Genomic DNA, 72,089 nt, shown 5'->3' with positions numbered 1-72,089 from the left:
GCCCAGTGCCTTTACTCGACCCATGGTTGAATAACTTTCACTGTCTAGGTGTAAAGAATGACTATTTAGGCTAAGTACTGGATAACTGCCAGCACCTGTAGAACTGTACTTAGATGCTGCTTCCCGTGGCTGGAACTAGAGGGGGGGGGGTCATAGTCTCAGGAATAGGGGTTGGCCATTCAGGACTGAGATGGGAAGACATTCTTCATTCGGGGGGGTTGTGAATCTTTGGAATTCTCTACCTCAGGGGGCCATGGATACTTAGCCTTCAAGACTGAGATGCGTAGATCTTTGGACTCTAAGGGAATCGAGGGATATTGGGAAGGTGCAGTTGAGGTAGAAAATTAGCCGTGATCTTATTGAATGGCGGAGCTGGCTCAAGGGGCCGAATGGCCCCTTCTTGCTCCTTTATGTTCTCATGTACCCGACAAGAGTCCGAGACAGTTGCGAATGATCGCACAAATCTACCCATTAACTATTCATCCCTGCGCATATAATTTATAGGTTTAGCGCAATTATAATTTTCCTTTTCTTTGTCCCAGGGGTTACATCAGAGTCAGGCAATTATCAGCGTCTCCCATGCTTGAAGGTGGGAAGGGGTTTGTCTGAACACAGCCCCGGATAGCCCAGCTGTAGCAGTGCAGTTAGGTGGGAGCCGAAGCTCTTGTTTCATTGCTTCCTGCTGCTTTTGAAAGCAGTTCTGTGAACAAGGCAGCATCTGAACTGCAGCTTTCAGAGGCTGAGTTCACCTCGATAAGGGATCCCCAATGATTAATTATGCCAGGGCCTTGGTAACTGTGGCCAATATGGAATGTGCAAGGTCATCATGATTCTTTTCTTGTGAGGAAGTGCTGATAGAATTAATTGATAGTCAAACTGACTTTATTCCACTTTAAACTAACTGAGCTAAATCATTGCTCCTTCAGTGCATAATTAGTCTGACTGACAAAATGATGATAAATTGGACATCACTGAAGGTGCAGTCCAGAGGCTGAGCATCAGATTATTCATAATTTATTTTTTTTAATATATATTGAAGCCCATTAATTCTCCCATAACTAAGCTGCTCCTTTTTTTAAAAAACAAGATTAGGAGAGAGGTACCAAAAATAAATTACTGACTGAAATCGTCATCCCTGACTGTTGTGGTGGGTACACAGATTAATTTAAGCATTTGCTTCTCTGTGTGAACTCGAAGTGCTCATGGTAGGTCGGAAGCTACATCATTTTTTTTTTCATTCATTCATGGGATGTGGGCGACGCTGGCCAGACCAACATTTATTGCCCATCCCTAATTGTCCTTGAGAAGGTGGTGTTGAGCTGCCTTCTTGAACCGCTGCAGTCCATGTTGGGTAGGTACACCCACAGTGCTGTCAGGAAGGGAGTTCCAGGATTTTGACACTGCAACAGTGAAGGGACGGTGATATAGTTTCAAGTCAGGATGGTGTGTGACTTGGAGGGGAACTTGCAGGTGGTGGTGTTCCCATGTATTTGCTGACCTTGTCCTTCTAGTTGGTAGAGGTCGCGGGTTTGGAAGGTGCTGTCTAAGGAGCCTTGGTGCATTGCTGCAGTGCATCTTGTAGATGGTACACACTGCTGCCACTGTGCGTCGGTGGTGGAGGGAGTGAATGTTTGTAGATGGGGTGCCAATCAAGTGGGCTGCTTTGTGCTGGATGGTGTCGAGCTTCTTGAGTGTTGTTGGAGCTGCACCCATCCAGGCAAGTGGAGAGTATTCCATCACACTCCTGACTTGTGCCTTGTAGATGGTGGGCAGGCTTTGGGGAGTCAAGAGGTGAGTTACTCGCCTCAGGATTCCTAGCCTCTGACCTGCTCTTGTAGCCATGGTATTTATATGGCTACTCCAGTTCAGTTTCTGGTCAATCGTAGCCCCTAGGATGTTGATAGTGGGGGATTCAGCGATGGTAATGCCATTGAATGTCAAGGGGAGATGGTTAGATTCTCTCTTGTTGGAGATGGTCATTGCCTGGCACTTGTGTGGCGTGAATGTTACTTGCCACTTATCAGCCCAAGCCTGGATATTGTCCAGGTCTTGCTGCATTTCTACACGGACTGCTTCAGTATCTGAGGAGTCACAAATGGTGCTGAACATTGTGCAATCATCAGCGAAGATCCCCACTTCTGACCTTATGATTGAAGGAAGGTCATTGATGAAGCAGCTGAAGATGGTTGGGCCGAGGACACTACCCTGAGGAACACCTGCAGTGATGTCCTGGAGCTCAAATGATTGACCTCCAACAACCACAACCATCTTCCTTTGCGCTAGGTATGACTCCAGCCAGCGGAGGGTTTTCCCCCTGATTCCCACTGACCTCAGTTTTGCTAGGGCTCCTTGATGCCATACTCGGTCAAATGCTGCCTTGATGTCAAGGGCAGTCACTCTCACCTCACCTCTTGAGTTCAGCTCTTTTGTCCATGTTTGAACCAAGGCTGTAATGAGGTCAGGAGCTGAGTGGCCCTGGCGGAACCTAAACTGAGCGTCACTGAGCAGGTTATTGCTAAGCAAGTGCTGCTTGATAGCACTGTTGATGACACCTTCCATCACTTTACTGATGATTGAGAGTAGACTGATAGGGCGGTAATTGGCCGGGTTGGACTTGTCCTGCTTTTTGTGTCCTATTCTGTATTATTCTGCTGTTAAAGTGAAGCTGTGAGAACTTAAGGCCGCAAATGACTAATGCTGTTAAGTAAACACTGGGTGAGGACAGAGTCTAATTGCTCATGAGGCTGCATGTCACGACCCTGGTTTGGTTTAGTGGGTTTGGTAAGGTCACTCAGAGGTTACAGATATTCTGGCTCCTGTTTAGCTTTACTCTTGTTTTTAATACAGAGATTTGGGCTGGAATTTTACGCCACCCCAGCGAGCCGGATGGTGGTGGGGGGTGGCGTAAAATTGAGCGGGAGGCTCCGGGAGGCCTTCCCGACCCGCTCCTGCCTCCATCCCACTTTAGGGTGGGTGCGAAAAATGGGCCATCCGCCCCAGGCCCATCAAGGCCCTTAAGTGGCCACTTAACAGCCTTCGCCCGCCTCCATGGGGATTTTACCCGTGGAAAACGGGTATCCTGGAGACGTGAAAGGCCGCCCGGTGAAACTTGGTGGTCTCTCAGCACACTGGGCCGCCCCCGCTTCCCCAACCACCCCGAGGATCCAAGGTACCCACCTTCCCCGCCCACCACACTGCCCCCCCTCCCCCCCAAATGACCACCCTTGCCTGGCCGAGGCCCGACCGATAACTCCCGGTGAGTCAAACCAAACTTACCTGCACTCCTGGCTCCATGTCCTCGGCTGGGCTGCAGTCCCAGCAGTGGCCACCACTCCCAGTGGTGCTGCTGGGACTAAGAGCTGCCAGCCCGATGATTGGTTGGCAGCTCAGTGAGGCGGGACTTCTCCCTCAAGCGGGTGGAAGTCCCGCCTCGGAACAATTAAAGCCCGGGACCTGTAAAATGCGGGACGGATCCCCGGGCTAGGCAGAAGCGGGTTCGCCACCGACTTTTACGTCGGTGGCCAGCTCCCGTCCGCCCGACGTAAAATCCAGCCCTTGAACATGGCATTTGAAGCATGACAAAGAGGGGCATCATGAAAGAGGTGTGATGGACAGGAAATGCACACTGAATGGGGAGTAGAAGTAGATGAGCTATTGATAGCAAAATCATGAAAATGTTATGAACGGGATTATACTTCACCCTGGATCTGCTTCCTTTTCACTGTATGTTGCTCCAGCTGTTTGTTGGTCACAGAGTAAGTTATTCCACATCAAAATGGCACCACTGCTGTCACTGAGCAATTGGGGTTTGATGATTTACGGACGGGCCCAGTACAGACGCATGTTTCGAATTGTAGAGTTAATTGCCCAGCTTTTATGAATCAGCTGAGCTATTCCGAAATGGAGGAAGGAAGGCATGAATTTCTTCCTTGAAGTGGGACGTCTTTTACATTATATTGTCGAACTACATAGAATTTACAGCACAGAAACAGGCCATTTGGCCCAACTGGTGTGTATGCTCCACACGAACCTCCTCCCATTCTACTTCATCCATCCCGATCAGCAGATCCTTCTATTCCTTTCTCCCTTATGTGTTTATATAGCTTTCCCTTAACTGCATCTATGCTAGTTGTCATGCAGGCCCCCACCTACCAAGAATGCAGCATATTAATTTTGTCATTTGAAGCACCGGACCCATGGAAGACACGTAAACCTCAAGAGAAAAAAGACTCCGGACTCGAAACAAGTTGAAGCATGCACTGGGCCCCAACGAATTGCAAGTCTGACTGGCAACCAAAGACTTCACAGCAAACTCAAAGGACAGTAAAATAGAAACCTATCTATTGCCTCAAACTTTTCCCCTTTATTCTTTTCTGTCTCTATCTGCATGTGTGTTTATTGCGTATGAATGCTTGTGTGGTCGCATCGCATATTCGTAGTCGGTAACCTGATTAGAGTTTAAGATGAATAAACTTCCACCTTTCTTGTTTAAAATCTAAGAAAACCTGTCTGAATTGATTTCTTTGCTTTACCATTGGAAAGCGGTGAACAAGGATTCGCTGAGGGGAACCTAAAAACAGGGTGTTTTAAAATTAAACCCTGTTATAGTTAAACCAGGCAAAGACTGAGAGGGAACACCTAGACTCTTTCTCACCTGGTCGTAACAGAGTCACCTCAACTACTCCTTGTGGTAGCAAGTTCAAGAATTTTTATTGACATGCATAGCTTAATTTTCTTCCTGTGTTGGAGACTTCACAACACGATTTCACCACCACCCCCCACCCCCCCCCAACCCCTTCCAAAACAAAAGACATGCAAAATGCACACAGCAAAAGCCACCTGTTGTGCTAATGTGAATTGGCAGTAGCTGAGATTAAGGCTACATTGTGCAGGTCATCTTCAGGCATTGTGTCAGTCCATGTTCTCGAACTGTTGTGGGACCACCTTAAGAGGCTGGAAGTGAAGGTTACTGGAGGAAGTGATGTCACGCCACACATGACCAGGGAGTTGTGAGTATAGCCTGACGGAGTGAGACGTGTGTTGTTGCGCTCCTGTAGTAGCTGCGTATATATCTGTTCTAGTTTAAGTTTTCAGTTGGCCTGCAGGTCCCCACAGGTGGCATGGGACAGTTTAGCTGCTTGGAGGCGGCCTCCTGGCAGCAGACTAGGGGGTCAGTGCTCCAGGCAGGCTTATAGGCCCTCCGCACCTTCCTGGGTGCAGCAGCAGCTGCAGGCCACCCTGTGGAGGGGTTCCTCACCTGCCACAGTGGTGGCCTGGCTACACAGGCCATGTTTTGCTTCAGCTTTCAAAAAGTTGAAGAGAGGGCGCCTCCATTTTGGGGCACCCTCTCCCTCACCTACCTGCCTCCTATCGGCCTTGCAGCTTCAAGAACCCGCCCACCATCCTTCATTGGACGGCAAGCCCGCCCTCGAGCCACTAAATCACAGGTGAGTGACTGTTTCCCACACACTTCGGGCTGCGGACTCCCATTTGAGCCTGACTGCGGGGTTCAGCGAATCACAGGAAAATCCTGCCCTCTGTGTCTCAATGTTCGTTCTAAATTGCTTCCGTTTCTCTTTCAGCCTGCACTGGCTACGCACTGATGCCCCATTACCAAAGGGCAAACATTCAGCCTTGTGTCAGGTGGCATTTGGGAGGTGGCTGAAAAGAGGACAGGGTAGCTGGTTGCCTCTGGCTGTGTCATTTTGTGGAAACATCTGTCTTCTTGTGTACTTACTGTGACAGCATGGTGAAGATCAGGCGCTCACTCTGTGGGGAATTCCACACACACAGACACTGTACTGTTATATCTGTCTACCAACTATATTTTAACCACAAATATGCATATTTCTTTACATTTAAAAACAAAAGCATAATACTTTGCTACAGCAACACTAAAAGAACCAGGTAGTTTCCAACACTCTGCTATCTTACGGGAATAATAATTGAGAAATATTTTTTCTTATGCAGATAAAAGTCACTCTCTCTAGGAGTGACATAATGATTTATAATCAGCTTTAGGCATTTGCATAATAGTTTTGCAATTGTATGCCAGATGTTTTAGCATTGGAAAGAATATTCAGGGTATCGTGTTGTTGAGACCTTTTTTTTTGGCTTAACCCACAGGTTTTCAAACCGGGGCCTAAAGATCAGGCTTCTGTCTATCTGAATCAGGTCACTGCGTCTTTAGAATTCTGTATTCTATATATTTTCTTTATTTATTCACTTCTTAGCGCCTTGCTGAATGCCAATGGAGTGATCTGTATCGGTGTAGAGTTACCTCTGCTTTTGCACTGAGTGGCCCTTATTTATTAAATCTAGGTTCCCAGATGATTTTATATGAAATTGTCCTCCCATTTTAAAGCCCTGATTTTGCATGCTTCCACGAGAAGCAAACATGAACCATTTGGCCCCTTGAGCCTGTTCCGTCATTGAGTTAGATTATGATTGGTCTGTAGCTCAACCCCATTTCCCCGCCTTTGTTTCATCTCCTTTGATAGTCTTATCCCACATGCCCCATTCACAGTGGGCCTCAGTTTATTTTCAGATTATCTTGAATTTAGTCATTTGCTTGAGAAAATATTTGTCCCCCTGTGCAGCCACTTACCTTTAAGTGGGAACATTCTTTCAATTTGGGCTGCTAGTCAGGTTTTCTTCTGTACTCCCACCTTTGCACCTTTGGCTAGCTGCTAACTATTCAAATTGCATGCAGTCAAGTCAGTGTGCCGTGGGCTACCATGGCTTGGCAACCAGCCATTCCTACCACCAACTTTCTCGGATAGATGTATAAATGATTGAGGTGCTGGCTGTAGGTGAGCCTTGGTGATGAACTGATGGGATGTGGTAAACAGATACGATGCCCTGAGATCCATATGTGACAATACCTTGAGCCAAGTCCCAGGGGATAGGTGTTTTGGCATCGGATTGGAAGAATGCTTACAGCAGCTCAACATTGTACCCATGGCTGCCATGGTGAGGGTTTTTAATAGCCTTACAGGAGCCATTATGTGGCCAACATCAGATTCGCCCCAGGAAGCACTTTTTTACACTGCGGGTGGTGATGACCCGGAACTCGCAGCCCACAAGGGTGGTGGAAGCGGAGGCGATCAATGACTTCAAGAGGAAGTTGGATGGCCTGCGGAGAGAAGTAGACTTGCAGGGCTACGGGAATCGAGCCAGGGATTGGGACTGACTGCATAGCTGTGTGGAGAGCCGGCATGGGCTCGATGGGCCGAATGGCCTCCTTTTTGTGCCATAAATGACTGTAAATGGAGCCAATAGAATTTTTCAAAAGATTTTGGCTTTGTGGCAGTCCTGCCTCTAAACTTCTCTCACAGTGAAGATGAGAAGACACCCCAGATTCCCGACTACAGCACGAAACAAGCAGGAAGCTGGACCAGATGCAAATGGATAGAGTGAGCAGATATAGGAGGCAGAGGGAGAAGAAAATGCTCCAAGCATCTGACATGCCTACGAAGAGACTGAACTGGCACCCACAAACTCTGAGTCAAGGCTTCAAAGCAATGCTGGATTGTTGTTGCACTTGTCACAATTTCTATCAACTGCACCAATAGAGATTTCAGCTTTTCACTCTTGTAGTTCACCTTTCAAAAGAGAGAGTGCAAATTAAGTGTGAAACTTGGAATTTGTTTTTGCACGACTAGCTCAGTCTTTGAGCGTCATTCAAAATGTGTTCACTCCCGTTGCTGAACCCATCCTCTTTATACCATGGGCCTGTTCACCAACAAGCAGTTAAAATGCATCCCTCTCACCCTTTTAAAGTCACTTTGCTGCATGTAACCTGCGTGTTCAGGTTTGTGCTTTGTAAAACACGATTCGTCAATTTTCTTAACTCTATCCAACAATGTTACGAAGAGGTGCAAGTGGTAAAACCACTTGTAGACTGGTGAATCTTTCAGGAGATAGGAGGGCCACAGTCTTTGTGCGGGTTCTAGAGATTGTCAAAAATCTGCAATTAGGAATCAAGAAAGCCCATAATCCTGGAATATTACTGGAAACTCAACAGTTTTTGCTGTACTAAGCCACATGGTTTTTCTTTGTTTTTTCTTAGTTAGGCTAAGTAATGTCTGACGTTAGCAACTACTGATCTGAATTGGTTCAATGCCAGTCTATTCGTGGCTTGGTTTTACTGAAAGCAAGTTATGCAATCCATAGATTTGTAACTGGGAATCTGAAAACTCCATGGGGATCAGCAAGGCACATTCCAGGGGAGCTACAACGCCATCAGATTTCTGTCCATCGATGCACTCTATTCGGATTATTCTGAATATTTTCTGAGCATGTTGCTTTTGTTGCCGTATAACAAATAAAACATATTTTCTGCACAGTTTTCCTATCGGTAGCTGACCCATGTTTGACAGGCATCAGTGTTGACGAGGGATCCCTCACCTGATACAACTTCTGCATTTACAGTGAGCTATTTGACTCCAGTGCACAGTTCTAGTCTCCATATCAAAAAAGGATACAAAGGTATTTGGGAAGGTGCAAGCAAGAATGAGACCAAAACTGTGAGGTTATACCTGTCACGAACCATCAAACAGGCTGGTGCTCGTTTCTTAAAAAAAAAAGAGAAGGCTGAGGGGTAACCTAATAGAGGTCTTTAAATTACAAAAGGATTTGATTGGGCAGACCACTTCTGGGGGAGACCAGAACTAGGGGCCATCAATATAAGATAGAAACAAATAATATCAATCGGGAATTCAGGAGAAACTTCTTTACCCAGAAAGTGATGAGAATGTGGAACTTGTTACCACAGGGAGTGGTTGAGGCGAATAACATAGATGCATTCAGGGGAAGCTGGATAAACCCATGAGGGAGAAAGGAATAGAAGGATATGTTGATAGGGTGAGATGAAGAGGGGAGGGAGGAGGCTCGTGTGGACCATAAACACTGGCATGGAGCAGTTGGGCCTGAATGGCCTGTTTCTCTGCTGTAAACATTATGTAACTTCCCCCAGTCTGTCATTTTAAGATGAAATCTCCTTTTTCTTGACTTCCTACAAATGCTCCTTTTTAACATTTTAAAACGAAAATGCAACGATTTGCGTGCAAGACCTTGCTGCGAAGAAAATGGATGCAATAGCAACCTTTTAACCAAAACAGCTCTGTGGTGGGGAAGGTGAGTCTGCGATGTGCAATTGTTCATGTTTCAGTTCCTCTCCTCTCCTGAGAAAGAGAGGCATGCGCATTTATATAGTGCCTTTCACCATCTCGGGATGCCCCAAAGCGCTTTACGGCTAATGAAGTACTTGTGAAATGTAGTCATCGGTGTGATGTAGGAAACGCAGCAGCCAATTTGCGCACAGCAAGCTCCCACAAACAGCAATGAGATAAATGACCATCTGTTTTACTGATGTTGGTTGACGGATAAATATATATGAAGGCACTGACTTGGGCTGGGGTACAATTCCATGGGGATTGACAGTCCTTGTGCTTCTCCGACATGGCTATTCTTCATGTGTGGGATGCTGAGACCAATTGCAGTGCCCCGACTGTCAATCTAGGTGAGATCAGTGAAATCAGCACCCACCAGGGATTGGATTGGAATCTTCCCATTCCCTAGGGCTCGAGTTGGAGGAATCACATGGTTTGTATCCACCTATGTTGGCCAAATGCTTGGGGAAGAGAACCGATCTCTTGACTAAATGTTCCTTTTCCTTAACAGTTAATACATGTTGTCTAAATTAAAAAGGTAACGCCATTTACCTGGTGGTCCCCTGAGTCAATTAGCGTTGATTTGAAATAGACTGCAGATGGACTGGTGCCCCTCATAATATGCAGCCCTTTAACCAGATCTCAATTGAATCCATTTGTGAGAAGTCTGGGTTTTGCATTTTTATCTGTATTCTTGTTGAAACTCCGATCGAGAGGTGATTGTGGCCTCATTGTGAAAGGCTTCAATTGAGTAAATAAGGAGGAACTGTTTCCAATGGCAGGAGGATTGATATCCAGAGGTCACAGGTAATTGGCAAAAGAACCAGAGGTGACACGAGGAGATTTTCTTTTTTTTACACAACGTGTTATCATGATCTGGAATGCCCTGCCTGAAAGGATAGTGGAAGCAGATTCAATAGTAACTTTCAAAAGGAAATTGGATAAATATTTGAAAAGGAAAAAAAAAAAGCAGCACTGTAGGGAAAGAGCAGGCAAGTGGGCTTAATTGGATAGCTCTTTCAAACAGCCCACAGGCACAAGGGGTCAAATGACCTGCTTCTGTGCTCTTTGATTCTATATCCAATCAGCAGTCCAGCAACACCATCAGATTACCAATAACATAGCTGCATTCTCATCTGTCCCAAACACTGCCCCTTTAAATAATTATATTCCTAATTGTAAAGTGCCTTTCACATCAAAATGTTTCAAAGTGCTTCACGCAATGAAATTCTTTTTGAAGCACAGTGACTTATGTAGACAAAGCGTTCTTGGCTTTTGAAAAGCTGTACAAAAGCTACACCGAAGGCTCATTAACATTGTTTTCATCAGTTAGCTTGCATCTTTATTTTTAAATCAGAAGTGAAAGTTTCAACAGTCTCTTCCAGGTGTTGTTTGTTGAATGGAATGGCTGGATGGAATTTGGTTCCAAGAATAGCCCGAGATCCTAGACAATATTCAAAGGTAACATGGATTTATATTGGACGTGTGGTTCTGACCCACAATATGTCATTTGGCTTATTTCTTTTTAAAGGCTGGAAGCAACTTTGCCACTGTTATTTTTTAGTGTCAGAATATTTCCCATTTGTTTCATGATCGTGCCACACAAAAGTGGCATTAACCAAATTGAGAGGCATGTGGGAAAATAATTTAACTCGAGGTACAGGAAAACATGTAACCTATATCCATTTAGCTGCATGTCCCCAGCTGTGGCTATGTGGGAGTTTTGCGTAATCCACTTAGCATCCCTTTAATTTTGAGCTCCAGTGATCACTCAAATTTCCTGTCACTAAGCCATCTACATTAGGTCACCTTTTAAGCTTCCTGCCAGCTCTTTGCTTTGGATTACCTGTAAGTGCCTGCTGACATCTTAGTATGAGGCCATTTTACTGGGATTTGGATTACAGCCCTCGACAGGAGAGAAAGTTAAACTCATTTCCGTCATTCTGAAAAGATGCACAAAAGGATCAGAAATCAGCCGAGTAGAATATTAGGATTTTTCAGCCAGCTCTTAAAATGATTGCGATGCTGTGTCATAATTGATTTGTCTGACGGGTACGGTGTGTCGGGCTAATAAAAGATAAAGCAGATCCTGTCTTGAATGCATTCTTCTTTATGCAATTAGCAAGTGGTATCACTTCCGTGCTCTTGCTCCGTCTCTGATCAATTGACCTGGCAGTTAGTCTGAAAACAAACTCTATACTTTAACAACAAAAGTCAGGAAGGAAAGTGGAGAGGTAAAAGAGATCCACGGGTTCATTCGCCAGTGTATTTGGCAAGAATGCTTCAAATTGATGTGAAGGATACCAAGTCCTCCAGTACCTTTTCCTTAGCGTTCCGAATGTATTCAAGCTGTACCCAGATCCGAGGCTAGTCTTTTATATTTCTTCCTCATCTTGTTACAGGAGAAATAGAACCAAAGAACTTGCATTTGTATAGCGCCTGTCCTGATCTCCGGATGTCCCAAAGTGCTTTGCAGCCACTGTTGTAATGTGGGAACCACAGCAGGCGATTTGTGCACAGCAAGCTCCCACAAACAGGAATGAGATCATGACCAGATAATCTGTTTTAGTGATGTTGGTTGAGGGGTAAATATTAGTTAGGACACAGGGAGCAACTCCGCTGCTCTTCTTTGAAATAGTGCCACGGGATTTTTTTACATTCACCTGAGAGGGCAGGTGAGGCCACGGTTTAATGTCTTAACCTCTGACAGGGCAGCACTCCCTCAATACTGCACTGGAATGTCAGCCTAGATTTTGTGCGCAAGTCCCTGGAGTGGGTGCAAGGATGATACCCAGTGAGCCAAGGCTGACACCAGGGGAAGAGGATAATGGGAATAATCACTTGTTAACTCAATTACTGCTCATGGACCACCACCGCCCCAGCTAATATTGCTGGTAGCTCTTGGGGTGGCTAGCAAGTTGTAACTGTTTCCTTTTCATGTGGGCCAACTTTATGTTGTGAGCCCAGGTATGTGTGCGTGATAGACAACCTGCTTGGCATAATTATTGAGATGCTCACCAAATAAGTCTTTGTATTCAATAATGACTTGTCCATCTTGCTATCTGCAGCTAATACTACTACCCTCTTGGCTATAACACCCTCTTCTTCTTGCATTTCATCAGCATGTATTTGCAAAAGTAGCTTCCCAATGGGTTCAATACTGGGAGCACAAAGGCTTCACCATCAGCGCTGTGCACTGAGCATTGCATTTCCCGAAAACTGACTTCAAGTTGTTTCTCGATAACCTTGCAGTGATGTGACAGTTCTTAATCATGCCATGTCAACCTGATTGTACCCTCATGACATGGTACCTGTGTGCTAACTCCTACTGCTGACTGATTAAAGCCTACACATAAAGCTGAACCACTGCATTTTCCTCCAAGCTGAAGCCTCATTAACGTTGTTTAAAATGGTGCTGAACCCTTTGATTCAAGTGTTGCCTTGTGATCATTCCCAAGTATCCGATATTCACTGACTAAATCATTTCAATAGCCTGGCGTATGTAGCTGATCCAAGATGTGGTTGGCTGGAGAGAAGTATGCCAGTTGGTTAATTGTGGAATGACTGCTAACTTCCAGCTTCTTGTGGTTCACTTAACTGTAGTGTTAATGGGAGAGGAGATACAGGTGGATGCCCTCCTGACTCAAGCCCTCAATGTTACTGCATGCTGTCTTTAGACCAAAGGTGTATCAAGAGAGCAAGCAATCAACACCAACGTGATAAATTGTTGATGTGAAACCGCATCGAAGCCACTGTAGACTCCAACTGCCTGAATTACCTATTTGAGTTTTGCCTAAAATTCATTCATTTGCTTTTATAACGCAGGGGATGTACAGTTCACAATGGATAAAAGCAGCAGTGCTTTCACATCTGTTACTGTATGATTTGTACTTACATCTCCGTGCCAGATCCTGAGCATAAACACTCCATAGCAGGTAGGTCATGACAGCAGAGCAGTAGATAATTGAGAGCATGTGTCGGTGATGGAGGCGATGGTATTCATATGTCTCGGATCCCAAACTGGCACAGCAGCCATAGAAATGAGATGCGCCTCTGTGTATTGGATGTCTCCAAAAAAAAACATTTACTTCAGTGCCGTCCTGGGATTTGGGGTGGTCTGAACAAAAATCCAAAAGAACCTTGGTTTTACTTCAGTCCACCACTTCTCTGAGTATCAGTGTTAGTTTTGGATAACCTGAGCACTGCTCCCTTTAGAGCTCCTGTACATAGCTGCTATGTGATACATATGTACATATTGCTAGCATTTTGTTGTTGCTCAAATTTGTGGTTATAGCATCCACATTTTAGCGATGGAGTTTGCATATTTCCAATAATTAATTGGTGCTTTCTTCTATATTGGGTTATATTTTCCTACATTACAACAGTGACTACACTTCAACAGTATTTCATTGGCTGTAAAACGTTTTGGGACGTCCTGAGGAAAGGTGCTATAAAACGGCAAATCTTTCTTTTTTAAGGCCAAATCATACTAAATATGATTTCTCTGAACATCGTGTATTTGTCTGGGGTGTAAGGTTTGCCGCAAAGGTTTCTCACATGGTAGGTTCCCAATCTTAACTTTCGGGAAGGTGCAAAATGGTTCTTTCCACAGGCAAAAATCTGAGGGAAAATGGATCCCGATTACAGGACTCGGCCAGTATTGGCCTTGTAGCTGGTGCACTTGTTTTTACCCTACTCTCTTCAAGACTTCACTGCTGTCTGGGGGTATTCTTCCTAAGGTGCCTTACCCATGATGTGAGTGTCGATGGTAAATGTTGGGTGGACAGTTCAACTGTGGAAGAAGGGGAATGTATCTCTGATGATGGCAATCATTTTCCACACACATGCACTTCCAGCATAGTTCTCTGAGTAGTGACCAGAAGCAGGAATCATGGGTTGACTCTCTCTCTCCCCGCAACCCTCCCATCAACTCCTCCCTGTCCTTTGCCTAACTCTAGGGATCTGAGACCAGACGGTTTCCCTATTGTTGCCCCAACTGAGATCAGTTACCTTGGCTCGGTCCGAAAGATTGAACCTGGGCCATTACTGGTTTGTGTCGCTCCACTACTCGCTGAGCTACTGGGGCAACCGGACCACAAATCTTGTATCTGACTTGAGAGCTGAGATACAAGACAGACATTGAGCAGATGCATGGAATACAATACATTGAGAGGTTTAACAAAACACTGCCTGTTCTTAAGTGCTACAGCAGCCTCCTTGGTTAATGGGGAGAGCAAACAACTTATTCAACTGAAGTGTACTCCAAGAGTATGCCCATGCCACATCTACTGCAGTTATTGTAAGCAGGCTATGGATTATTTAGCTAAAACAGACAATGGACATCTGAGTTTTCAGATTATAAGGTACTTTATAGAAGGATTTCATAGAATGATAGAAACTTACAACACAGCAGGAGAGCATTCGGCCCATTGTGTCTGTGCTAGCTCTTTGGAAAAACAGTCCTGCTTAGTCCTACATCCCTGCTTTTTGGCGTAACCCTGTAAGTTCCTTATTCTCAAGGACCTGTCCAGTTCCCTTTTTGAAAATTATTTATGGAATCAGCTTTCACCATCTTTTCAGGTCGAGCGTTCCAGATCCCGACAACTTTCTGAGTGAAATTCTCCTCCTCTCCCCTCTAGATCTTTTGCCAATGATTTTGAATCTCTGACCTCCGGTTATTGACCCACTCCCCAGAGAGAATAGCTTTTCTCTATCTACTTTCTCAAAACCTCCCATCCTCTTGAAAACCTCTATTAAGTCACCTCTTAACCTTCTCTGTTCCAAGCAGAACAATCCTAACTTTTCCAACCTCTCCTGAAGTCCCTCAGCCTTGGTAACAGGGATAAGGTAGACAAAGAAAATCCATTCCCATTAGCCGATGGTAAAAGGACTAGGGGACACAGATTTAAGGTTTTGGGCATGAGAAACAGGGGATGTGAGGAGTCAGTGGTAATGACCTGGAACTCGCTGTCTACAAGGGTGATGGAGGCAGAGATGATTAATGATTTCAAAAGGAAATTGGATGGGCACTTGAAAAAAATAAACTTGCAGGGCTACGGGGATTGGACAGTGGAATGGGACTGACTGGATTATTCTACAGAGAGCCAGGTGAACTGTGTGGGCAGAATGGTCACCGTAATGATTCAGTAACATCCTGGGAAACCTCCTCTGTACCCTTTCTTAAGGCCTTTACATCTTTCCTGAAGTGTGGTGCCCATAATTGTCCACAATACTCCAGCTGAGGCCTAAACAGTGATTTATGAAGTTCTCGCATGATCCCTTTGTTTTTATATTCTATTCCTCTATTTATAAATCCCAGTCACCCATATGCCTTTTAACCACCTTATCAACCTGCCCTGCCACCTTTTAAGGATTTCTGTATTTGGACATCAAGGTTATTTGTCTAGTTACGTGGTGTATTTCTCAAGCATAAATCTTTCAAGAAATGCAACCCAGGTGTTTTCTTTACTAATGTGACTGCTCTATGTCACAAAACCAAGAGATTTTGATTCTGTCATCCAACAGCTCCATAAGCAAACAGAAGCATGGCTGGAGGCATGACGATACCAGTTCGGACTACATAATAAATCATATAACCACTCCCTGAAGACAATCTGATTTATTTCCAAAATATTTTTGGAAGGCTAGCTTCCTCTTTTATTCTATCACAAGAGTGAATGATTTGACTCTTGCCTCAGTGCTACATGATTTGTTATTTGTTCTGTCAATCACAAAGTCCAGGTTAGTGCTTGATTGGCTCATGAGCAAGGAAAGAGGTTTGTGAGGGATCAGGACCAGGTCTGAGACTGCCTTTGTCTCCCAGCTCAAAGGGTTTAAACATCATGGCCAGAAGTTTACGTTGGATGGGGCAGGCCAAGAAAGTCGGGGGAGAGCCTACCTCCACCAGGCCTGGGAGCAACGCCAGGATTTTACATGGCCCAGGCCCTTAATTAGACCTGTGCAGGACTTCTACCTCCCTGAGACAGGAAGTCCCGCCTCCACAAGCTGCCGGCCAATCAGCGGGCTGGCAGCTCTCAGACCCAGCAGCGCCACTGAGAGCGGTGGCCACTGCTGGGACTGCACCCAGCCACAACATGATCGTGGACGCCGGCCTCAGAAGAAAGATAAATTTTTGGGGCCTCGCCAGGGACAATTGGCCGGGCCCCGGCGAGGCAAGGAGGGGTTGGTTGGGAGGAGGGAGGACTTTATTTCAGTGGAGGCGGTTGGGGCTTTGGGCACCCTGTGCCCCATGAAGGGCCCCCCCGTTCAGGAGGGCCCCCTGCAGCCCACAAGGAGGCCGCCAGGTTTTATATGGCAGCATTCAGGGGGCCTGAGCTGCCCGCCGGCCGCTGATAAAATACGAGCGGTGGCGGGAGGAGGCCCTTAAGTGGCAGTTAATTGGCCACATAAGGGCCTCGATTGGCCTGGGGCAGGCTGTTTCTCGCTGTCGCCGCCCCTCATAAAATTGCAGCAGGGGCAGGAAGGTATGAGGAATGGCACCACCACCCCCCAGCCTCCCACTCAATTTTACGGCCCCAACCTCCACCACCAGCCCGCTCCTGTGGGGGGGGGGGCATAAAATTCCGGCCCAGTTCTTGGGTTCAACACAATGGTTAGTTAGCACCAAATGTACATTTTAGGATCCAACTTGTTCAACTCAGCAACATTCTTTCCAAATAGAAACTTGTCGAAATATTTCTGCTTTGTACAAAACACAATGGTGGGGGGGTGGGACCTTTAAATCTCAGCTGCCCATTTCCTGCCTGAAAAATGGGCGACCAGCAAGGAAAAATCTGGTGGGGACCCTGGACACCAACTTGCCAGTCTGGTTCAAATTTCAGGCATGCCTTTGGAAAAGATGGTCAGCACTTCTGCCCAAAACCGCTTGGTTCCACAAAAATCTCCCAGCCTGCTGTTGGCATCATTCTCCACCCCTTCCCCTGACCACCCCTCCCCGAAGCAGGACCTACCTGCCAGCTGGTTCCATTCAGAAGCTGGCCGCTATTCCACCGTCTGAACCCAGCGAGCCACAACAGAGCGACGTTTGGCCTGCCGGTAACATTCAAATGAGGCCTGAACCTGAAAAATGGCGCAGGCCTCCTCCGTCTGTGGCCCTGGGCAGGCAGACCGCCAATTCATTGTGCGTGAAACATTTTGAGTTGTTTCTGAGAGCTGTGCCAAGAGTTGTATCGAGGCAAGTCTTTTTTTTAATATAATTTGCTCATGTTGCTTATTTGGGTCAAGATTCTGAGCTGCTCCAAAACGCAGTTCCAGCAACTTGTACTGCTTTTATTTGAAAAGCCTGTCTGATAAAGTTGTTGAGTAAGTAGATCCAGCTGCCACAAAATATGAAGGGCAAGAAAGCCATTGAGTTCTTCAGTTGAAAAGGGCTCAGTGAGGGCGCATTCGTGGCACAGATCTGCTCCAGCAAACCTGCCAAGAGTACCACATTAGGAGTGACAAATCACTTTCATTTGCTTTAAAAATAATACTCATATTGATGAATGGCCTAGAAAATAAACACGGCTCCATATGCTTAAATGGGTTTCTAACCTGTGTCACTCGCGCTGATCGTAAATCTCACTTTGAACGCATCACCAATGTCGAGGGTTCTGCTGTGAAGCCAATGCAATCTTGGAGTCTCCCTTTACAATTCTGAATTCTTTCCTCCTATTATCTGTGAGTGTCTTTGCTTCTTTTACACTAACGGAGCGGGTGACCCTTTGTTCTAAGGTCCTGCTGGGGTTGTGTGTGTGTGTGTTTTTTTTAATGTATTTTTCTTTCTCCCCTTTTCTGTTGGTTGGCGTCTCCAAAATTCCTGCCAATAATAGATACCAATCTCCAGCCTCACTGTTCGTGTCCCTCCACGGCCTATTGTGAATAAACACACGTGCTGAGGCATTCCACTAATTTCCTGCCAAGTTTTTCCAAAATTAAATGACATCCCAGAGCCTATATAGGACTAGAAGTTGGTTCACAAGATCCTTGCGGACGATTTCGGCCATTTGGCCTATTTCTGGCGAGCAAAACCTTAAAGAGCCATCCCTCCATTGCTGGGATTTTGCCTCCATTACACTATCTGGAAGTGCTTTCCATCCACAAAGAACTTCTTGACATCAGTCCTGAATTTGCCTTTTACTAGTTTGAATCTGTGCCCGCTTGTCCGATTCACTCAAGTAGTTTTCTGGACTTGCTTTCCATACTGGTTAACTGTCTTGTATTCCTCTTTTAAGATTAGGGCTGTCCCCTTTGCCAAAATGGAAGTCCCTTTTGGTCTGAAATGTATTTCCGTTCCTATTAAATTTTTAGTTGTGTAATCCCACTCTCCCACATTCCATCCTTCCCTCTCTTCTTCACTCCCGTTCATCTCTCCGTAATAAGTTGCAGCCTACAAAAAGTCACCTCTCTCCAAAGGTTGGGTAAACAAAACCAAAGGAATTACTAAGTTTGGGAATGCGGATTGGAACTGGATGCATTATGTGTCAGGAAATGGTAAATGCTTCAAAATCAGCATGACAATCAAACACAGGAGCTGACAAACCAACAGTGAACTGTATTTTGGGTTTAATTAAGCAATAAATGTCAAACCCAAGAGTAGGAGGCAATTAACAGCCCTTGCATGCTGATTAAATGCCAAGGTGTTTAATTAGCACGTGTGGGAACTCTTTCATTCCTAGAGGGTATTGGGGTCGTTGATGTAAAATGCAATTGCGTTACTTTTTTTTCAAACTGAACTTCGATATGCATTAAAATGTGCAACAAAGTACTTTATTTTTAAATTGGATTCAGATCAGCTGCCGATGCCCATGTCATCAGCACTAAGATTTGGTGATGTTGTGCTTTGGCCATTGTATGTCCACTTTAATAGAATTCTTTAACAGTTTTATTACTCCTGTCCAGCGATGTTAAAAGCTTTCAGGATTCATTTATATTGTAGCTATTGGTCTTTGATAGCTGGGTTCCAGCCAGGCGAGGTCTTGTTTAGACTGCCTGGTTGCAATTCGAATTCTCCCAGTTGAAGAGAGAAACCTGCGCGTGTGTGTTTATCCACATCCAGTCATTTAATTAAATGTATTGTGACTACATACAGGAGTGTCTTCACTTTCAAGGCTTTTGTATAAGCCCTGGGTAGGCTCAGAAGGTGCCTCACAACAACAACTTGCATTTTATATAGCACCTTTAACATAGCATCTTAAAGGAGAAAGGCGAGGCAAAGAGGTTTGGGGAGGGAATTCTAGAGGTTAGAGTCTGGACAGCTGAAGGCACGGCTGCCATTGGTGGAGTGATGGAAATGGGGGATGTTCAAGAGAGCAGAATTGGAGGAGCACAGAGAATGTGGAGGGTTGTGGGGCTGGAGGAGATTACAGAGATAGGGAGGGGTGTGGCCATGGAGGGATTTGAAACAAGGATGAGGATTTTAAAACCGAGGCCTTGCCTTAGAAAGTCTGAGGAGATTCCTGAATATTTCTCAAACTCCATTTGACAATGTTTGTGGAATTATACTCAATGCTGTGTGAGACTTTCTCCACTGGGGGGCTCATGCTGCTCCACTCTTGAGGTAGGTGGGAATCTAGCTCTATAATTATACTGCAACCAATGCCTTGCTGCTGCATTGTGGTGACGTTGCAGTGTAAATGCAACCTTAATTGCCTGTCGATACAATAAATATTTCATCCATGAGCCCACTCGTACAAACAATGGTCATTGTTTTGCTGTGTTTTATTTATCATGTGCCAGCACCTGGTGCTGCTGAAAGTGGAGCTGTTGGAATAAGGGAGAGCTGGACGAAGGGAGAGACAGCCAGCAACTCAACGTGGCCCAGTTTTGAATTTAAATGAAGGCAAGTGGGGAATTTGATTCAGGCCTCAGGCTGTCATGGACTGGCACAGACTGGTAGCGCTGTCAGCTTTGTGCCCATTTTGGATGCATATAGAATCCTCCCCCCCCCCTCCCGAGTTTCGAGCAGGAAACAATGCAAAGCCCTGATTTCAACTGGATGAGGTGAAACAAGGCTTTTGTTTTCTTTTTGCTGAGGTCTTTGGATGTCTCAAACATCCAACGCTTCCATTTTGAATGCAACCAATTGGACCATTGTGCCAGGACCCATGTTCTGATGATTAGAACCAGGAGTTAAAGAGGACAGACAGGGTCTTGGTTTAATGTCTCATCCAAAACATGGCACCTCCAGCAATGCAGCACTCCCTCGGTACTGCACTGGAGTGCCAGCCTAAACTTTTGTGCTTAGGTTTGTGGAGGGGGATCTTGAACCTGCAGCCTTCTGACTCCGAGGCAAGAGTGCTACCCAGTGAGCCACAGCTGAGAGTAAAATTGTCAGTAAAGTTAGCTGATGGGAGCTTCTCCGACAAAATCGGACTGACGAATCTCAACAATCAGCGTAAGGGTAGAGATCCCTTCTATGCGGGTTGTGTGCTGACATATAAAATGGCTCCAGTAGCTGAGGATCTCTTCTCAAAATAATGGGTGCTCATGTAATCATTTGGCAACGCATTGGTGCAAAATTGACGGTCTTACTTGGAGAAGACAGAAAGATGTCTGTAATGGAAATGTCTCGTTAGTTGCAGGAGCACCATAGAAGTTGAGAAAAAATAAATCGAGCTTTACTACATTTCTGACCAGTGTATACTAAGGATGTGATGCTGACTCCCAGTGAAAAAGCTGGAAGTGTTTCCTTTCGCCATCATTCCAATTTAAAACAAAACAAGGCTGCACCTCCTTGTCTCAAGTTAAACCAGACTCATCGTCCTGAGATAAGCATCTGACCACATATCCTCTCTGCAATGAAGACTGTCTACACATAACTCTGTGACATTGCCTGTCACTACCCCCTGCCTCAACCCATGTGCTGTTAAAAGCCTCATCCGTGCCTTTGTTACCTCCTGACTCGGCTATTTCCAAGTTCTTTTGCCTGGCCTCCCACCTCCCACCCTCCACCCTCCATAAACCTGAGCTCATCCAAAACTCTGCCTTACTGGCACCAAATCCCGTTCACCCATCACGACTGTACATATTAGCTCTTTGTCCAGCAATACCTCACATTTCAAATTCTCGTCCTGTTCAAATCCCTCCCCGGCCTTGCCGCTCCCCATCTCTGGAACCTCCTACAACCCTCCGAGAGCTTTTCCCTCCTCCAATTCTGGCCTTTTGCATATCCCCAAATTCCTTTCGACGTGTTGATTTAGTATTTTCCCTTGAAAAAGTTATTTAGAATATATAAGCTGCGAAAATACAGCTCTTTAAAAAAAAAATCTTTATTTTCCTCAGGATCTTTTGGGGACATATTGCGTTATTGTCTTATATGAAGGTTTATTCAGGGTAGTACTTCTGTATAATCTGTGACACTTGTACTCGGAAAAAGAGCTGTTTTATTTATAAATTTATATATAAAATATAGTGAGGTAAAACTGCACTGTAGGTTGAACACGTAGTACAAGGTAACCAGTCTGCCTTCTGCTTTCAATCACCCTCTTAAGAATAATTTATTGGACTGTATTGTATGGAGCATTGCAAGGAAGTAACACCTTTCAGGATTCAAAAGTTGATTGTTGCCACCATGTGTTGTGAAGTCACTTGCCCCTAAAACCACCCTGCTCGACCCCCCGCAACCCACCCCACCACCGAGGCACTACTGCCTTGTAGCCCGTTCTCATCTCTGCATCATCCTACATTAAAGTGTCAAGTTGTTGGAATTCCTGACACGAGCAAAGCCGCTTAAGGTTAAAGGGTCCCTTTGGGACAGACTTGAGATTATGTGGTCAGCTGGGAAAACTGAGCGGTGAGATTGCCCAGGTGAGAAAGGAATTAAATACCACCCAAGAACAAAGACTTCAGCGGTGAGGTGCACTGGGGTAAGAAAGAATCAAAAGTTTGAGGGTTTTATTAACCATTCCCTTCAGCATAAATGTTGGGCTCATTCTGATGTGAGCACAAGTTCAGGGACTGTTTCTTGCTTTTGAATTCTAAGCATGTGCAGAAGCTGTAAACGGAGCCTTCCATGTAAATGATAGGAGTTTTTAAATATCAATTCCTTAAAAAAAATGCATTGGAGGGTAGGATTTGAACCTATTTATTGTCCTCTGTGTATGTCTGTAGTGACTATGTGCTATTTATCATTTGAAAAAAACATACCTAAGAACTGGAAGCTGCCTCTGAGCCATGTGTTGTAAATCTGCCGAGTGGATTGGTGTCTGTAGTATAATGTACAGCAGCTGTTGCTGGGTAGATTATGTAGATAGACCTTAAGCATCATCACAGGATGAGATGTCACAAGTCTATACCTTGTGCTGCTCAGTGTTCATGTAGTTACCCCAGTGAGAAGACGCCTGTAAATAAACTCCTGTTAATTTGACCAGAGTCTGCTTTCATCATTGGATACTAACAGCACATTGACAAGATGTGTCAATGTGCTTTTGCATCGTGTGACTGGTAGAAGGTTATTTGTGCAGCAAAATCCCACAGTGTTCACTATCTTAAAGCAGCATAACATCCAAATAAAGGCTGGATTTCTGTTGTGCGACGTCACAACCCTTCTACTTTCTAACCTTTCTCTTTTTTATATTTTCTTTATAAAAATATAAAACTGTACCTTTGTAAAGCATCTAGGACTCAAGTGTAAAGAGGGGGAAAAGGACACTGAAAGTGAACAAGGGAAATTAAGAGGAGCAACTATGCAGTCCGTGTGATTGAATATGTTTTCAGAGGCATTGGGAGAAGTGGTGAGGTGGAATGGTTTAAGGAGAGTGTTCTGGAGGGCAGGACTGAGAGATTAGCCATTGTTAGACCAGCAGTTGGGCATTATGGTTGCCAACCTGCCAACGCTCTGTCGAGGCTCACATTAAGAATGGCCAGTTAGATAAGGTACCAAAAGACGAGAAGCTGGCATAGAACTGTCGTCCAGCATGAATCCGTGCCCTCGAGTGACAGGAAGAAAGAAGACCTGGCGGCAGGGTAGGGGTGGGAAGAAAGTAAAGACATGAATATTAATGACCCACGGGTTTTATCAGTCATCACAAAGGGAGATGAAGAATGGAGCAAACTGGTGCTTCTGGTGTGGCAATGTAGATGTGATGGAAGGCAGAGCCATTAAGGGTGCACCGCTGGAAATCGGGGATGCGCAAGAGGCCAAAATTGGAGGAGCGCAGAGTTCGACTGATGTCAAATCACTTGTCTGACCCTTCAGACATTCATTGATTTTGTACTTGGGGATAAACAGCCTCGGGAAAGTGCTGTCTAAAATGAGTAGTTATTTATTTATTGTGTCCCCACTCTCGTACTCATGTATTATTTGTGCACAAGCAAGGTGGACGTGAAAATCTCAGGTTTGCCTCAGATACTTTCTCAGGTTCAGTGGTGTGGATCACTTCCATTCGCGGTCCCTGCAGCTTATGTTTCATGCCCATGCAGACCAATATTTAACTATATGATGGCGTAGCCAACAACAGCACCCCCTTGTGATCTGAAATGGATATTATGGCCTCAATATTAACGGGAGGCCGGGGAGGGCCTGGTGAGTCTCATATTCGGCCACAAACCCAGCAAGGCATTTTAATAATTCCTCACTGACTCCCGCCTGACACCCGTTCAGACTGACTGCCCAGTCGGCGGGCGGGAGTAGAAAGTTAGCAGAAGGCCACAGCCAGAGACCCAGGGGGATGATCCCTAGCAATCACTGGAAGAAGGGCTTTGCAGGAGATGGGGAATTGGTTCCTGTGAGATAGGGGAATCCGGGACTGGGGTTGGCCCAAGGACTGAAAATTAGCCGCACAGCCTAAGGTGAATCAGAGTTCATACAATGATGCAGCACAGAGGGAGGGCATTCAGCCCTTGATGCCTGTGCTAGTACTTTGAATGAACTAGCCAATTACTCCCACTCCCCTGCTCCTTAGCCCAGCAATTTTTTTTCCCTTTGAAATATTTATCCAATTCCCTTTTAAAATCTGCTGGAACTATTGAATCTGCTTCCACCGCCCTTTCAGGCAGTGCTTTCCAGATCATCATAACTTGCTGTGTTTAAAAAAAAAACATGTTTACTTACTCTGTGCTGAGGGAAATTCACAGATTGCCGGGTGCTTATACAGGTGGAATTTTCTCACCTGACTCCCTACCAAAATGTTGGCATCGTTAGTCAGTCGGGAGCCCATTGAACTCTTCAGTGGGCTTTGCCGAGGTGCTATCACAGTGTTTGTGGGATCTTGCTGTGCAAAAGTTGGCTGCTGCGTTTTCGACATTACAACAGCGACGACACTTCAGAAGCACTTCATTGGTTGTAAAGCAGTTTGCAACATCGAGATTGTGAAATGCATGTGTTCTCTCTCTCTCTCTTTCTCTCTCTGACCTCCTTCCACACTCCCCAGTTGGCCTGCTTCCACTGGGACTTCTTTCCATTTTTATAACACCACATACTGGCTTGTCTGGACCAGTTTACTGAAAACAAATCGATCTCAAGATACAATTTGCACAAAGACCTACAAATAACATGCGAGCAGGATCTTGTTCCTTTTAAACTTACATGCCCAGACTGGATTATTATTTTCTTCAAATCCAAAGTTGAATAAAGAGTCTACACAATAGATTCCTCCATTGTCTAAATAAAGTCGAATGCCTCCTTTAAATAAACATTGCAGTAAATGGTCAGAGCATTTTAAATACTTGTGGAATTAACCATTATTCTAACTTGGTGCCGTTTCTTGAAGATGGAGACAGTCTATTGATGCACATGCTGGTTAATTGTCAGCTTGAGTTATAGAAGAGACTCATTCTAACTTTAGCTGCCTAACTACACTTATTTCTGCACCTGTATTCGTAGATGGCCAACTTACGATGAGACATTAAACTGAGGCCCCATCCACCCTCTCAGCACAGCACTATTTGAAAGGAGAGTTCTCCCTGACATCCTGGCCAATATTTATCCCTCAATCAATGCCTACAAGTGGATTATCTGCTCTTTATCACATTGGTGTGTGTGGGAGCTTGCTGTGTGCAAATTGACTGCCGTGTTTCCTACATTGCAACTTCAAAAAAGGACCTCATTTGATGTAAGACGCTTTATGGCATCCTGAGGTTGTGAAACGTGCTGTAGAAATGCAAATCTTTCTTTATGCCTCCCCCAATGCCTCAGTTTGTAAGTGCACTACACAGTGTGGGAGTGAACCATACAGACCTGGAAGCTAGGTGGCTCGCTCCCTGATAGGTAATCACCGCCACACTTGGCTGCTGCAATCGGCCTCAGCGCCCCTAGACGAAGGAGATGTGGGGGAAAAAAATAACAAGGTTCCTGTTCCAAATTGCTATCCAGTGATCCCTGTGAGAAAGTACTTGTGCATGTGTGCTTGTGGTTTGTGAGTGAGGACAGATCAGTCTTGGCTGTGATTTCCCCCTGGAAATAAATCACGCTGACACATGAGGAGCACGACTTAGATGAAGTACTGGAAGACAACACCATGGCTGGAGGCACCACACCGCAGTAAGGAATTGGAAGCATTAGGAGGGGAGGGGGCGAAGATTGGAGAGATGAAAGACAAGTCTAGCCAGAACTGAAAATATGTGAGAGATGCTGTTTCGAAAATCATGATACCAGTCTTGTTTGAACCCTGACCTGTGGAATGTAACTAGTCAGCGATTAATAATGGATTGACAGCTTAGATATTTTGCTCAGTTGACTTTGGGTGTTCGGAAATTTGAGAGCTTCCTGGCTCGTTCATGTTTTACGGGTGGCTGCTCTTCAGAGGTTAAATGGGATTGAGTTTGAGACGTGCAAATTTTACACATTCTGTGAGACTTAATTAGGCTAATTGGCCGCTCCCTGCTCTACATATCTCCTTGTGTGCGCAGTCAAGTCATTAACTAAATAGTGAATCTTCCATTGAATCATTTTCTTATAAATGCTCATCTGGTGAAGTTGGGAGGAAAATCTGTGATTGCTGGAAATTGGACATGAATATAGAAACTGCTGGAAAAACATAGCAAAGTCTATCAGCATCTGGAAAAAGAACAAGAATTCACATTTTGGCTGTTGATTGAAGCTAAAAATGAGTTCACCTGCTTTATTCCTGTTCTACAGTCACGTTTGTAGCGTCAGCCCTATCGGTCACATCTAGTATCAGGTTCGACATGATGGCTGTGCTATGTCGAGTATTTTTTTCTGCATTCTTCTGAATTACAGCAAATTTACTGGGCATCATCAGATCTCTTGGTCTTATTGGAACTTCCTTGAGAGACTGCTTCCACTGAGAATTCAGTGTACTGTCATTTTATCTGAATATAATGTGGTGCAACACTAATTCTTCCTTAATGAATATTGATTCGGACCATGGAACGATTTTTTTATCAACCCTTGTGTAAGACATAGCTCTGCATTTTACGTGCCCAAATCGTCTTGGGGTTTAACATCACGTGGTCTTGCTGCTTGGTGTAGCGTTAAAACAACATGAAAAGGACGATTAAAAATCAGTGTTGGCTGGTGAAAAATACAGCATGTTAGACACGTTACAAAGTTACTGTCAACAACCCCAGCTCCCAGTTGCACAACCCATAAATGTCAATGAAAAAATGAATGTTGACCCTATGATTTGACCCTAGACTGACCTTTGACCCCCAACATCCGGTTTGTCTCCTTGACTGCCTCTCCCTGCTCCTGCTGAACTGCTTATTCATGCTGGGCCAGAACTGAGGAGCCATCTTGCTTCAGATCATAATTGTTCAATGATGTTGTTCTCTGGAAATGTATAGGTCTGCCGGTATTAAAAACAAAATGGCTTCTGTGATTATTTCCTGGAAGAGATTTTTCTGCTGTGGAGGCAGGGTCAGTGTGCTTTGTCTGAACAGTTCCCCTTCAGCGGCCATTAAATGACAACCTTGTGGCATGTTGATAAATGTATGGGTACCTTTTTAAGAGCAGATGCTTTAGTTAACCTTTATACTGAGCTATTAAAAATAAGCATAATTTTTTAAAGGGTAGCAAGGTGTACCCCTATCAGAATTAGCATCTCATAGTTAATGCAGACACTAAATGGTACTGGCAATTAGCATGGTATGTGAGTCTTTTCCTGCTATTGTGTTCTTACTGATTTTCGATCGGCAGTTCTGTCTCTAGGAGCAGTGCTAGTGTTGCCAACTTTGGTTGGACACGTTCCTGGAGGTTTTGTCACATGGCCTTCCACCTCCAACTGTCCCGTCTGGTCAAACAGTTTTTCCCCCCATAAACGAAAGTATTCAAAAGGAATGAAAAAAAAAACGTTTTTTAACATCGTTTAGACTTTTCTCCTGGATTTTTGCTCGCAGCACAATCCAGGAGATTAATCCTCAATTCCTGGAGATTCCAGCACAATCCTGGAGGGTTGACAACCCTAGGCAGTGCAGGGACAGCTGCTAGCAATTGCTTCAGTTCACCTGGATACCTCATGCCTGAGTCACAAGGGCAAGAAAGGACTGTGTGGAATTAGTTTCTCATATAACTTCTTGTTCCAAGTGTATGATCCAAAGTTACTGAACAAAATTGTTCAGCTTTAGCGCTTCGAACAAATGATGTTAGTTCAGTGCAGTATGGAATTCAGAGGACGAGACTAATAATCCAGAGACCATGCATTCACAATCCCACCACGGCAGTTTGAGAATTTGAATTCAGTTTAAAAAAGATCTGACTATAATAAGCTGTTATCATTAAAAGTCATCAAAACCCATTGTTTCAATAATGTCCTCAAGGAAACCCACTGTTGTTACTCGGTCTGACCTATATGTGACTCCAGTCCCATGCCAATGTGGTTAACTCTTAACTGCCCTCTGAAGTGACCTTGCAAGCTACTCAGTTGGCTCACTGCCATCTTCTCAGGGCAACTAGGGATGGGCAATAAGTGCCAGCCTTGCCAGTGAAGCCCACATCCTGAGAATGAAATTCAGAGTCAAGATTCATTGTCTATATCACTCCAACAGTTTTCTTTTGTCTTTGAAAAATATATAAATGTCTGATGACGATGAGCAAAAAGGTTTTTAAAGGCGAAAGGACTTGTTCTCAAACTAAAGAAAGATTTATGCCTTTTAATTCAAACACAGAACGATCCATCTGACAGCATATAGACTATAAAGGTGCAGTAAATTGCTGTGGTATATCTTTTCATACAAACTTGTTAGAAAATTGTCTGTCATCTAATTTCATTTGGATAATATACGTGTAGCCTCAAGCTGGTAATGCATACTCAATGCCTTAGCCTCACCAGCAAACACTATTTTATTCAGTGTCCATTATGTACTTCCAACTCCATATCAAAATGGTAAGGGTGTCTGAAGTGAACAAACTAGCAGAGTAAAGAATACTTTACAAAATAGGGATGGGCACTAAATGCCAGTAATTCTTTGTATACATTGCCAAACAAAAACGCACAAGAGAAAGTATAGATATGTATGTGTGTGTAAGTATAGATATAGATTTGATATATAGACATAACAATTGTAGAAAAAGCAAGAATACATACAGACTGTGGATGTATAATGAAACTAAAATATACATTGGCATACATGCTTCTTACTGATAAGTGTTTTGCCAGCCCAGCGTCAGGATTTTCTGATGAGCACAGGCCAGACTGAGCTCCTGTCTCCTCAGCCCTGCTTCTACCCAAGTCCTGTGATGAACAAAGTGTTGCTGCACACAGCATGCTGTAGATGGGAATTCTAGTTCTCAGGGGACCTCCCTTCCATGGTGTGCAAGGCTGCAGCTGCTTCCTTTAATAGCAGGAGGTATGATACAGCCCCTTGTCTACTTGTTTTCTCATTTCACACGCTTATAAGGTGTCTGGGTTGGCTCAGTTGGCAGCACCAGTGTTTCCGAGTCAAGAAAGCTGTGAAACGTGAGCACAAAATCCAGGCTGATACTCCAGTGCAGTGCAGTGGGATGGTGCTGCACTTTTGTCGGTGCCGTGAGGCACTAAACTGAGGCCCTGTCTGCCCTCAGGCAGATCCCACAGCACCATTTGAGGAAGAGCAGGGGAGTTCTCCCAGTGTCCTGGACAATATTCACCCCTCAATCAACATCACTAAAACAGATTATCTGATTGCAGTTTGTGGGATCTTGCTATGCACAAATTGGCTGCCCCATTTCCAATAATGACTACACTTCAAAAATACTTAATTGGCTGTAACGCACTTTGGTTGTGAATGATGCCTGTACAATTACAATTTCTTAATTTCTTTATAATCAGACTGTTCTTGAGCTGTCTTTGGGGGCCTGGGTTGTCTTTTTGAAATGGTTAGTCAAGTTGTGCTAGTTATTTAGGTTGTGCACATACGAGGGCAAATTTTACTAGGCCCTGTGCCACTGGTAGGGCCTCACACACAGCCAGTTGCAGACAGCATGCCTATGATTTTTTGACATGTACTGGCTGTGTGAAAGGCCCCACCAGAAGCACAGGATCGGGCCTTTCAAAATTGACCTTGTATTGCTCAATGTATAACATTAAGATTTATTTTGGGAACTGTACATATTGAATAGCTAGAATATACATTGGGGATTGCATGTAATGTATATCTAGAATACACGTGGGGGCTGTACATATTGTACATCTAGAATAAACATAGAGAACCAGCAGCTTACAGAAAGTAAAGTGCTCATGTTACAGCTGATATAACTAATGGTTTTGGCAAATTTTAGTGTTGTGGGCACTTAAGGGTTTATTCCATAAATCATGTGGCCTGTGTGTCTGGTTTACAGTTTCAAGGAAGAATATGTGGAAGTTTATGTGGTAGAGCAGTCGGCACAGTTTCGGACTCTGATATCTGGAAAAGTGATGCTAGGAGTGAAAGAAGATTGAATCACATGTCATGGATCATTCTATTTGGTTGGCAGCAGCTGGGAAAGGGGGTCCGCTAGAGACGGCCTGTTCTTTCCTGACCCTGTGGTCTAGGTGACGGCAGCTGGGGGGAAGGGAGGAATAGAGTCAAGTGCCCCAGAGATCCATGTTGGAACTCCAATTGATTGTCATTCATCAGATTTATGGACAATACCAAACTTTGTGGGAGGAGGGGTATGTAAGATAGGAAACATTATAGAGAAGTTATATGGTGAGCGCTGCTCTTCGAGTTAAACTATGACAGCAGAATAAGGAGATAGATGTTCAAACTAGACACATCCTAATTCAGAAATAAAAACGGAAAGTGCTGGGAATGCTCGGCAGGTCTGGCAGCATCTGTGGAGAGAGAAGCAGAGTTAACACTTCAGATCTGTGACCTTTCATCAGACCTGAAACGTTAACTCTGCTTCTCTCTCCTCAGATGCTGCCAGACCTGCTGAGTATTTCCAGCACTTTCCGTTTTTATTTCAGATTTCCAGCATCTGCAGTATTTTGCTTTTATTTTAGATCCTAATTCAGGATTGATGTCAGGAATCCCTTGGTCATACAAGGAGTACTGAAGAGAGAGGAGGGTCCTCCAGATAGTGAAACCAAAAACTTTGGAATCATTTAAAAAACACCATTCGATGCTAAGATAAATTGAGTCGCTTTCCCCATCCATGTCCATCTTAAGAATATTACTACCCGATGGGAGAATGACACTCAATTACATCTGTTGGGGATGAACTAAACAAATGGACTCAATTCACTACGACCTCAGACTGCAGCAAACACTGCGACCACTCTTCAGTTTTTTTGGTGGCATCCCATAATATTGCATTTCATTAACTGCTTTTGAAGAAAGAGTGAACTTGCATTTATAAAATCACCCTTCATGTCATCTTGAGGTCCCAAAGTTCCTCACCCCCAAAGCAAATTATTTTTGAAGTGTAGTCACTGTTGTTTATGCCGATAAAACAGCAGCCAATTTATGCACAGCAAGCTCCCACAAATGGCAATGAGACTAACGACCAGATAACATATTGTATTGTTGGCCAGGACTCCCCCTCCCACCCCCCCGCCCCCTTCAAAATAGTGCCATGGGATCTTTTATGTCTCTCGCTCGCTCTCGCTCTCCTGAAGCAGCTGGTACTTCTCTGCCTGGCCTCATCTCCTCGTTCGATTCCTCCTGCAGACCAAGGAGGACCCCTAGCGAGATGCTCATGACCAAGCATTCCCTTTCTCCTGCTGACTCCTGTACCGGGTCCAATAAGGTGGAGTAGCACAGCACTTACTCCTTTTAGGTGAAGTCCTCACAGAATTTAGAGTCGTAGAGTTATACAGCCCTTCGGCCCATCGTGTCCGTGCTGCTAGAGTTGGTGAAGTTTTAACAGTGTCCCAGAAAATCTCCCAATGTGTTTCAAAAGTACTCTTCAAGCCTCCAGCAGCAAGTGAACAGTAAAAGTAGTGCTCAAAATCCTCAGCGATTTGCTTGTTTGCTCCCAATCAGCTGTTTGCTATTAGGAGATGGCATTAGGTCAAGTCCGATCCAGCAGTCCGCTGTGCAGCCTCATTAATGAGTGTTAGCAGGTCATTTAACTGGCAATCAGCTGCTTAGTGATGCTCTGGCTGGCCCATCCGAGTGCAAGTTTCAACTCCTTTACCAAGATGGCGCCTTGCGCTAAATGTGGGCTAAACTGGCGTTTCAGCTGAAGACCCCATCTTTCCAACCTCAGAGGCTCTTTAGCACCTGAAAGAGCAGTCAAAAATTGCCCTATCTGCTCTATCAACTCCTTTTGTCATCTTAAACACCTCAATTAGATCACCCCTTAATCATCTGTACTCGAGGGCATACCACACCACATCGAATCTCTGCTAAATCCAGTCCTCCAGTCGAATATCTAGCACCAGCCTCTTGGCCACAGTAGTCAGAATCTAAAGGGCAGGCTCATTGATAGCCAGGCTCTGTATGGTTTACAGAGGCAGATTCGGGAAGCTGCAGAAGAATTGTATGTGACTAGTACCTTTTCATGAAATGTACTGCAACTGTGGTCTTTAATAATCAAGCTCTGTGATGTTGGTACATTGAGACTGAGAGTTAAGTCTTTCTAATACATCTGTTAATTACCTGCTCAATTGATTGTTCGATCACTGATGCTGATTCAGTTTGAAGCAAGGGCGATATTTGAGGAAAATAGCGTGCCATGTACGAGATGCACTTTTTGCTGAGATCTTGTGGGGAGGAGATAAGATACGCTTGAGGTCTGTCAGTGAATAACAAATTAAGTGAGAATGGGGAGGAACTAAGGGCGTTTTTGACTCCAACTGGGAATAGCTGGATGAATGAAATTAGGCAGAACTGGACCCTCCCTTCACCTCACCGCACCCTTAGGTGATGTTGAGGAAATTGCTGGCACCGAACTGTGTCCTGCCTTACGTAACGCACTGTGTTCCTTCAATCAACAAACTGCACAATTGCAGTCCCAGTATCTATTCAGTTGAAAGACCCACTAATGTTCAACAAGATTACTTCATATTGTGACTGAATGTAAAGCTGTCAGTGCTGCACCTCATGGGAGTCAAACCTGAATGAGGCACCAGGCCTAAAATGGGCCCACTTTTTTAAAATTTGTGTAGGTGTTGATTAGTATCTTTCGCTGATGGCGTTTGATGTTATCCATGGCTCAGTTGGTAGCACTCTCACCTCTGAATCAGACAGTTGTGGGCTCAAGTCCCACGCCAGGATTTGAGGGAGTGCTGCACTGTCAGAGGTACCGTCTTTCAGATGAGACGCTAAACCGAGGCCCTGGCTGAAATTTTACGCCCCCCCCACCCCCAGGAGCAGGTGGGGGGTGGTGCCATTCCCGTCATCTACCTGCCCCCACTGTTTTTTTTACCAGCGGCGCGGGAGGTGGCAATTGACCCGCCTGTCCCAGGCCAATTGAGACCCTTAAGTCGCCAATTAATTGCCACTTAAGGGCTTCCTCCGGCTGCTGCTGGTATGTTACCAGCAGGGGACGGGCACTTCAACACCTGAGGAGGCCGCCCAGTAATACCTGATGGCCTCCTTGTGGGCTGGGGGAGGCCTCCAAGCAGCACAAGCTACCCCTGCTGGAATATCTCCCCCCACCCTCTCAATCGACCCCACTCCCCACCCCACCCTGCCTCGCCGGGGCCCATCCTATTGTCCCCAATGAGACCCAATCCCCACTTACCTGTTCCGGGGCCTCCTCCGTTGTTGCTGGTCCTGGCTGCGTGCAATCCCAGCAGTGGCCACCACTCCGAGTGGTGCTGCTGGGACTGAGGAGCTGCTGGCCCTCTGGTTGGCAGCTCTTGGAGGTGGAACTTCCTGCCTAAGAAGGGCGGAAGTTCCGACCAAGGCCAATTAAGGGCCTGGGCCACGTAAAACTGCTTCATGGCTTCCAGGCCCAGTGGAGGCAGGCTCGCTCGCGACTTTTGAGCTGGCAGGTGGGGCTACCGCCTCAACGTAAAATTCCGGCCGCTGTCTGCCCTCTCAGATGGATGTAAAAGAACCCATGGTACTATTTCGAAGAAGAGTGGGGGAGTTCTCCCTGCTGTCCTGTGCAATATTTATCCCTCAAATCAACATCACAAAAAGCAGATTATCTGGTCATTATCACATTACTGTTTGTGGGAGCTTCCTGTGTGCAAATTGGCTGCCGTGTTTACTACATCACAACAGTGACTACACTGCAAAAGTAATACATTGGCTGTAAGTGCTTTAGGATGGCCTGAGAAAATAGGGTTGGTTGGCATCCTTCCATCTACGAAAGATGATGGACATGCAGCAAACAATCCATTTAGGTGGGGGTGTCTTCTCTTCATGTACCTTTGCTGATGGCTGTGAAGGCCAATCCTTGAGAGGCAGGTGCCACACATGAAGCTGCCAAGTGACACTGTGAGTTGTTGTTTTTGACATTGGTGCCTGTTGCCAAGCTGCTGTAGCAACTGGTCGTCGTGGTAGTGCACACCAGTCCACAGGATGTGTCACCATTTCCCTCTTTCACCAGCTAATGACTCCCAGGTGCGATAGTCGACATTTAGGGCCTTCATGTCACGCTTGTAAGCATCCTTGAAGTGGAGCTTTGGGCTCCCCACTGGTCCTCTGGCCCCAGCTACCTCACCATACAGAAGGTCCTTGGGTATATGACCGTCTTCCATCCTGCGGACATGTCAGATCCACCGAAGCCACCTCTGTTTGATTAGTGCCAACAGACTTGGGAGCTCTGCCTTTGAGAGGACTGCCATGTTTGTGATTTTGTTCTGCCAGGAGAAACCCATAATGTTCCACAGACAGCAAAGATGGAAATTATTGAGCTTCTTTTCCTGGTAGCTGTAAGTCGCCCATGTTTCACAGCCATACAGCAAGGTGCTGAGAACACAGGCCTTATAAACCATCAGCTTGGTCCTCAGGGTCAGCTTGTTGTTATCCCATGCGCGTTTCACAAGTCGGCCAAAGGTGGTCGCTGCTTTCCCTATGTGTGTATCGAGCTCTGCATCAAGGGACAGATATATAAATGCAAGTCAGTCTTTTATCTTTTCTGAGCTGCAGTACCGATTTCCTGCCACTAGCTGGTGTTCAGTAGCAACCTGAGTTTGGAGGTTTACTTGAGTTCATTTCAGAAGATCACAAAATAAATGCAAATGAGGGAGGCTGTTCAGCCCATCTTGCCTGATCCATCCAGGAAAAGAAAACTGTGCCAATTTGGCTGAGCTATTGGCAGCTTTGCATCTGAGGAGAAGGCTATGGGTTTAAACCCAGCTACGGACTTGAGCACATAATTTAGGTCGACACTTCAGTGCTGGGGGAGCACTGTACTGTCAGAAGTTCTGCCTTTCAGATGAGACATCTAAATGAGACATGTCTAGGTGGATGTTAAAGCTCCCATGACACTACTTGAGGAAGAGCAAGGTGTTCCCAAGGTGCCTGGCCAACATTCATCCCACAATCAGCACAAGTAAGATGGGCTGAATGACCTCCTTCTGTGCTGTCTCATTATATGAACCTGTTTTCAATGTAGTTACAATTATCAGAAATTGCCTTTTATTGTGTGGTATCGTATTTGTAGTGTTGCTAGGATGTTCTGGAGAAAGTCTTAGACTCCAGATAAAGTCAACAAACAACTCTATTATTTACATTTACTCTATACACTCTCCACAAGCCTCCTAAGCTAGCATCCTCTGTGCTGCTATCTCTTCTTCTCCTCAAGCCTATACCATGTGACTGTTACATCATCACTTACAGTGGGGGGGGGGAGGGGTCACTCTCACTGTCTTCAGTATTAACCCTTTGCATCCTTATACTACACTTTTCCCTGAATCCCGTCTTCGTTTCAAACTGCAAGTGCCGTAATGAGGAATTGTACTCTGAAGGCAGAATTTGCCTGGTGTTCCTTTTCCTTTATAATTCATTGCAAAGTAATAGGTTTGAGATCACCTTTTGACTTCTCTTCCCCATTCCCCTTGGAAGGTCCCCTTTCTTATTGAACATAACTCCACAGATTGCTGGGCTCCAAAGTACCACTCTTGGACGTATATGCACTCTTGGACTCTTAGATGTATATATTTCCACTTTCACATCAGTGCAAAGCAGATTTGCCTGCACATTGACCAGGGAGTGGCAGCATAACTCCAAAATCAAATCCCCCTTCTGACTGTAGAACACACAAAGAGATGGAAATGCTCCAGACACGGCTCTCAAGAGTGGCCATCTCCAACTCCATGAGCTTGGCACAATGTGGCGTATAACTCCATTTTGGTGTGGAAGCTGCGTTTTAAAAACAAATACTCACAATCAGATCCACCGGACACCTTTATCACCACACTGCAGAGTTTCTTCAATGTTATGAGAAAGTCTTCCTTCTCACTTGCACTCTTGAAACAACAAAACATTCCATGGCTGCAAAGTTCAGCACTGGGTACACCTGAAAACAGGGCTAGCTCCCCATTATTACAGCTGGGCCTAGGCTTGCCAACCCTCCAGGATTTCCCTGGAGTCTCCAGGAATTGAAGGTTAGTCTCCAGGACACTGTTGTGATCAACACCTGAGATAAAGCTCCTCAGGAGGTTAATAAAAAGTGTTTTCTTTTAACACTTTTGCTTATTAGTTATAAAAATATTGGCTATGGGGAAGAAAGGGTAGTTTGATTCACAGTCAAGAATCATCTAATCAGGTAATGAAGAGCCTGTTAGCTTCCCAATTGGCTGGGAAGGTGAGTTACCATGTGGATGGATATGCTTGGCGACCAATAGTGCGAGTGTGTGAACAGGGCGGTTGGTGGTCACATGTTGAGATAACGTAGTCTATGTCCAACCAGAGATGGCAACCCTAGCCAGGTTGTGCTTTGCATGCTGCACCTACCAGTCGAAAACCAGGACAGCAATTTATCCATTGCCTCAATATCGGGCAGAGAGGGGCAGAAAATTGCTCAAGGACGCACTCCACTGTGTTCCGGCCTCCTTCTATGTCCTGTTACGAATGGTGGACTTTGTAACATGATTATGTTGTAAAAATTGTGATTTTTAAAAGTTTATGATGGAGTCCAGAAGGTCAGGTGGCCTCACGTCCACTCTGCTCAAGGACAAGACAGAAATCTTGGTTACCAGACAACAGAGAACTTTTGTTTTGAAAAAACAGAGACTGCAGGGGTAACACCTGAAAAACAATGGGTTACACCACCCCCCCCCCCCCTCCAGACTTTAGGGTCGTAAACAAGGGGTCAGTGATTCTGAAGATGCAAATGTATCAGGCAGCTGTTAACACCTGGGAACAATGGAAGGCCCAGGTGGCTCTGTGAAACCAAACTTCTGGACTTTGTATGTTGGAACAGGTTAATAAGCTATTGACTTTTGAGTCCAAATAAATTTAACAGATTTTCTGAAGGCAGACAGGCTGTAAGGAAGACAATGACCAGCAGTTGCAGCCTCGAGAAAGAGAGAGGCAGAACACCTGCTGTCAGAAGACTCATCCAGTGAAAGGCTGTGGAGACGTGAAGCTGTTTCAAAAGTTGAGGTTTGCGGAGAAGTAAAAGCCCAACAGGATTACCAGGAATTGCCTTATTCATGGAAGTCCAGGTTGAAAGTGCTTGGAGAAGGGAGTGAAGAGGATGTTGACTTTGAAAAGGTCTGGGAGATCCAACCCATTGGAACTGAGAGGAGTTTGGGACTTTTAACCACAAAGGATTTCACCATCAAGGAGTGCTGTGTAACATATAAGTGTGGTGTGAGGTTTCCAAGTGTTTTAATAAGTAAAGAAAATATCTTTCTTTGTAATTTGGGGTATCAGCTACTTACAAAGTACTATTTAGTTAATGGGGATTTCTTTCAATTTAGTTGTTATAAATGTATTAAAACCTGAAATCCTGTTGTGTAATTCTTTAAATTGGTCTGGGGGTTCATATCTTGTATGTCAATGTTAACGGTCTCACTGAGGTCATTACAGACCCTCATCCCATAATCAACTCCCGCAGCCTGATGTTGTTCAGTAGGCTTGTCCATATATTTCTCTTATTTGCATTGTTTGAATACTAGACAATGATGAAAGGGGGGGGGGGGGGGGGTTTCTGGTGAAAGGTCACGGCCTGAAACATTACCTCTGTTTCTCTCTCCACAGATACTGCCTGATCTGCTGAGTATTTTCAGCGTTTTCTGTTTGAGACAAAGATACCTGTTCGGCTCGGGGATCCAGCATTCTAAGTTCAGTGGAGGAGGTATCCAGAAATGTTTCAGAATGATGGAATCTGTTCATTTGCTGTCAGAGTGATCCAGACCCAGGTTAATATGATGGGGACACGGGTTCAAATTCCACCATGGCAGCTTGTGGAATTTAAATTCAATTAATTAATATTTAAAAAATCTGGAATTGAAAGCTAGTCTCAGTAATGGTGCCATGAGGTTATCATTGATTGTCATAAAAACCCATCTGGTTCTCTAATGTCCTTTAGGGAAGGAAATCTGCCGTCTTTACCTGGTCTGGCCTACATGTGACTTCAGACCCACAGCAATGTGGTTGTCTCTTAACTGCCCTCTGAAATGGCCGAGCAAGCCACTCAGTTGTCAAGGGCAATTAGGAATGGGTAATAAATGCTGGCCTTGCCAGTGATGCCCACATCCCATGAAAGAATAAAAAAAAAAGGTAAATGGCAATTTTCTCTGAAAGAATTGCCCTGTTTCACAAGCATCACAGGATCTGCACCCCTACATTACATAGGAATAGTGTAGGTCATTCAGCCCCTCAAGCCTATTCCCCCATTCAATTAGATCATGGCTGATCTGTAGCTTAACTCCATCTACCCACCTTAGCTCCATGTTCTTCGATACCCTTACCTAACAAAAAGAAAATCTATCAATCTCCGTCTTGAATCTTTCAATTGATTCCCAGCATCTAAGTCTTTACGGGCAAAGATTTCCATTGCCCTTTGTGTGAAAAAAGTGCTTCCTGATTTCACTCCTAAATGGCCTGACTCTAATTTTAACGTTATGCTTCCCTGTTCTGGATTTCCCCACCAGAGGAATTAATTTCTCTGTATCTACCCTATCAAATCCCTTAATCATTTTAAAGACCTTGATTAGATCATCCCTTAATCTTCTAAACTAAAAGGAATCTCACCTGGCCTCACAATTTAAATAGGAACTGAACTTTCAAAAATTGAGTGCTTCAGCTCCCATTTACCATCGTTAGCATTCTGTATTGGTTGAGAGTGCAGAAAAGAGCAACTAACTGATCTCAAGTGTTAAAGGGGATGAACTATGAGAAAAGGTCAGTGAATCATAAGCTTTATTGACTGGGAGACAATTAAGGGGCACCTCATTGATGTAGATAAAGTAATAAATAGGGCAGCGCAGTGGTTAGCACCGCAGCCTCACAGCTCCAGCGACCTGGGTTCGATTCTGGGTACTGCCTGTGCGGAGTTTACAAGTTCTCCCTGTGACCGCGTGGGTTTTCGCCGGGTGCTCCAGTTTCCTCCCACAGCCAAAGACTTGCAGGTTGATAGGTAAATTGGCCATTGTAAATTGCCCCTAGTATAGGTCGGTGGTAGGGGAATTGAGGGAAGGTGGGGATGTGAGAGGGTAATGGGATTAATGTAGGATTAGTATAAATGGGTGGTTGATGGTCGGCACAGACTCAGTGAGCCGAAGGGCCTGTTTCTGTGCTGTATCTATAAATAAAATAAAATGGTACCAAGAAAGTAAACCCAAAATATTACTTCATGGTAAGTCAGACCTGTAACACGAGTTAAAATTAATGGAAAGTAAAGTTAAAACTGACCTTAAAAAAAATATTATTTACTGAACATGTGCTAAAAATTTGAAAAGGCACTTAAGAAAATTAGGCAGGGTATATATTGGCTAGTCAATTCACTTCCGCCTGTTTTAGGCCCCTGTCATCAGTTGAAATCAGCCCTGCAGTGTTTACAAAGGGCCGACGACATCTAGTCGCACATTGACTGTACCATCCTTGGTACTCTAATTACACTCCAATATGGACAGAGTCTTTATATTGTGCTAACCAGAATGTCAATCATCCATTGGATGCGCAGGCCCAAGTAACACTGCCTCCTTCCTACCTGTACTTTCAAAGCAATAGTTACATTTATCCCATTGATCAAAATCCTAATTTTATGCCTGTGTTAAAGCCTCCACTCAGTATTCAGTTCTGGGAGTAGCTAGTTGGGCCTTTACCCACAGCACTTTGTAACCAGTCACTTGGATCTGTGTGACCGAAAGCATGGGTTGACTTGACTTTTTTTCTTCCTTGAGGATGGAAAGTACTTGACTCTGCCCAGTCCCTTCACTGACCTGCCCTGAATGAAAGCAGCAATGTGCCTTGTGAGGTATCATTTATGCAAATCCAAGTCTTATCAATTTATAGCACAGAACATTGGTATCCCAACAGTGTGTCCTCTGTGCTACCTGGATATCTGCTTTCAAACTGCTCTGGCCTAACTTACCAAAAACTGCTCTGCCAGCAGCAAGCAATTCCTATGATCTCTCAATGTATGTTGGCCAACCACACTTACCTAGAAACTCGGCACCATGCCCTTTTTGTTTAAGTTCTCATGTACCAAATACATGGAGCAGATAATCTGAATAGGAACACAGTAGGGACAATAACTCGGCATTGTATTCTCTTTAACAAACTTGAAAACATGGTTCACTGTAGCCTGAAAGGTTTGTTTGGCCAAAAAGGCTGCAGGACCTATTGTTTTGCATTTTATATTCTACTTCAATTGCTGTTCAGGAGTTCAAATTCACCTATGTATTTGCTAAATTTATCGCATATTTGGACAATATAGTGCTTGTGAGATGGATTCACTGCTACGTTAAGGGTGCTTGCTATGACTGTGTCTGCACTGGGAGCAACACGAGTTTTGACGTTGAACCAATCTGTTCCTGGTCTCTGGGGTTAAGTTGGGTCAGAGAGTGGTGTGGGACAGGTCAGTTCTGGCTGCTAATTGTGACATTGGTTTGAGTCATAGGGGCTGGAAATTGCTGCAATGGCAGGTTTTGGTGGCGAATGAGGTTAATTGGACTTTTGTGCTCACCATGGACATCGGGCTATATTTGCGGCGCAAATTGCTGGAATGTCGATCCGCTAATGGTGTGGTGAGGTCAATGTCACGTCTGGGACCTTTGAACTCATGGCATATCTCTTCGCAAGTTTCTGGGTCGTTTACGATTTAATAATGGCATGCGACAGTCCAATGCGTCATTCTAATGGTGCGACTTCCCAGCAATTTCTGGCGCATTGGCTTGATGGTAGGTCACTCTTGGTGGCCTGTATTCTCCTGCTGAGAAGTGGTTTGGGGAGGGAGTGTTGTTCTGAGGGGGGTGGGGGGGGTGGCGGTTGTGCTGAATGAGCCTCCAGACTGCTTTGTACTTGTCTCAAAGTAGGAGGTCATGCAATGCTCGTGATTTAAATACGAGGAGGGAAAAGAGAGTGTAGGATGGTATACTTGAAGGCTGGCCAGAGGGGAGCAACAAACTTAAGTTCAGAAAAGCATTGACCATATCTGTATCGGTTGAGATAGAGACTTGATACATTTCTACAACATAATTACAACAAATCCTCTAAAATTGATTCCAGCTTTTGAAAAGATTTTGTCCTGTCAACACAACACAGTGCAGGATTTGTTTAATGATTTACATCTTCCTTTAACTTCTAAGTATGCACATCAACAACAGCTTGCCTTCACCCCAAAGAGGGCTTGCCTTCCCATGCCCATCCTTATAGATAGGAGATTTTTTTTAAAATTCGTTCTTGGGATGTGATTGTCACTGGCAAGGCCAACATTCATTGCCCATCCCTAACTGCCCTTCAACAGGTGGTGGTGAACCAACCTCTTGAACCGATGCAATCCATTTGGTGTAGGTACACGTACAGAACTAACTGTCGCAGTTTGATACAACTAAGTGGCCAGTTCACAGGGCAGTTAAGAGTCAACCACATTGTTGAGGATCTGGAGTCCCGTATGAGCCAGACTGGGTAAGGACGGCAGATTTCCTCCCCTGAAGGGCATTAGTGAACCAGATTTTTTTTTTTAACAACCATCTGGTCGTTTCATGATCATTATTACAGAGACTAGCATTTTATTCCAGGTTTATTAATTAATGTAATTTAAATTCCCCCAGTTGGCATGGTGGGATTTGAACTCGTATCTCCAGGGCATTGGTCTGGGCCTCTGGATTAGTAGTCCAGTAACATTACCACTATGTTAGCGTCACTTGTGAGTGAGCATAACTCAACACTGAGCCAGGAGAGGAGAAGTTACTAGAGGTGACTAAAACTTTGGTTGAAGAGATGATTTGTGCGGAGGCTCGTGATGGGGCAAAGGAGCATAAAAGGTTACAGTCAGAGGAACAGCGTGTTCAGGGAGGGGAAATAAAAGACTGAAGATTGTGGAGATTGGGTGGGACAAGGCCATGAATGGTTGAGGTTGAGAATTTTCAATTTGATGCTTTGGGGGATGGGGGCGGTTGGTGGTCATTGTAGGACATTGTGATGAGTGAGCAGGATTTGGTGTGCGACAGGATATGGGCAACAGAGTTTTGAATAACTTGGAGTTGATGCAGGGCGGAAGAAGGTGAGAGCAGCCAGGAGAGCATTTGGAAGACCCAAGTCTGGAGGTGACTTTAAGGTATGCACAAGGGTTTTGACAGAAATGGTGCGAAGGTGGACAATGTTGCAGAGGTGGAAAGAATGCGGGGGGAGTTTGTGAGATGACAGATGTGTTAGTCTTAGCCCCACGTTCTATTGTATCACCCAAAATTGGGGTTAAGTCATGGTATTGGGCAGAAGTTTGTTTTGGTCACCCAGACATCTGGCACATGCAGAAAACTAACACAATACTTAAGTGTTTCTAAACTAATCTACTGAAAAGTCCAGAGGTCGTTTCTGTTTTCCCAATATGGAGTGCAGAGCAGGGTTAGATGCCACTTAGCCAGGTCCTCCGAACTTAAGCACAAGCTAGCAAAGATTAAGGCAGAATAGGGACTCCCCAGGAGTATGTCTGTTTTCAGGGGGTCCCTGCAAGTGTGTAAAGATTTGCAGCAGACCTGGCAGTGTCTTGATATTTACCCCATCCAGAAAAGTTTTGAAAACCATTGTGCTAAAACTCTTCACTTCAGCTCACTTAGAATCCCCTTTGAGTGGAATGTTCAGTTGCCACTCCAGTGACTTGAGCGCATCATCCAGGCTGACACTGCAGTGCATTACTGAAGGAGTGCTACATTGTCAGAGGTGCTATCTTTCAGGTCCCCTCCCTCTCCTCAGCTGAACGTACACAATCCCACGGTACTATTCAAAGAAGAGTCGGAACAAAGTATCCTGACCAAAATTCTTCCTTCAATCAGCACTGCCAAAACAGTTTATCCGGTCTTTCATTTGCAGTTTGTGGGGCCTTGCAGTATGAAAATTGGTTAGCAAATGTAATCCATTGGATGTCAAGCATTTTGAGATGTCTAGGGGATGTAATAAGACAGTATATAAAGGCAAGTTCTTTCCCTGAAAGGAGAAATCACCTCATGCGTTTGATCTTTGTAAATTGAATGAGATGTATTCTTTTGTCACCAGGGCTTTATTCTGTGTCTGTGTCTGTGTAATTTATTTATTTTTAAAGATGCTATGTGTTCAAAATTAGGAGGGGTTTGATGGAGTCAATAGGGAGAAATTGTTTCCACTGGTAGGAGAGTTGGTAACCAGAGGACACAATCCGGGGATTGTGGGATTTAAGATAATTGGCAAGATAATTAGCGAGTTGCTATGAGTGGGAATATGCTGCCTGAAAAGAGCAGTGGAAGCAGATTCAATAGTCTCTTTCAAAAGAGAATTGATATACTTAAAGGGGAAAGTTTTGCAGGGGAGTGGGACTTATTGGACAACTCTTTCAAAGAGCTGGCACAGACACGATGGGCTGAATGGCCTCCTTCTGTGCTGTGAGAGTCCTGTGGTTCCTGCATTTGCCCTGCCCCCACATTCCCGCTATTGGTCACCCGACACATCCATGCTTGTGACACCCTGCCTTCCCACACCAATCGGAAAGCGCAAAATCTCTTAGTAACCCAAATGGATAATTCCGGACTGTCAGTCAAAACAGCCTTTTCTCCCCATGTCCAATAGAGTGGCCAGTGGCGGAGGCCAGGAATACTGGTCAACGAACCCCAACCCCCGCCCCCCACAGGCCCACGAACCCCCACGCATGCACACACGCAAATACGGCTATGAGCTTAAGGCCTGCAGCCTGCAGATATAATTAATTAAAACGAGCACCGAGCACTGAAATTGCATTTTCTGAGCACTGAATGAGCTTTATTGATTAACTTCAAAATACCGGACCCAGAATGGGGCTCGATGCGCTGAAATCCAGACTGGTACAAAACCAGATGAATGGCCACCCTATATTTTTACAGCTAATAAACAAAAGTGTTCAAAGATTTTTAAAAAAATAAACACAATTTTTCTTGCCCTTATGGTTTTACTCCCAGGTTGCTTGCAGCAGTGGCGGGAGATTAACCTTTAATTCCTTGAGACTCCATGGCAATCCTGGACGGTTAGCAACCCTACACTGGTGCCAGGACTGTTCTGTGTCAACATCGTAACTACGTATGTGAGGATTGTTTCGTATTTCCAGCAAAGTTTTCTGTTATACCTCACTATTGCTGAATGCAACACCTCTTCCAGGAGGTATACTTCCTTTATAAGGACGATGATTGCCAGTCTTTGTATAGCTTGGATAGTAAGCATATTTTGAAAGGTGGTCTATAAACCCACTAGCCGGATTATAGTAGGTCACCGAATAAGAGCTTTTCATGCTTAAAGAAGGAGGTGTGATTGTGTTTCCAACATCTAAAGCACTTAAAATGAGGCTGGTGACCTCTAACCCAACAATAATCACCTTTGATTCCACAGCCAGTCTTGATTTAAGGAGAGCAAGGGGACGGGAATTAGAATGCAATGTCCTATCTTGAGGTCAAGACTTCTGTCAAAGCACAGTATTGGCCCTGTTGTGTTTAATACTAAACTGCTCGTTGTCAGGGAAGGGTCAGGCACCCTGTCAAACATGAGATGTAACATTTGGTTCATTTTGGATTTATTTACAGCACTGCAAGAGAGATATCTCCTACTCTTGTGTCAGGCCACATTTAAGCAAAAGATGTCAGATTCCCACAATGTAGTAACACACAAATAAAACTTGCTTTTCTGTGCTCATATAGCTTAGTGGGCAGAATGGGGAGATGCCCTTCAAAAGTGGCATGTGTGTAGCCAGTTGGCACTCATCTCCTTGGCTACCTCTGAAAGCAATGAGCTCACAGCAATAAGCATCTTCAGCAAATCAGACCCTGGCATTAGAATTGCCAACCATCCAGGTTTGCCCTGGAGCCTCCAGGAGTTGAAGATGACTCTCTTGGGCACTCCTGTGAGCAAACCCAGAAGGAAAATCATAGGGGCATTCAAAATATTGTGCTTTTTTTCTCATTTTATTTGCATACTTTTGTTTATTAGCTATAAAAATGTAGGAGTTGGGGGGAAATGGTGTTTGAAAGTCAAGAATCATCATGATTGCATCATGAACAGTCTGTTCGCTTTGCAGCTGGCATGAGAAGACATGTACCAAGAGGATGGACATGTTGGGTAGACCAATGGCAGGAACGTGGGGGTGGGCAGTGGGAGGTGGAACGCCATGTGATGAAACCTCCAGGAATACATCCAACCAGAGCTGGCAACCCTACCCAGCACTGACGTAAGTCATGGCTTGTTGCAAATATAAGTAACAGGCCTTCTGTATTGCCATCGGCTTGTTAGTTGACAGTTCAACCATCATCTACCAGTGTTGATCCCTCACTAGTAGTTCAGCACCTACACAAGCAACACAGCGTAGTCATGACACAAGGGCCAAATCCAGAAGCACAACACATTAGACACGTATGTCGCAAGCATTGCTCAACTGAATAAATTCAGTTTGCTTTTAGTACCTTTTGGAATCTGTTGGTACAGAAAGGAAACTGTCTGATATCCAAAAATGTAAACAAACAAAATGTCTGACTCCTGTGAGTGTTTGGAAGGTCCCTGCCACACAAGAGTTGAAGACAGTGGTGACCACTAGTAATGGATGCCAAATGGTTGACAATCCCCACAGAGCATCAGGGCCCAGATGGCACACCTTAGTCACAGTGGCCCTTGTCAGCCTGGCACTCATGCACTGCTCAGGGAGCTGACTCGCTGTGGTAGACTCACTTCCTGGAGCAGGGCATCATGTGAGTTATATGTCTCTTGAGCTTACTGCAGTCCAGGGCTGTCCTCTTCACCTCTGCATTCAATGATACACCCTGCAATTGGTCAGAAACTGCTCTTCACTTCTTGAAAATGTTCCCTTTATCATCCTCCACTTCCTTCACCTCACCATTGGTGATTTTGCTTTCAGTTGCTTGGGCCCTAAGCTGTGGAATTCCCTCCCTAAACCTCTCTGCCTCTCTATTTCTCCCTCCTTCTTTAAGATGCACATTAAAACCTACTTCTTTGACCAAACTTTTGGTCATCTGCCCTAATATCTCCTTATGTGACTTGATGTCAATTTTTGTTTCATTCTGCTCCGGTGAAGCACTTTGGGGTGTATTACGGCATTAACAGCCCTATATAAATGAACATTGTTGTTTCATCAAGCTCACTGTCTCCTGTCTGGAATAAAGTACTCATTTTTTGATTTAACTACTGGTACTGAATGCTACAAGAAAACTTAGTGACTTCTCGAGCAAAGCTTGGACCAGCATGCCTTCACATAGTCCACTGGCATTATATCACATTTTACTCATGTCTACCTTTATTGCTAAAGTTGGACAGGAAACAAGGGCCCTGGATGTCTGAGAGAAAGATGCTGTCTGTGATGTAACCTGGAAACTATGTTGAGGCAAGAGGAAGACAAAAATAAAGCTTAAATTGTGATTCTGCATCACCAGCAACATTGTCCTTCTTCACACACTTTGAGCTGTGCTCAGTTGGTTTCATTGACATGACATTCTGACCTGTGACCTGAGGCAGGAAACCAGGCCTGTTAAAAGCAGCCAGCACGGATTTCAAAATTGAAGACGAGTGCATACAGGGATTAGAACAATGATAATGAGAAAGACTAAAGGAGACTGAGAATTTTTTTTTCACAAGGGGTTAAGAGAAGGGCGAGGAAAATGAAGAGGAAGTATCATGAAAGTATCTCAAAAACCATCAAAAGGCGCAGGAAAGGATTTTATAAGTATATTCTTAAGAGTATCACAAAAACAGAGGTGGCATCCCTAAGAAGATTGTCAATTTACGGATGATGATCAGAAAATGGCAGAGATATATAATAAGTACTTTGAATCAGCCATTATTAAAGAGAAGAATGCCTGAGAGGAGGTGAATCCCGAAGTGGTTGAGAGGGAGATGAGCAATATTGTGATGGATATTTGGAATATTTTAGCTCTGTTAGTTAAGCTAAAAGAAAACAAAGCCCCAAGACCCAACAGGATACATCTTGATTCTTGGGGAGATGGGGAAGGAAGTTGCCAAGGTCCCAAAAATGCTATTTCAGGGCTGTATTGAGTGTAGATGTGTGTTGGAGGATTGGAGAATAGGCAAAGTAATACCCATTTTTATAAAGGGAGACAGTGCTCATCGAGGTAATTACAGGCCAGTTAGCTTAACATCTGTGGTCGGGGAAATTTTAGAGCCTTTAATTAGGGATGAAATTACCATGTATCTAAATAAAGAGAAAATAGTTAGCAGTAACCAGCATGGATTTCAAAAGGACGCTCATGCTTGACAAACCTCATAGAATTCTTTGAGAAGATAATAAGACATGGTAGATGGAGGAATTGCAGTGAATGGACTGTGCAAAAGCCTTTTGACAAGGTACCACACAGGAGATTATTAGAGAAGATTCTGGGGTATGAATTAGCAAGAGAATAGCAAACTGGATTAAGAATTGCTTAGAAGGGCAAAAGCAGGGAGTAGGTGTTCTGGGGAGATTTTCAGAGTATTACATAGCATTTACAGCACAGGAACAGGCCATTCAGCCCAACAGGTCCATGCCAGTGTTTATGCTCCAAACCAAGACGTAATGATGAGTCTATATAAAAACTTAAGAAGCCAATGGTTGGAATACTGTATGCATTATGGATTTCACACTTTCGGAAGGATATTGACGCTTTAGAGAGGGGACAATATAGATATACGAGGATGTCACCTGTTTTTGTAGAAATACAGCTGCAAAGAAACTCCTGAAAATTTGGCAATGGAAAGAGAAAATGCAGGTCAGGAAGCATTTGCGGAGAGAGGAAACAGTTAACGCTGGGGTCGATGACCGTTCATTAGAACTGGAAGATGCTAGCGATGAACATGCTTTAAGCAAATACAGAGTCCAGGAAATGGGGCAGGAAAAGAACCAAAAGGGAAGAGCTATGTTCAAGTGGAGGGCAGGAGTGAGTAGATGACAAAAGGGATGGATGATGGTATGAGGCAAAAAGGGGTGGTAATGGGCCTTATGAGGAACAGAAAATGAGTCCAGAGGAGGTGTAAATGATTACAACAAAATAGCAGAGAGGAAGAGGATCGTGGAAAAGCTGGCAAAGAGAAGGTTCCCACATCCTGGGAAAGTGGCAGAAGAAAGTTAGGAAGACCCCAAGGGTGTGGACCACACTACCGGCCTTTTACCAAGAGGGGATCCCTACTCCAAGCACCAGCTTACACCTCTTCCACTTCCCAGTCTCTGGTACTTGGGAAAATTGGGTCTTTTTTCCCACTAGAACAATGCTGATGATAGGGTGATATATTGAAGTGTGTAAAATTATGACAGGGTGAGAAAGAGTAGATGGTAGCAGACTGTCTGTAGTAGTTGAAAGGCCTAGATCAAGGAACCATAGATACATGATTAAATGTAAGAGATTTAGAATAGAGGGCAGGAGAAACTAAGTTGGGTGAATTAGGGTGAGTGAATTAGTGTCAAAGCAAGTACAAAAAGGGAAATAAAGATTGGATTAAGAGAGAGAGAAAAAAGAGACTAAGGAAATGAAAAAAAATTTAAATTTTAAAAATCTTTAAGAACAATTTACTACCTGCAGGAAAGAGACTCCTATATTGTTCCCTTTCTGGGCCAGAGGGATTGAGTGGCATTGCAGGAATACAAATCTCATCATTAAAAGGTTCCTTGTGTCGTTAAGTACCAGACCTAACTTTCTGCAGCATGTTTAATGGGAAATTAATGCGAAAAAGCAGCAGTTTCTTAACATTTACGGGGAGGCTGAGGGTGAGCTGCTGTTTTCACCAGGCTGCTTTAGGTGGAGGGATGCAAATCCCCCAGCAACCAGTGGCTATTTGCAATTCATGGGATACCTCTTCCTCGCCACAAATTACTGGACGATTTTCACACTAATAACGATGAGCTCATTAAACTCGCCATTATCTAGGGTGCAAAGCCTGGGCCAATGTTTCTGAATTTTCTTGGACGTTCTGCTGTTGCGCACTCTAAATGCGCTGGAGGTGCATCAGAAATTCTGTTTACACGTGTCGCATTTGCAGTAAAATTACAACGTCCAAGAAAATTCCAGGCCATTATTGACTGCCCTCTCCATTATACTGCGCAATATTCTTTAGCTCAAAGTTTGAGTAAGTGACCTGCTTCTAGGCTTGTGCATTTGTAAGAGTGGTAGGTGCACTTGAGCACCCTCAGGCTAACTGATCCCCAAAAACATTCTGAAAACTAAATTATTATCTGATGTTTCTTTTTGGTTTCCCCTGTCCTTGCCTTGCCACCTTCCTTGTACTGGCAGAGCTCAGACTGGGAACTTGCTACAATGCGAAATGAGATCGCACCATTCCGTGGCACCATCCCCGAGTGGCATGGGCCACAGAAAAAGGTAGCCATTGTTTGACATTGAATTGGTAAAGAATGAAAGAACTTGCATTTGATATTGTCTTTCGGAGCCTTGGGACATGCCAAAGTGCTCCACAGCCAATGAAATGCTTTGGAAATGGGTTATTGTTGTAATGTAATGAAACGTGGTAGCCAATTTGTGCACAACAAGATCCCACAAACACCAGTGAGATAAATTACCAGATTATCTCTTCTAGTGATGTTGGTTGAGTGACAAATGTTGGCCAGGACACTGGGGGAACGCTCCTGCTCTTCTTTGAGTAGTGCCATGGCGGACAGGGCTTTGTTTTAATGTCTCATCTAAAAGGCAGCACCTTTGACAGTGCAGGGTCCCTCAGTACTGCACTAGGAGTGTCAGACTGGATTATGTGTTCAAGTTTCTGGAGTGGGACCAGAACCCACAAACTCACTGACTAAGCCCCCAAGAATGGCTGGTATGGGAAACAAAACATGTCATGGGGGTATAGTTAGGGGAGGGGGCTGTTCTTTTGAAGTTGAAGCTAAGACATATTGTTGGGCCAAAGAGGAAGGAAGTTCAGTCTACAGCTGGCTGCTTTGGGAGCACTTAATGCTGACACCGGGATACTTAGTCCCCTTCCCCAGCCAACATATCTTGCCAAGATGACCACAAAAATTCACCGAAACATTTATTTGAAATAAAATATTCTACCTGAACAAGGAGCCACTATATCTTTCAAGTTGTTCTTTCATAGCCAATACAACCGGATATTAAAATGTTCTTATTTTACAAGACTTTGTTCACTGAACCCTCACTTCCACATTTAGGTCAAAGGGTGTGCTAAAGAAAATTGCACCAAAATTAAAAATAAAAATGAAAAAGAACTTCTGCACCCATTGAAAGTTGTAAATCAGCATAGAGGAGTAAATTACCTGGAGTCGTGTGCATCCATCAATTGATTTAGGTTCTGGCACATGGCCAGGGTATAAAATTAACACACTGATTTTAAATAGGAATTTTCAGTTGAAAGAACAGGCAAAGTACTGTCAGTTAAGTACACACCTCATTCAAGCAGAACATTCCAATGGAGCCAATTGCTTCCCAATCACATGAGCTAGAATTTTGATATAGAACATCATTTCCAGTTTGCATTGTACAGAATCAAACTGCATCCCTCTATAGTTTTCTACTGGACTGACTGTTTCCCATTCCTGCTGGATAGAATTCCAATATGTCGAACCACTTCTGATTCTATAGAATGTCAATGGACCAAATCATTTCCCATTCTATAGAACGTCAATTGACAAAATCATTTCCCATTCAACAGAACGTCAATGGACCAAATCATTTCCCATTCTATAGATTGTCAATGGACCAAATTACTTTCCATTCTATAGAACGTCAATTGACAAAATCATTTCCCATTCAACAGAACGTCAATGGACCAAATCATTTCCCATTCTATAGATTGTCAATGGACCAAATCACTTTCCATTCTATAGAACGTCAATGGACTAAATCATTTCCCATTCTATGGAACGTCAGTTGACAAAATCATTTCCCATTCAACAGAATGCCAAGGGACCAAACCACTTTCCATTCCCACTGCAAAAAATTACAATGGACTGAACCATTTCTTATTCCATGCAATTCCAATCAGTCCAAACCACTTCTATCTGCACTGCTATCTGGAAGACCCTTACAGCTGGCAGGCGAATCCCATCTGGACTGGATTTGAACCGCAGTCCCATAGCTGAAGCTGCTGTAAGTTAGGTGATTCTCCTCCCTAGTCCTCCATTTTGTTTGTAATCAAAGGGAATTATATTGCCCATAGTAAAGTGGATAGTACACTGGTTATATGATGAGAAGAAACCAAGTAATGCAAACTGTATTATTCTGCTGCTAAGTTGAGCTGTATTTAACGTGGCCTGTCTCTTTTAGCCAAAAAGTGTCATTGCTATAACTTGGCAGATAATGAGGTAAATTAGAGATTAAGTTGTTGGTGAAGGAATTGTTACAGATTGATGGGTGGTTGTAAATCTTCAGCGCAAGATCAGAAGAACCAATGTTTCCCTTTTTAAAAAAAAAATTCAGACCTAGAAATGAAACATCTAAAGTGTCATGGACTCCAAGCTCTTTTTTTGAGGTTCTGGCATTGCTCACAGCCAGCAACACAGCACCAATGTTCAGCTGCTAATCTAGCCCGTCCCTTTTAAGGCAATTCAACGACTCCCAGTAGGAATTCAAGTAATTGTAGCTGCTAATCAGTGTAGCTAAGGTCAATTACAGGTCAGTAAATTGCCTATAAATTCTGGGCGTAACCACAGTCACACTTGCACCTGATGGGCTCAAATGTTATGTTCATCGCACAGCAAGCGATTGGAACTGAATAGGCTAGGTATCTATCAATCACAACTTAGCAACTGAGGATAAAGAACTGCAATCAACTATCTATAAAATGACTGTCAAAAAGCAGAAGGGGAACAAATTAAACGCATGTGAAATGTTTTTGGCTGTCATTTTGATTCCTCAGTGAGCTGACAATGCAGAGGTAATGATATACAACTTCTCACAGACCAAATATGTTTAAGATAGAATTGCAATGCTGTATTAATGTGCCTTCTGGCTTGCCATAGTCGTGTGACCTCTATCAGGAGGCACTCACTACAGGCAGCCATCAGGGTCAGTTCAATAAAGACACCATACAGGCAAGACTGTTGTCTTGTGAGTTTGTAACATGGTGTCAGAGTGGAGCTGAGATTGAGTGTTGAAGAGTTGTATAGAAGCACAGCTGCTGAAAGAAGAACACAGGAATGTTTGGAGCTGCTAAAAGGTACAGAAAAGAAACAGGCCACAGCTGAAAGCACTGGGTAAGACACAAGGGCTGCAAATTTTCCTCTGCCTGTGCTGGTCAAAATGAAAGGTGATATGAGCAGAACTGGTAGTTTTTCCACTCACAATGGCAAAATTACTACCAATGAGGTAGTTTGGCAAAAATGAACTGTGAAATGATGTGATACAATGAAAAAGTTACCAAATAGTTCTAGTAGCCAATCCTCTGTGTCCCCCAGCAACACAACATATCCACAGTATATGAAAAACTAAAAACATGGCCTATTCTTTTGAGACTGATCATGTGTATGATCCAAGAGTGGCGATGCATTTCTTAAGTTCTTTCTCAAAGATCTCAGTAAGTGGGACTTTTGTTTTATTCTTTCATGGGATGTCAGCATCACAGACAAGGCCAGCATTTGTTGCCCATCCCTAATTGCCCTTGACAACTGAGTGGCTTGCTAAGCCATTGCAGAGGGCAGTTACGAGTCAACCAGATTGCTGTGGGTCTGGAGTCACATGTAGGCCAGACCATGTACGGATGGCAGATTTCCTCCCCTGAAGGACATCAGTGAACCAGATGGGTTTTTCTAACAATCGATGAGAATAACATTACATTACTGAGACAAGCTTTCAATTCCAAGTTTTTTAAATTAATTAAGTAATTGTATTTATTAATTGAGTTTAAATGCCACTAGTTGCTGTGGTGGGATTTGAATCTGTTTTCCCAGAGCACTAGCCTGGGCCTCTGGATTCCTGGCTCAGTGATATTACCACTACCGCACCATCTCCCCATGCCATATCAATAGATATTCCTAAATATCAATATGAGAAGACGAGCTGGTTTTTCTATTAAAGGAAAATAGGAGGTATATTGTGGCATCCTGTTTCTCATTATTAGCAGGATGCTGTCATTTTAAGACCGGGATTAGTGGTTGTGGGAAAGATAACAGGTGCGATGTCTGAGTCCTCCTTGAAGATACAACGAAACATCGTGGAACTGGAAACTTTCAATATATCAGGGTTTACAGAATGCATAGTCTGCAGGGAATATCCGCTCGTGATCTGGGAATACGCAACCTGGCACTTTCATATCGATGCCCTCTTCTGTGCCCAGAGTTACTGTTCTAAGTTCGTCCAAAAGCGATTGGAGTACAAGCCAATCTTGAAGGTTATGCTTGAGCAGTTAAATAAACAATTCTTTTGTGATCCCACAGGAATCAGTTTAGAGGTGAAATCAAATCCAGTGAAAGAAGCAAAAGAACAAAAGTGTTCTTCAGATCTTGTGCCAGAATGTTTGGATGTGGTGAAAGGAAAATGTTCCCTTTTATTTTTCCTGGAAAAGAGGAACTAGGAAAGAAAACCAATTAGTGAGTTTCTTGCATAATCATTCTGAGATAGATTTAAAGAAAAGTCCACAATTTCCATTCACCAAAATCATAATTGCACATATAGAGTCCTTGATCACAGTGAAATGTCTCCAAGCGCACTTCACCTATTGAAGTACTTATGTGGGTAAACATGGCAGCCTCTCTGTGCCAACACTGCCCTACAGGCTGCATATTGGTGATCAGTTAATCTGTCTTTTGAATGTTGGTTGAGGGATTGGGACAAGCAGATAGGACCTCAGTTTAGCATTTCATCTAAAGGACCACTATAAATAGGAGCTTTGGGTTGCCATGAATATGTGGCCAGTTTAGCCCTTGCCTTAAAATGAACGTCCTGGTAATGCTATCAAATTCAAATAAATGATCTCTTAAATTGGACGTTAAAACACTTCTGTTTGAATGACAGTTGGCCCATTATTCCTAACTTCACTGAAGAAGCAGACTACCGTTTATTTTATTCATGACTGCTTTTTCACTAAAATTAGGGAAGAGAGGATTTTTGACCCCCAGGTATCATATTTGCAGTGGATTGGAAGGTTGTTACCTTTTTTGCCAAGTCCTGACAAACGGCAACAGACAAAATTAACAATGTGGTGAGGGAGGGGAATCATGGCTTGAGCTTGTTTTGCTGGTTTAAACCTTAACGAATGCCCCCAAAACACAACACAAAACAGTATGTACTTTAGGCTGGAATTTTATGCCCCCCGCAGGAGTGAGCTGGAGGTGGGGGAAGAGTAAAATTGAGTGGGAGGCAGGGGGGTGCTGTTCCCACCGCCTTCCTATCCCACCCCACCCCTGCTGCAATTTTACAAGCGGCAGCAGAGGTGATAAACTGCCCGCCTGACCCAGGCCAATTGCTTGCCACTTAAGGGCCTCATCTCGCCGCCGCTGGTGTTTTACCAGCGCTGGGCGGGCGGTTCAGTAGCTCAGAAGGCCGCCCAATAAAACCTGGCAGCCTCCTTGCAGGCTGTGGGGGGTCCTCCTGATCGGGCACCTTGTGCCCGACATAGGGTCCTCCCCATGGCACAAGCTGTCCCCACTGGAGCACCCCCCCCCCCCCACCGCCTCCCCCACCCCCGGTCTCGAGCGACCCCCCCCCCGACCTTGCCTCGCCAGGGCCCATCTGATTGTCCTCATGATTGTTCTTGGGCCTCGTCCATGTTGCTGGTCCTGGCTAGGTGCAGTCCCAGCAGTGGCCACCGCTCCCAGTAGTGCTGCTGGGACTGAGGAGCTGCCAGCCCGCCGATTGGCTGGCAGCTCTTGGAGGCGGGATATCCTACATCAGAGGGGCGGAAGTGCCGCCAGAGGCCAATTAAAAGCCTGGGCCACTCAAAATTGCTGCGTGGCTACCAGGCACGGCGGAGGCAGGCTCGCCACCGACTCTTTCTGCAGGTGGGCAGGGCATCCAGCCCGACGTAAAATCCCTGCCTTAGTGACAAAGTGGACGTTTTCCTATTGTAAACAAAAACGTGGTTTTTGTTTAGCCTGTTACAATTTCCTAATAATCCACACAAAACACAGATGTTCTGATCCAAAAGAGGGCAGATGCTACCCCCGAACACCTTGGTGGTTCATTGTATTGTGCCACAGCATGGTGGGACACCACCAGAGTTTAGAGTCCATGAATCATCACATGGCAAGTTCCTGGTGTCAGCTACATCATCAACAAGTGGCTTTTCCCATTGGCAGGAATGGGTATGGGCAGCTTCAGCCTAGTTCCCAGCGGAAAAGCGTCTAAACCACAACATTGCCTTTAATTTGGCACTAATTGCTGCTGAACTGCACATCTCCCTCAGGAGAGGTCACTAAAGGTGCCAATGTGGGAAATAAAGATGTTACACTGGTACACCAGGCTTAGATTGGGGGTTAAGATGTATTACTGGGGCAGAGCAGTGTGAGATTTAAACAGCTTTGCACTCCTGATCTGCAATTGCTCGATGTTTCCAATGCTAAGGCATTCACCATTGTCTCTGCCCTGGTATTATTATAATGTTTGTTTAAACCCATACTACAGGGTGTTTCAGTATTAATTCAGTTAGTGAGGCAGTTAACACACAGGACAGACTGGCAATATTCCACTGTAGATTTTTAAATACATGTTTCTCAAGGCCGAGTATTATGACACAGATTTAGTGGAATGTGCAGAACCAGTGAACGTCACTTAATCTGGAGTAATTCTCACAACAAGCTGAGAAATATTGCTGTTTTATGTTGTTTTTCTTTCGACATGGAAATATCCTGTTGGTATCCAGGAACTTCAGTGATCTCAATTCTCATGGTCCGGAAGTTTGAGACTCAAAGTTGAAGAAGTTTTTTTTAAAAGAAAAACATTCTTTAAAATGTTGCGTGCGGATAAATACAACTGCGGATCTGTTCCTCAGACGTTGTGCTTGTTGCAATCCAAACATTCCAATGGGATTTAGGGGCCACTTTCTGGGTTTGTCTCAAAGGTTCTCTTTTCTACTCCAAATGTAAAGCTTTTTATTTCTTTGGAGTATGAGTCTCAGACCTTGTTTTTCTTTTTCTCCCTACTTCTTTCTGGTTTTGCTATGCTAGACACCATCCTTGGCTGGTAAAGTGTTTGGACAACCTGCTCTCAGATCTCTGTCAAAGGCACTCCGAAGTTTATAGCCATGCACCTGATCACAAAACCACAGTGGTTAAGAGGAAGGTAACACTGTGGGCAGGGTTTTCCCCATGGGCATCAGGACTCCAATGTCAGGGTCAGATGAAGGTCAGAAGCCCGTCCTGTGGGCAACAGTCACCCGGCTGTGATTTTCCCTGAATTAGCCAATTAGTGGCCGGAGGGGGGGGCCTTGCTAAACAATTAAGGATGGCAGGTGGGCTCTCAAAGCTTGACGGCCAGTAGGAGGCCCTCCAGCACTGAAGCAGCATCAGGCTGCCTTTTCAGGTAAGTATGAGAGAGGGTGCCACCATTTTGAGGTGCCTTCTCTCCACCTTTTTAAAGTTTTAAATAAAATAATAGAGTCAGCAGCCGGGCCACCACTGTGGAGGGGGATCCCCTCCGCAGGGCGGCCTGCGGCTGCAGCTGAAGCCAGGCAGGCAGGGAAGGCCACAAAGCCTGCCTGGAGTGCTGACACCGTTTCCCTTCCCACCCCTAACTCCACCACCCCCCAAACCCTGGTCTTCCACTGAGAGGCTGCCTCCAGGTAGCTACACTGTTCTCCAATGCCTCTAGGTGCCTGGAGGCCGACTGGAAAAAAGTTGGCCTCTGACAATAGGCCTTGAAAGGCCTTTAAACAGGCTTAATTGCCTACCTGCTGCTTGTGGGCAGGTAGCCCGGCCATACCCCATCCCACCTCTGGGAAATTGTCCGGTGATGGTTATTCTATCATTGACCGCTGTCACCTCTCTTCAGTGAAATATAATAGTTCATTTCTCTTATTTTAACAATTTTATTTTTTGCCCCGTCATGTTTCCTGCCTCAACACGTCCTTTTTTTTTTCAAACAGTCCCACGATGGTTTGAAATGTAAAATTATAGCTTTGGTAAACTGATAGCTGATCCTTTCCTGTAGTCTGTAAATGCTTCTGCTGCTGGGAATGTGTAGTGTTAGCTTACACCACAGGCCTTGCATTCCTTGCTGCAATAAACAATAATTAACGCAATATAAAGGAACATGGTGAAGACAACCCATCTTTAACTTAATCAGCACATCATAAAATAATAATGGCTGTGAAAGACTGCTGATATTGCAACATAATCTATAGTATATCATTTACAGGATCAATCCACTGAGAAAAGGCCCTTGGAATGTTATGTTGTGATGTAGGAAGTAGAAGTACTTGGGACTGCATGAATTCCTGAATAATCAGGTCCCAATTTTAACTGTGGGCCAGTTTTGGGTGAGTTTCGACGTCCGTTCATAACTTACCAACTGCAGCAAACGAGGGGAAAAAAAGGAGGGCGGGGATGTTTTCACCCCCAGGCCTCATTTAAGTGCCACTGGTTGACTTCACTTCCGTTATAGCAAGGGTTGAGGGAATCAGTGGGAACCAACACAAATTTGCCCGGCACTGAGGTTGCCCACTCAGGAGGTGAGTTCACGGGACCAGCTGCTAGGCCGTCCTGTGGGGCTGGGATGGGAATGGGGTGGGGGGGGGGGGGGGTGGGGAGAGGAGGTTCCTCACGATCGGGATAAGGGCATGGAAGTGATATTTCTTTTGTGGAACACTTCCCGATCCACTCCCACACTGAGTGGGCCTCGTGAGGAACTGACTACTGTGCCCTGCTCGCCCCTCCGAGTAAATATTACAGTCGGGACCCGATGACTGCATGGGGACCTGACACGGAGACGCTAAAAAGGACCCCGTCAGCTTTGGGCGGGTGTCCTTTGACGCCTGCTGAGCAGAGCAGCTGAAAATCTTGACTCCAGGGTGGGTAAGTGACCGAGGGGATTTTGAATTGCCCACTACACCCACCCCCCTCATTTCTGTCAGACAGGTAGAGTTAAAATCACCATCTCAGAGTTGACTTCTACTTCTCCTTATCTCTGTTCTCCTTCCCCTTCAAGTGCCTCTGTCCCTACCTCACTCCCTCATGCAGGATACAAGTGCAGAGAAGTAGCAAAGTTACAGGTTTGCAATGACCTATCGTTTTTTTTCTGGGTCATGATATACACGCTTGATGCTTAAAAAAAGCCATGAGGTGATGGAAGTGGTTTCAGTCGATTGTACTTGGCACACTTCAGGCAGTTTCCATTATCACTGATCGATCTAACTTTTCTGATGTGAGGAGGAATCAATACGGGGCTTTAAGAAAGAAACTGCAAATGCTGGGAATTTGAAACAGAAAACATGAGAAATGCACAGCAGGTCAGCCAGCATCTGAAAGAGAAATACAAGTCAACATTTATTATGGGATAGAATTCAGTGCCATCCTTCTTGGGTCAAAGCAGCTAATTTGGCACGATAATGGCGCTGGTTGGTTGTGGTGGTGAGTTCAGAGCATTGACAGCTGCTGCCGATAGCAGAGGCCTTCAGACTGAGACCAGTAGAGGCATCACTTCATGGAAAGTGATCTGGTTATTATCGTAATGCAGTTTGTGGAACCTTGCTGTGCATTTCCTACATTACAACAGTGAGCACACTTCAAAAGCACTTAATTGGCTGTAAAACACTTTGGAACATTCTCAGGTAGTTACAGACACTATAGAAGTGCAAGTTCTTTTCTTTTGGGTGCTGTAGAGCTCTTTATTAATGCATGGAATTGAATAGAATTACAGAGAATATACAGCACAGAAACAGGCCATTTGGCCCAACTAGTCTGTGCTGGTGTTCATGCTCCACACGAGTCCCCTCCCGTTCCATCTATCTCATCTCAGCCTTTCAGCATATCTTTTCCCCCATGTACTCGTCTAGTTTCCATTTGAAAGCATTTAAGCTATTCCCCTCAACCACTTCCTGCGCTAGTGAGTTCCAGGTTCAAACCATTCTTTGTTTCCCTATTGGACTAGTTAGTAACTAGTTTGTATTGATGACTGCTGGCTTTGAATTCTCCCACAAGTGGAAACACTCCATCGATACCCTGTCTGGTCACCCCTAAGTCTTCACTTTTCTAAAGAAAAAAGAAAAGAAGAAAGGAACGGCTGGGGTGGTTCTCCTTAGAGCAAAGGGGATTGAGGAGAGATTTAATAGAGGTGTACAAGATTATGACAGGCTTAGATAAGTTAGACCAGGAGAAACTGTTCCCATTAACTAATGGTACAAGGACTAGGGGGCAAAGATAGAAATTTTGGGCAAAAGATGCAGGGGGAATATGAGGAAGCACTTTTTTTACACAGCGGGTGGTTATGACCTGGAACACACTGCCCACAAGGGTGGCGGAAGCGGAGATGATCAGTGACATCAAGAGGAAGTTGGATGACCACCTGAGAGAAATAGACTTGCAGGGCTACGGGGATCGAGCCGGGGAGTGGGACTGACTGCATAGCTCCCTGGAGAGCCGGCATGGACTTGATAGGCCGAATGGCCTCCTTCTGTGCCGTAAATGACTCAATGCCACAAACTGTTCAATTTCTCCTCATAGTTTAACCTCTCAGTTCAGTACCATTCTTGAAAGTCTTTTTTGCACTTTCTCCAGCGTTTCGATGTCCCGTTTATAGTATGGAGACCTGAACTGTGCTCAGTACTCCAAGTGCGGCCTGACTAAGGTCCTATGCAAGTTTAACATAACATCACTGCTTTTGAATTCTATATCCCTAGACATAAACCTCAGTGCTTTGTTAGCAATTTTAATTCCTTTGCTGACCAGTATTGCTGCTTTTAATGATCCCTTTACTCTTCTACCCCATTCAGCTTCTTATCTTCGAAGGTGTAGGTGTTGTTTCTATTTTTCCTACCAAAATGCATCACCACATTTATCTATGTTAAAGTTCATTTGCCGCTTAACTGCCCAGTCTGCAAGTTTTCTAATGTTTTCTTGTATTATGTTGCATTCTTCCACAGTGTTCACTATATCTCCCAGCTTGGTATCTACAAATTTAGATATTGGGCTGAATTTTCCCGGTCCCCTGCAAATGGAGTTAAAGGCAGGGGTTGGGGGGGACGGTCGGGGGGGTGGCGGGTAGGGCCAGAAAATTAGGGGGGAACCGCATCGGAACGGATCCCCGACGCATTCCCACCACCGAGGAAGGTTCCCAGGGGCAGGCTGGGGTGCGGATTGGCTGCCCGCTGAATACAGGCGGGCAGCTAATTTAAATAATTAAGGGGGCATCATCGGAGCTGGAGGCTCCCTGCCCCTTTGATGGGACAGCAGAAGGAAAGGCCGCCCGCGTGACCCCAACGATCCCCTGGGAGGGCTTTCCCCTCTGTTCTGCAGGGTCTGCCACCCGCCCCCCCAAAAAGATTTATTATTTTTGCGCCTCCATTTTGAGGCACCCTCACGTTTTCCTACCTGCCTCAGCAGCGCCCAACTCTGTGTGTGATTGGGCCAGCAACATCGGGACCTCGCCCACCATCTTTAATAGGACGGCGAGTACAGATGCAGTCAATTAGGAGGCCACTTCAGTGAAAATAGCTCCCCCTCTCTGGCTCCCAGCAAGTGCGGGCTCAGGACTCCCATTTGGTCCTGAAGCCTGTGGGAAAATCCTGCCCATTGAGTTAGTTGTTCCTAAGTCTAAATCATTAATGTAAATTATGAATAACAGCGGTCCCAGCACTGATCCTTGTGGTACACTACTTTCTACCTTCCTCCAATCTGAATAACCATCCTTTACTGCTACTCTCTTGTTACGACCAGGTGGGGCAGGGGTCTAGGGCTCCCCTCTCATTCAGTTAAAACTACTAAAAATACGCGGCACGACCATGCTAGAGTCACACACACATGCAAATAGAAACAGACAGAGGAGAAAGAAGGGGAAAGGTTTGAAGTAATAGCTGGTGTTTAGTTACTGGTTTTGGATTGGATGTAAAGTCTCTGATTGAAGTTAAGTCTTGCAGTTCTCGTTGGGGCCCAGTGCACACTTTCAAACTTGTTTTGCCGGTCTTCTGTCTTGAGGCTTAAGTTATTTCCATGGGTCCCTGGAACTTTGCATGAGAGAGAGATGCTCTCTTCTTGAAGTTCATTTGCAGTCTTTTCAAAAAACCTGTTCTGTGAGCACAATTCAATTAACTGCAGGTTGGCCAGCAGGTTAGTCATGTGACTAGCTCCTTATTTGGAACAGCCTCTCCTGCAAGGTTTGTGGATTCCCCAAGCTTACCAGACACTCTCAGTCGGGCGGGGGCGCGGGGGGAATGCTGGCTCTTACACATTCAATGTCTCTTGATTATCACTATTGACAAAATCCATCTGGCCAATTGAATCAGGGAGTACTCCCATTGTCATCTTCATGCAACTGTCTTTTAGAATGCAAATGTGCAGCCATGTTTTCAGCCACTGTTGCGGTCTTTTTAAACAAGTTATTTCAAGTCCAGTAACAGTTCAAAAATAATGTTCCATATGACAAAATTAATATGTCTCATTTTGACAGGTGTGGTTTCCGTCACACTCTGCTTTTTATTTTTAGCTAATTTTCTATCCATTTAGCTATTTGTCCCCTGACTCCACATGCCCTAACCTTTGTCATGAGCCTACCATGTGGTACCTTATCAGAAGGCCTTTTGAAAATCCAAGTATATGCATTATCCTTGTCTACTTTTTCCATTCCCTGTTCAAAAAATTCTATCAGGTTAATGAAGCCTGACTTAGCCTTTCAGAATCCATGCTGATTTTTTAAATTGTATATTCTGCCTCTGGATGCTCTTCTATCACCTTTCAGTATGAATTCCAGTATTGTTCCTACCACTGCCATTAAGGTGACTGGTCTATAGTTCCCAGGCTTTTTTTTCATAGAAACAACTTGACCTCTCCACCAGTCTGTGCCTTTGCTATCTCCTCCCTTGTTTCCTTGAGTATGTGTGGGTGCACACCCTCCGGACATGGGGTTTTATACTCCTTTAACTTTACTAGTTTGTCAATTATGCTCTCACTTTCCTTCCCAGCTACATTAATATTATTTTGAAGCTCATCCTCTAGTCAAGTATGTGAACATGGAGAATGTTAAGTAAGAGAGAAGATTTCCAACCAAAATGTTAGTTTCTTTCTGCGCCTTGACTTTTGAATTGATGCTAAGGGTGGAAACATGATATATGAGTAAGCTTGTGGTCATTTTATGATGTGATGCAGCGTTGAATGGGTGCGCTGCTGTAAACCCCCTTTGAAGCAATTGATGCCAATTGTTTTGAACAGATTTTCACTGCTCCTTACCGGAGTTTTGGAGTGTAGTATGTTCAATCATAATAAGAGGCCATCACCTGAATTGTATGGGCAGTCAACAGTATATCAGGGTATATTTTGGACTTGTGGCCAATGGAATCAATTATTACAAAATCCTGCAATACGATGGAAAAAATCAATTCCATGCTTTGAAATATTTTCCCCCATTTGTAGCCATGTAATATGTTAAAGCTTTAACTCTTTACAGAATAGCGACTCAAGGCCTCTGGTCTTTCGGACCAAGCAGCCTAGCCTGCAGCTCATTGCTTCTTGGTTTAATTGGTGTGTTTAGTAACCATGGATTACATTGTCTTTAATATCCGAGCATCCTTTAAGATGGCCCCGTTGGTTTAAGACACTCCAGTTAGTTCATGAGAAGAAATGCTCGGCAGTCCAGAGAGGGGCTTGTGTGGCTCAACGTGTTCGGTCAAAATTTCCATTAAGATCCAGAAGGTCAAGGGGAAATTTTGAAAGCAGTGAGGTTCAATTTGAATTTCTGTACAATTTTTATGCTACATTTGGAGAGTTCAAGGCAGAGAAATATAAAAAAACAAGTTGAGATGGAAATTTAATCTTGCTGTTTAGATTCAGCACATCTGCTTGTATCTTGCATATGCCACATACTTGTCCTGATAGGGTGTACGTTCATACTATGACAAATGTATATTGCAGGGTTATCTAAACTCAGATCCTGAGCCTGTGCTTATCAAACTAGGGGAGGGGTAAAATTCCTCTTTTAATGGAAATTGGGTGCTTGCCTGCTTTTCTCCACAATGATCCACTAACAAAATAGTGGAAGGCACAGCTTAGAAGCATGTGATTTCCGAGAATGTGATTTCACTCGTGAGTGGTCAATTACTGAGGAGTTCTCCTGTTTCTCATTAAGATCATCTAGCTCTGTGGTGCAGCAGTAAATTGCATTCGGCGCTACACAGAAGAAAATTGCTCAAATCCAGCAACTGAAGTCCAAGCGGGAACGGAAACTGCTGGAAATGTACCACGGTCAACAGCCGTAGAGAGCAAAGACCAGTTAATGTTTTGGAAGGAACCCTTCATCAGAACTGAAGAAGAAGAAGCAAGCGTTTTGGTCTGGTTGGAAAAGTGGGCAAGGTGGGTGACAAAAGAAAGTCAAATGACTGAGACTAAATTATGGGGTGAATGATGTGCAAATGGCAAAGATGGTGTAAAATCCTGGTCAAAGCCCACACAAGAAAAACTGAGGAAATTTGAAGGGGGAGAAACTGCAGATGCAGGAGGTCGCAAATGAAAGTCCAAAAATGCTGAAAGAACGCACAAAGTCTAGCAGTCCCAAAGGTGGGGGGGTGGAAAACAGGCCAAAACTCCAGGCACAGCCCCTTGCTTTCTCACAGCAACTGTATTCTGATGAAAGATCTAAACCTGAAATGTCAAGCCACCTCCTTCTCCCTGCAACCGCCCCTTATCCCCCCCCCAACCCTTGACTCTGACCCAGCACCCCCTTATGGGCAAAGAGAGTAGCTAATGTCTAAAGTTACTAAAGTGAATGTTCCGATCAGAAGGACTGCAGAGTGCCCTGGAGAGCGATGAGGTACTGCTCCTGAAGCTTGGCTAAAAGTGTCACAGGCCAAAGGCAGAGAGGTTTGAAGGACGGGGAGAGTTGGAAGTAGAAAGCCGTTTGGACGTGCTAAGTCATGCTTGCAGACAGAATAGGGGTGTTTAGCAAAGTGTTCACCTAACCAGTTTTCCATCTCCCTAATATATAGGAGACTACACTGTGAGCAGTGAAACCAGTCTACTAGCTTGAAGGAAGTTCCCATAAATTACTATTTCACACAGAAGAAATGTTTGTGCTTTTGGTATGGGAAGTGGTGAATGAGCAGGTGTTGCATTTGTTATGGTTGTATGGGAAAATGCCATGGAAAGACTGGGGGTAGAGTGAACAAGGCCCTAACAACCCCACTGCCTTGTGGGCGACTCGGGAGAGACCAAGGCTAAGGGAGTAAACCCTAACAGATAATCCGGAGCGGAACCCCGTAGGCGGTCATGTGTCACCTTTGGCATGTTTCCGGCAGTTCCTGCAGCCATACTGGTGCCAAACATCGTGCCCTGCGCTCCTTTGGACCCCACCAGAAAGGCCGAGAGGGGGGTTTTGACGACTGGGCAACTCTCAACCTCCATAAATTTGCCCAGGCATGCGCCATGGAGAGGTCACTCCATAGTTGCCTCACAGCGACTGAAACAACACGGAAGGCAGCAGTTACGGGTTCCAGGCGCTGCTTCACAAACCACTGACCACCTCCAGGCACGTATCCATTGTCTCTCGAGATAAGGAGGCCAAAGAAGAGAGTGAACAAAGTTATCATGGGGTGGGGGTGGCGGGGAACAGTCCATCCAGAAAACTGAGATAGGAGAAGACATACTGTATAGTGGAAGCATGTTGTAGGTGGCAGAAATAGCAGAAGGTGATTTGGTGAATGCAATGGCTGGAGGGTAGAAGTTGAGGATGGGAGGCAGGGCGGAGGGGCAGATCCTGTCATTGTGGGAGGAGGGGAAGCATTGAGAGCAGATCTACAGGAAATAGGGTGGACAAAGTCAATGGTCCTTTTCTACAGAACTAAAAGTTTTACGGGACTAAAGGTCAGGCATGTAGTTCACCAGTAAAATGATATTAAAGGAGAAAATGGAAGGAATGGGATAGAAAAATAAATTATATTTTTAGTTCAACTCTATTTTACCTAAAATTTACAGCATAGAAACAGGCCATTCAGCCCAACTGGTCCATGCCAGTGTTTATACTCCATATGAGCCTCCTCTAACCCTATTTCATCTAAGCCCATCAACATAACCTTCTATTCCTTTCTCCCTCATTTACTTACCCAGCTTCCTCTAAATATATCTTTGCTATTCGCCTCAACTACTCCATATGTTTTGATTATTTGATATACAGATAACCTCAGCAAAGAGGGATGTTGCAACTTTTAAACTTCCATGTTATCTGTGTGTGGTTTTGCCGGGGGAACAACACTAGCAGATGCTAAACTAAATCAAAAGCAAATAGGTTTTTTTCTCTTGCAGAATAATACAAATCTGCTTTTTATTTCCTGTTTTCTGTTGTATTCAATGCTCCCATATGGTTCACGAGATTATCTCCTTCAAAACATTGAAAATGCACCAAGATTTGCCCTTCCTTGTATGTGATCAAAAAACCCTCCATTGTCCAGCCAGCCTTTTGAACGGCCCAAACTGTTTCTATGGCACCAATACAGTTGTGGTGTTTTCTACACCTGTTGCACACACTCTTGGTTTCTTTACCCCTCTCATGTTTGAAATGTGTTTTATTTTCACCACCTCCCTGTACCTAGGCCGCTGCTAATGTTGCTCCCAAGCCAGCTGTCCGCAGCTATGCACTAACCAGCCGGGAGAAGAAGCGTACACTCCCTTCTCAATGGGGAAGAGCACACATTGGGGCAGGATTGGATTTGTCCTTCTGTTGGCAAAACAAATTGAACAAAGAATAATTTGTTTCTACACTTGGGCCTATTCTAATTTAATTTCCATTCCATTCCATGTAGGCCACTTTTAGAATCTAATTGTGAGTATCTTGCTTCCTTAAGTAATGATACCATTGCCCTGGGCACAGGTTGAGTCTTAGTATTTAACAGAAATATGTCACTTAAAGCGGTGAAACAGAATATTTTGTAGGTTGGTATTGTGGTATGACATCTCCTTGTTTATGATTGTAAATATAGACCAAATCCAAGCTGATCATAAGGGCTTTCGCTAATATTTACATTGGTATCATCTGAAGGCCAAGGGAAAGGGCCTTTCCTGCTGAAATAATTTCATTGGGCTAATGGTTGCTACACCTCGATTTAAAATTTCTTATCTTTATGTTTAAATCCCTCTATGGCTTCACTGCTCCCTACCTCTGTAAGTGCCTGCAGCCTTAGAACCCTGTAAGACCTCTTTTTCTCCCAAACCCGTGACCTCTACTAACTCGGAGGACGAGGGCAGTAGATGTATGGGAACACCACCACCTCCTAAGTTCCCCTCCATGTCACACACCATCCTGACTTGGAAATATATCACCATTCCTTCATCGTCGCTGGATCAAAATCCTGTACCTTCTGACCTGGCAGCACTGTGGGAAGACCTACACCACACAGACTGCAGCGGTTCAAGAAGGCAGCTCACCCCCACCTTCTCGAGCGCAATTAGGGATGGGCAATCCTTGCCAGTGATGCCCACATCCCATGAAAGAATAAACAAAATTCCCTCTCTGCCTCACAATCTCTCTCAGCTCCTTTAAGACGCTCCTTTATGACCTACCTCTTTGACCATGGTTTTGATCATCTGTCCGACTGTGTCCTTTTTTTTTGGTTCAGTGTCAAATTTTGTTTGGTAATCGCTCCTGTGAAGCACTTTGGGATATTTTACTATGTTAAAGGCACAAGTTGTTGTAACCTGGGTTTGAATCCAGCCCACACTGATGACATGAACGTCTACCTTTCCTGCCAGCTGTACGAGTCCTCAGTGAAATAAATAATGGGAGTCTCGACTCAGATCCCAGGAAGTGCAAATCCACATGGTTGCCAACCATTTGCCATAAAGTTGGCAATCTCCTTCAGAGGGGTCACAAGAATGGCTGGTGCAGTAAATAGAAATATCACAGTGGATACAGCAGAGACATTGAAGTACAGTAGAGGGAGCTTTACTCTGCATCTAGTCCATGTCGTCCCTGACCAGTTGACGCTGGTACTGAGTGAAAATCTCTTCTATTCCCTAGCACTGAAATTCCACACCTTGATGTGCACAAAATTTCAATGAAGGTACAAAAGGATAGCAAGGTTTGGTGCAAATTCAGCTGCTGCCAGCAAGTAAAAAGGATCTAAGATTTAATAAACACCCAAACACTTGACTGGCACAGTATAAAAGCCAAGAAATAACAGGTAACTGCAACTGATTTTAAGGCTATAATCTTATCTTGTGGTTCAGTTGGCAGTTATAAACCATAAGAGTGAAGCTTGACTGTTTTCTGATGCTATCTGAACTCTTTGATTAGATTGCACCTTGTAATTCTGCCCCAGGTATGAGTTCAGCAACACTTCACTGAGTCACAACTCGGCTTTGTATATCTTGGAAGCTGTATATAAAGACTGATGGGGCAATACCTATTACGCAACTTGTAAACTGGAAGCTTAATATCAATAATGCAAACAGAGCCTGGAGTAACAAGGCCCTTCAACTATTTGACATTACTTTTAGATTTATTTAGCAAACCTTTATTAATACTGAGCTGAATGAGAGTCCTTTATCACGCAATGTTAAGGGATGAGGCATTTGTATTTCTGCTGTGTGATATCAGTCGTGAATATGTTGTATGGTGCATATGAAACTGCTTTGTCCGCTATGTGTCTTTTTCTTTAAAAAGCCAACAAAGTAGTTTTATTTTTAAACGTTTTGCAAACGAGGTTTGCTCCAGAATTTGAGCGCATAATCGAGGCTGACACATGATTGGATCATCAATAACTCCAAAATACCAATGGGAGCAAAACTTTTTGCACAGCAGTTTATATTATCTCATTGCCAGACAGTGAATAGACTTTCTCCCACACTATTACATGGACAGTGATGCCGAACCAATGCATAGTCATCCTTTAAACTGTACCATTGAGGTCACTAATGTGCAGTTTTTACAGAAAAAAGGATAAAGTCACAAGTATAATTCCCAAAACGTTGATGATGAAATCCCACAGGGCCCACATAATAGAAACAGGATTCAACTTTTTTGTTTCAGGCACCAATGGGCCTAATTAGAAACGGACTGAATTGCAGAATGTGATCCCAAGTACACTGCTGAAAATCCCATCTAATAAAAATGGAATTTGACTGTCCAGTCACGTAAAGCTGTGCCCTGCTTGTCACAGTTCTCACCGTAATATCTTTTACCCTGACAGCTCCTTGCAGCAATTCGATATCTTTCCCCACCCCCGCCCCCACACCTTAGACTCTTTGGGTTTTTATGCTGGCCATTCTCTTTTGATTCAGTGTTGCTGACCACTGCTTTGAGCGGATTTCATGTCCCCATCAAACTAGAACGTACCTTTTCCTGCCCAATATTTAGATAACTATCACGGGACCCCATGATTCAAACAGCACCATACTCCAGCTTACTGGAATATATCCTGTGCCAGTGCACGACTTCCTTCATTTCAGTAGGTGAAAGAGTGAGCACTGTCTCTGACTGTGACATGGGCTACAGACCAATAGATAAATTTATTGAATGTTAAGATGCTAAATGAACAGCATTGAACATAACCAGTAGATTTGCAGGAAACCCGGACTTTCCTATTCTCCTCAGAACCAAAGCAACAACAGCACGTCCCCTTGGCCTGTGAAACGTTGTGCCTTTACTTCTTAAGTAGCTGTGTGCTGTCACGGATTTCCTGACCTTGGCTTAAGACTGACTGATGAACTAATCCGATCCAGTCCAAGATATAGCTTGAAAATTAATTTGTAGACTGGAACAAAGGACGTTGAAAACTGTATTTCTCACAACTACAGCTGCTGGTTAGCCAGTTAGACTTCCAAATACCACGGATATTTGCAGGGCAATATTTAGTACCCTTTGAAGCTCAAAAACTGTAATTGGATATTTCTATGTATCTGGACAGTTGTGAAGGACACGTTTGAACCAAATGACATTAATGGTTCTGCACGCAATGGATGTTAGCATATTAAACTGCCTTTTTACCACAGGGACAACCGAAGGTGCATATTAACATTTTTTATATACCTGATGGTAATCACTCTCCTCTTCATTCAGAGATACAGCACTGAAACAGGCCCTTCGACCCACCGAGTCTGTGACGACCAACAACCACCCATTTATACTACCCCTACAGTAATCCCATATTCCCTACCACCACTAGGGGCAATTTACAATGGCCAATTTACCTATCAACCTGAAAGTCTTTGGCTGTGGGAGGAAACCGGAGCACCCGGCAGAAACCCACGCGGTCACAGGGAGAACTTGCAAACTCCGCTCAGGCAGTACCCAGAATTGAACCCGGGTCCCTGGAGCTGTGACGCCACTGTGCCGTGCCACTGTGTATAATCTCTGCAGTTTTGATGAATCAACTAACTTAAGATTGACCCCGTGTGTACTGTAACCAGCAAGAAAGATGAAATAAATAATAGTGTAGACAAAAAATTGCTCCGTTTTTGTCACCTCCTCCCCCGCCACTCTCTGTTCAGCAGAGGTTTCAGATGCCTCAAAAGATAGGGCCAGGAGGAGGCCATTCAGCCCCTCGAGTCTGTTCTGCCATTCAATTAGCTCAAGACTGATCTGTTTCTCAACCCCAATTAATCACCTTTGCTCCCTTTAATATCCTTACCTAACAAAAATCTATCAACCTCAGTCTTGACAATTTCAATTCACCCCCCCCCTCCCCCTCCTCCTCCCAGCAACCACAGCTTTTTGAAGGCGAGAGTTCCACATTTCCACTCCCCTTTGCGTGATAGAAGTGTTTCCTGACATCACCCCTGAATGGCCTAGCTCCAATTTTAAGGTTGTGCCCCCCTTTGTTCTGGATCACTCCATCAGAGGAAAGAGTTTCTCTCTATCGACTCTATCAAATCTTTTAACATTTTAAACACCTTGATTAGATCACCCTTCGACCTTCAAGGGAATTCAAGCCAAGTTTATTCAACCGATCCTCGTAATTTAACCCTTTCAAACCTGCAGTCCTTCTGGTGAATCTGCACTGTACCCCCTCCAAGGCAAGCGTAGCTTTCTGCAGGTGTGGTGCTCGGAACTGAATGCAATATTCCAGTCTGAATAAGGCTTTGTACAACTCTATCAAATAAAATCCCAAATCACGACAATCTTTATCAGTAAACATGATGAGTTAAACTGTAATTGGTCTTACTGAAAGGAATGGGAACAAAGCTTTCAAGTGGCAATCTGTCGAAAACATCATGACCTCACCAGCAGACTGCAAATACATTTTGAAGTTATTGCAGGTAATTAGGGGATTCCTGCAGAAACTGTTGAAACAGGCTTAACAAATGCTTGTCGTGGAGCACTTGAATTGTTGATAAAATAATGTTTTTTTTTGTAAAACCCACATTGAGTCAAAGGGTTTGACTGTGTTCTGAGTCGAAATGATTGAGTTTTGTAGTAGATTCCAAATGGTTTTCCACAGTGAAGACAAACAGGCTTGCATTTCTTTAGCACCTTTCACAACCTCAAGACATCTCGAAGCACTTTGGTGAGGTACTTTTGCAGTGTGGTCACTGTCGTCAAGCAAGAGAACACAACAGCCAATTTGTGCACAGCAATCTCCCACAAACAGCAATGAGATAAATGGCCAGATTTTTTTTTCCGAGTGATGTTGGTTGAAGGATAAATATTGACCAGGACATTAGGGAAGAACTGCTGCTCATTTTCAAAGAGTACCTTGGGGTCTTTTACATCAACCTGAGAGAGTAGACCTGGCCTTGGTTTAAGTATTTTATTCAAAAGGTGGCACCTCTGACAGTGCAGCACTCCCTCAGTATGGCACTGGACTGTCAGCCTGGAGTGGGACTTGAACCTGTAACCGTCTGACCCCTAGGCACGTGTGCTACCAACTGAGCAACTGATACATATGAGGATGCCATTGGTGGTAAGATGAGCTGTGTGATGAAGTTCATAAACCATACAAATAAAACAGCTGACTGATTTTGAAAGCAAGCTGCTTCATTTTTGGCAGAGTTTAGTGTAAACGCTGGATTCTTCCCTGCCATTTTCCTGTCAAAAAAGCATGATTCAGGCAGGCAAGACCAAGTTTTTTTTAGCAAGGCATGGTTCAATCTTGAGAACTTTCCAATATACCTACAGCTGGTGACTTGGCACAGCATAAGCTCCCATGACTAATCTTGCCAATTCTCTGCACTTGCCGCTTTTGCCAATGCTGCAATTTTGAATTGGTCTGAGCACTAAAAAGACACTTGATCTACCCATGCCTGTAAAGCTTCAGCCTGCCTGGGTTGCTAACAGTGTACACAATGAATGTCAATGTGATTTTAAAAAAAGGGAGCAATTTGTTCGTGAGTTATTTTTATACCATTCCTCTTTGCCAGCTTAAAAATAGGTCGTCTTAAAAGTGCCACACTCAGCCTGGAAGATGCACATTCATAAAGCCACTTTTTTTTTAATTATTCATTTCATGGGATGTGGGCATCGCTGGCCAGGCCAGCATTTATTGCCCATCCCTAATTGCCCTTGAGAAGGTGGTGGTGTGCCGCCTTTGTGAACTGCTGCAGTCTAGTGGCAAAATGGCACTAGGCTAATATTTTGATTACAACATCAATAAGAACCATTAATATTCACCTGAGTCTGATGGCCTTGGTTTAGATGGTGCATATCAAACGCCACAGGTTGCCACTGGTATGCCATTGTGTGTGTGCACAATGGAATTTTCTGTTGAGTGTTGAAGAGCAGGAGATCTGTCTTGCACATTGGCTTCTCAAAGGTAAGACTGTATTTCTAAGTGTTTTCAAGGCTTAAGTTTTGGACATGGATAATATACCTGTGAGCCCAGGTGTTGATCTTTCGTAAATGCATGCTGGGCAAGACACAACTTTCTGGGTAAAATACCAATGCAGATCTCAGTAAAACCGTATCCAGCGGGATTGCTACCTCTTCAGAAGGATGGTTGTCGATTTTTGTCCAAAGTGAGTAT

The sequence above is a fragment of the Heterodontus francisci genome, chromosome X, assembly GCF_036365525.1.
Source record: "Heterodontus francisci isolate sHetFra1 chromosome X, sHetFra1.hap1, whole genome shotgun sequence".
Classification (NCBI taxonomy): domain Eukaryota; kingdom Metazoa; phylum Chordata; class Chondrichthyes; order Heterodontiformes; family Heterodontidae; genus Heterodontus; species Heterodontus francisci.
Note: the sequence above shows the minus strand (reverse complement) of the source record.